Source organism: Leptodactylus fuscus, chromosome 6 (genome assembly GCF_031893055.1).
Source record: "Leptodactylus fuscus isolate aLepFus1 chromosome 6, aLepFus1.hap2, whole genome shotgun sequence".
NCBI classification, from domain to species: domain Eukaryota; kingdom Metazoa; phylum Chordata; class Amphibia; order Anura; family Leptodactylidae; genus Leptodactylus; species Leptodactylus fuscus.
In genome coordinates this window covers 59039726-59111814 of record NC_134270.1, presented here as the reverse complement: position 1 = coordinate 59111814, position 72089 = coordinate 59039726, and the positions used below count along the sequence as shown (strand labels likewise).

General features: G+C 42.1%; 2 protein-coding genes across 2 annotated transcripts in view; both read left to right on the top strand.

Annotated features, from left to right (window-relative positions):
• CHEK1 (checkpoint kinase 1) overlaps nucleotides 1-15373 on the top strand; it is a 20856-nt gene extending 5483 nt beyond the window's left edge. Inside the window, exons 3-13 of the mRNA XM_075278548.1 lie at nucleotides 1463-1686; nucleotides 4625-4689; nucleotides 4941-5010; nucleotides 8306-8494; nucleotides 11678-11782; nucleotides 11922-12017; nucleotides 12176-12272; nucleotides 12588-12768; nucleotides 12858-12989; nucleotides 13694-13795; nucleotides 15133-15373. Of these exons, the coding sequence (XP_075134649.1) occupies nucleotides 1463-1686; nucleotides 4625-4689; nucleotides 4941-5010; nucleotides 8306-8494; nucleotides 11678-11782; nucleotides 11922-12017; nucleotides 12176-12272; nucleotides 12588-12768; nucleotides 12858-12989; nucleotides 13694-13795; nucleotides 15133-15228 (1357 nt within the window). The 3' untranslated portion in view covers nucleotides 15229-15373. The remainder of the gene's footprint in view (nucleotides 1-1462; nucleotides 1687-4624; nucleotides 4690-4940; nucleotides 5011-8305; nucleotides 8495-11677; nucleotides 11783-11921; nucleotides 12018-12175; nucleotides 12273-12587; nucleotides 12769-12857; nucleotides 12990-13693; nucleotides 13796-15132) is intronic.
• Nucleotides 15374-22959: 7586 nt separating this feature from the next.
• Nucleotides 22960-40249, top strand: LOC142209115 (uncharacterized). Its single transcript, XM_075278055.1, has 8 exons — nucleotides 22960-23292; nucleotides 26262-26296; nucleotides 29381-29507; nucleotides 34979-35130; nucleotides 35718-35880; nucleotides 36364-36447; nucleotides 39264-39371; nucleotides 40105-40249. Exons 1-8 carry the CDS (start codon nucleotides 22960-22962, stop codon nucleotides 40198-40200), a joined length of 1098 nt encoding a protein of 365 aa, XP_075134156.1. The 3' UTR covers nucleotides 40201-40249.
• The last annotated feature ends 31840 nt before the right edge of the window (nucleotides 40250-72089 follow it).

The window sequence follows — 72089 nt, the reverse complement described above, 5'->3', positions numbered from 1 at the left end:
ATTTAACACCATTTTACAGTTTACAAATAGAAATAAACTACATAAAGAGTTGTCACTTAAAAATAAATTGAAATTGCATTTCTTATTTGAAACTAATCCTGAGTTACTGCATGCATTAAAATCAATAGGTGCATTAATAGTTCTTCAAACTTCAGAGTTGGCTTTTAAGGGATCCTATCATTACAATCCCTTTTTTAACTAAGAAAATGTCGGAATGGCCTTAAGAAAGGTTATTCTTCTCTTACCTTTCCTTTTCTGATCCACACTGCCGTTCCTGAGAAATTTATTTCTTCCATATGTAAATTAGTTTTTAGGTAGCACTAGGGGCGTTCCCCTTTGTTCTAACAGCACTGGGGGCGTCCCCTTTGTTGTCGGAAAACTCTCCAGTGACACCTCTGTCTTCTTCTGCCGGCCACATCACCGGCTGCATCTTCATCCAAAAGCGCCAACAGCGCATATCTGTAGTCCATTTTCCTGTGGCCTCTTACACGAGCGTCTGTTCGGCCACAGGAAAAAGGCCGGCAGACATGCACAGTCGGCGTTTTTTGATGAAGATGCAGCCGGTGACGTGGCAAAGAGGCGGCCGGAAGAAGAAGACAGAGGTGTCGCTGGAGAGTTTTCAGACAGCAAAGGAGACGCCCCCTGTGCTGTCTGAAAACTTATTTACATATGAAAGAAATAAATTTTTCAGGAACGGCGGTGCGGATCAGAAAAAGAAAGATAAGAGAAGAATAGCGTTTCTTAAGGCTAGTCTGACGTGTACTTAGTTTAAAAAAAAAAAAATGATTCTAATGATAGAATTTCTTTGAACTAAATGAGTGGTGTTCCCAGCTTGGCCCTGGTTCTCTGGCCTGAAAGCTGCAGGAGGCGGTATAGTCATGATGCTCTGCAGATATAGGCTGCTTACTAACAATGAGATGCACTTCTGGACTAGAACAGAATTCTATCGCCTGCACATAAACATGGTACACATAGGACCTGTCACCCATGACAAAAATGCTTAATAGTCTGCATGATGTGATTGTCTCTTTGCATCTCAACAATTTGGTATTTATTTTTCTGCTGTATTTCTGCAATGGCCAGAAATGTCACTGATAGAGGGTTCACTTTGTATGTCTATGACAATACTTATCCATAACTGATCTTGTATTACACTCTAAAGCTACTGTAATTCAGGTGGAGTCACTATATACATACTTATCTGTATTAAGCCTTAGCTGCAGCATGGCTTATACTTCAGAGCTGAACTCACTATTCTGCAGGTGGAGTCACTGTGTACATACATTATATCTCCTGATCCTGAGTTTTTCTTTAGAACTGCTCAGTATTCTGCTGTTTGCTATTGATAATTGGTATTCAGAGGTAAACACAAGCTGGTAGGTGTTTTCAGCTGTACTGTTGCATGAACTCAGGTAGTTGAGTGGTCATCTGGCTTTCTTGACTCTTAGTTTATTATTGTCAGAGTACAGCTGGCTGTGAACCGGAAGACAGAAGAGGCAGTAGCAGTGAAGATTGTAGATATGAAGCGTGCAGCTGACTGCCCAGAAAACATAAAGAAAGAAATCTGCATCAATAAGATGCTAAACCATCAAAATATTGTGAAATTCTACGGACACCGCAAGGAAGGAAACATTCATTATTTGTTCCTGGAATACTGCCGTGGAGGCGAGCTCTTTGACAGAATAGGTATGTAGCTGTAACTTATTCACTCTCATCAAAGTATACTAACAAGTATACACATTACACATTTAACCCCTTAAAAAAGACGTCTCGCCACCTCTGCCAATTCAAATTCTTAGTATCGGTTAATAGACGATGCTCCACTGATTCCAGTGCGGTTGGATTCTCTCTCTAGTTTGCACCATCCCAGAGGAACGAACAGTTACAAGTTTTGGTGGCTCATGTGGTATTTAAGCTCTGTAATGTCAGAAGGGCGGTGTCAGGCAGGGGGTGTGATTCAGAGATAGCCAATGTCAGAGCTCAGAATCACACCCCCTTGTCTGCTCCTGTCTGACACCGCCCTCCTGACAGTACATGTCAGGCACCAAAACTAATAGAAGTGATTGCTCAGGAATGGTGAGGGCTGGAGACAAAATTCCAACTGCCCCAGAGTCCGTGGAGCAGTGACTATTAAAGGTTTCATTTTCACAAGAGGCTAAAGGAGAAAGAGCACAACAAAGTTTGATACAAAATTTCTCCTGAACACGACAATACACCATATTTCCTTGACACTGCTGGCAAGACCCATAATGGAAAGAGCTCTATGTGACTTTTGGAGGGCAGATTTTGTTGGATTGGTTTTCAAGTGCTATGTTACATTTGCAGAGCACCTAAATTGCCAATGGAAACCACACCAAAGTGTCTTCATTTTGGAAATTACATCCCACACAGACTATATAAAGGGGCATAGTCCGCATTCTGACCTCGCTGTTTCACAGATTTCACTAACATTGGGATGTAAAAATGAAAAGTCACTTAAAAAAACCAAACAAAACTATATACAATGAACTGTCTATTTAACCCTTTAAAAAAAAAAAAATGTAATTTAATTTTCACAAGCACTTTATAGTTCATTGCAAAATTTCTCCTAAACACAGCAATACCACATATGTGGTACAGGTACAAAAAAAAAAAAAGTTGTATATGTGGATGTAAACTGCTGATTAGGCACCCAGCAGGGCTCAGAAAAGTAAGGGGCACTGTATTTTTTATCTACTGGAGTATAAAGGAACTGTTTTTTAGATGCCATGTTTTTGCAGAGCTCTGAAGGTGCCAGTAATTTGGAATTCCCTAAGAAATGAGAAGTGACTGCATTTTTTAGAGGCTATTTTAGGCTCTAGGCAAATGTGATATGGTGTCCAAAGCCCAGACAATCTAAAACTGCACTCATAGAGCTCTTTCACATCTGTACCTTGCTGTGTGGAGTTGCAATAAATTGAAATTTATGTTTTCATTAACCCCTTAGCGACCCTTGACGTAACTGTACGTCAAGGGTCGCATGGGGATGTATGGAGCGAGCTCACACGCTGAGCTCGCTCCATACACGGCAGATGCCGGCTGTATAATACAGCCAGGACCTGCCAATAACAGCAGCGGTCGGTGCCCGAGCCGATCGCTGCTGTTAACCCTTTACACACTGCGGTCAAACGTGACCGCAGTGTGTAAACGGCGCCGGCGGCATGGGCGCCGCCATGTTTCGCCGATCGCCGCCCTCCTGAACGTCACATGAGGGCGGTGATCGGTTGCTATGACAGCCGGAAGCCTATTGAAGGCTTCCAGGCTTGTCTCTGCACTAGATCTATTAGACGATGCCAGAGGCATCGTCTAATAGAAGTGCTGCGATTTTCCTATTCACTGCAATACTGTAGTATTGCAGTGAATAGTATGAGCGATCAGACCCCCTAGGTTTCAAGGTACCTAAGGGGTCTGATCATAAATGTAACAGAAGAAAAAAAAAAGTTTTTAAAAGTATTAAAAAAATAAAAAAAAATATAAAAGTTCAAATCACCCCCCTTTCCCTAGATTAGCTATAAAAGTAATTAAAGAACATTAAACATAAACATATTAGGTATCCCCGCGCTCCAAAATGCCCGAACTATTAGAATATTAAAACATTTATCCCGTACTGCGAACGGCGTAGCGGCAAGAAAAATAAAAACAGCCAAAAAGCGTTTTTTTCAACACTTTGCCTGCTATAAAAAATTGAATAAAAAGTGATCAAACCATCAGATCTTTCCCCAAATGGTATCAATAGAAACGTCATCTTGTCCCGCATAAAAAGACACTGCACCCATCTCCATACATGGAAATATGAAAAAGTTACAGGTGTTAGAACATGATGACACAAATTTTTTTTTCTATTTTGCAAAGTTTATCATTTTTTTAAAAGTATCAAAACATTTCAAATACTATATAAATTTGGTATCACCGCGTTCGTACTGACACGTAGAACACAGGTAACATGTCATTTGTACCAAACAGTGAACGCTGTAAAAATTAAACCCATAAGAAAATGGCGCAAATGCATTTTTTCTCCAATTGCACCTCATTCTGAATTTTTTTCCAGCTTCCCAGTACATTGCACAGCATATTGAATGATGCCATTACAAAGTACAATTTGTCCCGCAAACAATAAGCCATCATGTGACTCTGTGAACTGAAAAATGAAAAAGTTATGGCTCTTGAAATGTGAGGAGGGAAAAACGAAAATGCGAAACCAAAAAATGGCCTGGTCCTTAAGGGGTTAATGACACTGTTGTACCTAGGGTAACATAATTATGCAGGACATAGAAGCGAAGGAGCACTATTTGGTTTTTGGAAGAGAGATCTGCAAAACTGACTGTGCTAAATGCTGCCTGTTGTCAGCTTTACAGTGATGTATAACTCATGATGTTAGAGGACATGAAAGATGTGGGGGGAAGGTTAATAATGTTTTTCATGTTTTATAAAGCATGAGATATAAGCATTTGAAGTGACCACAGCCTTGAATTTCATTATTTCAAATATAACTTTTTTACAGGCTGCTTTTATTTTTTTTTTTTGTTCATCAAAATGGCTGTTGTAGCAAATGACGTATACAACTATATACTAGGATAGTTTATTATAATTTTGTTGTCTATTTTAGAGCCAGATGTGGGGATGCCTGAGCAGGATGCACAGAAGTTCTTCCAGCAGCTCATCGCAGGAGTGGTGAGTATATCCAAAGCTTCGCGTTTTATGACAGTAGTAGAATTGTTTTGTTTTTGTTTTTTATTCACTAATTTTTTTAGCCATTGACATTGCAGGCAATAAACTGTGTTAAAAAGACAAATTTTGCGCATGCATAATTTTAGGGTAATTTATTGATGTTAATGTACACCAACTCTGAAGTGTCATAATGCATGATCGTTAAAGCTATTATGACAATTTTTGTCTGTCTTTTTTGTATTTTATCATATTAGGAATATCTGCATGGTCTAGGTATTACTCACCGAGATATAAAACCAGAGAATCTGCTCCTTGATGACCGAGGTAAGAAACGTTTGTCTTGCAGTTGCCTAGCTGCAGTCCACTTTAAACATGAACATAAATGGCCACGATTTTAGTTTAGTTTGTGTCGAAAATTTGTGTTTTTTTCATAATGGGTTGTTATACACACCCATAATTTAAAGGGTAAGTTTTCATTAAAAGTTGAAATATCTGCAGGATCTTGGTAGACCGCATGTTATGACTGCAGCACATTTTACTTTTCTCCCAGAGTTAGGAGGTGTGTACAATACAGCAGTCTGCCTCTTCCCATCCATTACTACTACTGGTTTATTTCCGTATAATTCTGCCAAAGCAACTGTAAAATAGTAAACCAGTAACTGTGAAAAGCCCAAGTGGCCCTATTCTAGGACATCCAGAGACATTGTACTGCAAATACCAGGCATGATAGTTGGGAGACATGTAAAAGCTGTGAGGAAACAGCTCCTTCTCTCTGCATTCTGCTCACTATGCTCCCATCTTAAGCCTGATGGTATCTATGGAAAGACCTTCTCTAGTAACAGGGAGTGAACAGCAAATTAGAAGGTAGACTCTTAGTGGCAGCAACTTGAGAGACATTTTTCAGGCAAAAAACACAAATATTTTCAAATAAAGTGCTTTACATTTTGGGTTAGAATCACCATCTTTATTAAATGAGACTAAGTTGTCTGATTTAAGCCACATTTTAGGGCCCTTATTACACCTGCTTACACCTCAATTCTTCAACATTTCTTTTATGAGTATTGATGATAACTTGGTTCCATGGTAATGTACCTTTTAGTTCACCATTTCATTTGAAGAGTTAGCTTTGTCAGGGTCTGGGGTTGCTAGGTGGGGTGGCATAGACACACAAGTCCAGTTTCTTTAGTCCAAAACAAAGTTAGAGTTTATTTTCACTCAAAAAGGTAGTGCAGCAACAAAAGGAAACAATACAAAAATAAATACCTGCCCGGCTAGGCTCTAACTAAACATAGAATAGGTTACCTCACCTAGAATAACAGAAATCCAAAAGCCAGTAGAATCATTCAGGACACAGCTCCAAAAATATGACCTCTCTGTCAGCTCTCCAGCCAAGCTCTGCCAAAATGTTGCTGCTGGAGCTGACTACTTAAGCCTCCTTGATGAAGAGACTCTCTGCAACTGAGTCGCTGCCGGAACATCCCCAAAGTGTGGACTGGAGGGGGGTGGAATGACAGGTCCCACTACCAACCTACCTGCCATTCCTAAAAATCCAGCCCAGTACTGAGCATTTACCAAAATGCTCAGCAGACGAAAGTTCCTGGAGTTTTATCATCTCACCCACCTGAGTAGTCTGGGAGAGATGTAAACCCCCTCCATTACCTGACCAGCCATCGGCTTACAGCTGTTAGAGACTCTAAACTATTACTGCTTCAAGAAACCAGTCTGAAGTTGAGGCCAAATGCATAAAAGCTGTGGTTTATGTTGAAGATTTGCTGTTATTTTTTTTTTTGTGTGTTTTCATTTTAGCCATGCCTAGAGTGGAATTAACAGAAGCGAAAAAAATAAGTGCTACCTTTTTATTTCCCATTCCTCTTCAAGCCTCTTTTAGCTTTGGCTCAAAAACCATCAAAATCTGCAACAAAAAAACAGCTTTCTCATTTATATCATTGGGGCACACAGTGCGGTGGGTATAGGTCCGGCCACTAGGAGGCTGATGATAGGAATATAAGAAAGTGTTGGCTTTGCCCAAGTGGGCTATATCCTCATCACAGATAGAAAGTTATTCAGTTTTAGCTTAGTTAACAGGTGCTCTGCTTTTTTATCATGTTAGTTGTATTTCTTTATTTTCACTTTCATGTTATCATTGTGTGTCACCACCATTATTTGTATCCCTCTGTAGGTGCTAAGAGTCGGGCAGCTAGGGTATCTCTGCATAGGCCCGTGTCTCCCCTCACCGCCGGACACCTAGTCCTCCTATTTGGAGGCAGCTAGATTGCCAGTAATCCCAATTTCATTGTGCATTTACTGAAGAGCTGACTCTGCGAGCACCCTGTCTTACTGCTTCTTGCCACCTAACATCCCTCTTACTATGCCAGTATGTGTATTTACAGACTGCATGGCTGTGTGCCCCCTGTTATAGTGAACTGTGCAAATGTAACATTCTGAGAGACGTTATGGACCATACCAATTCCTGCCTTAGCTGGCATAGAGTGCTAGTGTGACGACGTACGAATGAACATCTAATTTATAACCTCCAGACACTGCTGGTCTGACTCTTGGAGCCATGTTTAAACAAGGTGAAACAGAGGAGAGAAACAACAAGAAAAAGCAAAATGCTGAAAACGCCCTTTTTTTTTTTGTATATAATTACTCTTCTTGCTCAGTAATGCTGTCTGTTAGAATCAGTTCTTGACACCTACTGGTTGTTTAGGCTACCCTGGGAAGCTTTCCAGTACTTTGTACTTTGTCATCAGGGGTTTTTCCTCTATACAGAGACTTTAGTGACCTGTTATGCCTGACCATTGCTCAAAGGTTAGACCTCTGGTGAACCAGGGATTGCAAGTTCAGATATTGCTGCAACTGGCTCCCTCACCTACCTACCATAGAGTGATGTCCATGTGCCTACTAGTCCATTCCCTACATCATGGGGTTGGCGGTAGCTGTCTCTACCACTTGTTTGGCCTCATCACTATCAGAGAAGTCCTCCTGCTCCTCCTTTTTTTTTTTTTTTTTTTTTTTTTTTTTTTTTTACAATTTTTCATGTCACAATACAATATCCTGCAACTTTCACAGTGTCCACTAAAGCCTAGTAGCAGCCTTCAGTGGTTTCCGTTGTAGCAGTGACCTAATTTACATCACAAACAAGACAGCAGACAGGATTACAATATGAAGTTCACATTTCTACAGATGACACCCCATAATGACACTTCATACCCATTATGACTAGAAAACTCTTCCGTAGACCATAATGAGTCGGCTGCAAACTGCTTCTGTCTATGACACTGACTATGCTGTAATGCATATCACTAAATGCTGTTAACAAAGCAGGGGAGAAGTTCTGGGGTTGTGTAGGACTTCAAAAACATGGCTACTTTCTTCTTTTCAGGAGGTGACGTCTGTTGGTCACATGGCAATGAATGGGACTGACCTGCAGTATAGCCATTTGACCAACGGACATGATGTCGCTTCCTGAGGAGAAGTAGAAAGCAGCCATGTTTTCAAAGTCCAGCACCACCCCTTTAGTCAAATACAGAAAATTGAATGAAAAATTCTACAATTAGAAAATAATTGATAAAGTTTGCAATGCATTCCTATTATCTTCCCTTTTTTAAAAATCTAGATCAGCTGAAGATCTCTGATTTTGGACTAGCTACTGTCTTTAGACATAATGGGCGAGAACGTTTGTTGAACAAGATGTGTGGGACACTGCCATATGTGGCTCCGGAGCTCATAAAGATGCGAGGGTTTCATGCTGAGCCTGTGGATGTCTGGTCGTGTGGAATTGTCCTTATTGCCATGTTGGCTGGAGGTAAATATTGTGACAACAGGTAAACCTTGAATATGCCCATAACCTTTTTTGCTTGTCTAATGTGTAACTTGCATCAGGTTTTCTAATGTAGTTTTGATGCCAAAATCAGGTGTAGGTAATAAAGGGAGATAAAGTATAAATGACAGGTGATGCTCCTTTTTTTTTTAATTTAATTCACTCCTGATTCAGAAAACCTGCATGGCAGACTTTAATATACACTGTATGGACAAAAAGATTGGGATTCATTTAGTCCCATTGGTACAGGTGTATAAAATCCATAACCTAGTCATTCAGTAAGCCTTTATGAAGTAATGGCTTGTACTAACTTCAGTCTGTGATTTTCACAGACCCATACACTTGAATGAATGGACAGCGACACAGAATTGGACATGTACAGGACCTTCTCCATATTTTGCAGTTCTTTTCTATGGCCGAGATACACATTATAGATATTATGGATGTGTGTATGGGCCATAGAAATGAATGGATCAGTATATGATTCACTATTACTGACCCGTAATTTTGTATAATATGCAAGATTTAGATTTATCCATCACTTTATTGAATTAATACATATACTTCCAGACTCTGCCTTTTTTTTATTGTCTATTGAATGGGTGTGATGCTATCAAAGCCTTTTTAGTCATACCTACATATTCAAATTTACGTTTTAGCCTTTCCTGGTGCCCCTTTGTGATTTACTACTTAGTGTTTGGAACTTTTCTTTCTGTGATTTATACATGGACAGTCTGACCAGATTTTGGGTCACTAGGACCTCCTTCACCAGTTCACCTGGCTTATCTATGAGGAAAAGTCCAGTCTTGTACCTTCTCAGCGCATGGTCTTTCTGTGCATGATCCTCTGTTCTGTCCAGGGCAGGTTGCCCTGGGACCATGCTCTGTCCAGTCTTGACCGCCTGACACTTTTCTGGGTTCGCCGGAGACTTCTCATTGGCTCCCCTCTGGCAGGTGATATTCACCATTCCCAGTCTAGCGGTTGGGTGCGGTCTTTGCTGTTTTACAGCTCAGGGCCTTTGGTCCAAATGTGAGGCCTCCCTTCAGATCAACTTGTTGGAACCGAGGCCCCTTTTTTCTCCTCCAGGGCCGTTCGGTCATTGTCCATACTAACAACTCCAATGCTGTTGCCTACTTGAACCCTCAAGAGGTCACCAGAAGCTAAGTGGCAAGGCAGGAAGCCTCCTGCTCCTTTCTTTGGACAGAGCGTCTCTTCCCAGCCATGTCAATTGGTTGGCAGACTATTTAAGCTGAGAAAAACTCATCCCTTGCTAGTGTCTGCTTCTCCAGCAGATATTTCTACAGGTATTCTCCCAGTGGGACTTTCCTGATGTCAATTTATTTGCCTGTACTGGAACCTCAATCTCACTCTCTTATGGCCAGGTCCCTGGACCCTCTGACCACCGCTGTCGACCTTGTGCTCCCCTGGTCTGTCTTCTGTCTTCCTTATCTTTACTCCTCTTCCCCTTGTCCCCCGGGTTCTGAAGGCCGAGGTGGTTCTGGCTATCCTGGCAGCTCCAGTTCGGCCCTGCAGGACCTGGTATGCTGTTTTTAGATTCCTGCTGGAGGACCCACCTTGGCCTCATCCTCTGCAGCGTTCCTCCAGTCTCAGGGTCCACTGTTCTGACACTCCTTTCCTCAGCTGTATTTAATGGCATGGATGTTGGAGTCAAGGTCCTTTAGGCTTTGTGGTTTTTCCGAGTCTATTATCGGGACCGTGCTCAAGGCCCAAAAACCCAAGTGTGCGAAGTTCTTTCATTGTATACAGAGGATGTTTGCAGTGGTGCAGTACTGGCCACCATCAGCTTTGGGTTTTTTCACCTCCCAGGATCCTGGCTTCTTCTCATCTAGTCTAGACCAGTGACTCCTTTTTTTTTCTTCTTCTTCTTTCTAAGGGCAGTTCCTTCTACCTTTTCCATTCTTTTTTGAAGACCTTGACTTTTTTCGTCTTTAGGTGAAGACTTTCCTGCAGGGCGTGGTGCTGTGTTCCTTCCAACCATTCTCTGGTCCTCGGGGAGCCCTCCAGCACCCATCCCCTTCATGCCTTTTCACAAGTTCTTTCTTCACCTTTTGTCTTGGCAGGTTGCCTTCCTGGTAGCGGTCTCTTCCTTCTGCAGGATCTTCACAGCAGGGCCGTCCTTCATTCACTGTCTTTTCTGTTTTAAGGTTCTTTTCCTCCTTTCCACATCAATGAGGACGTTGTTTTACATTCTTTTTGCCCAGACTCCAAGCATTGATGTGCACTCTCGCTTCTCTGCCTGGCTTTTGTCTGGGAAATTAGTGTCTGTCTGTACAGATGCCTTGTTTGTTCTCCCTGGCGGTCCTTGCAGGGCCTGGCTTCCATCTCCTGGTGGATGTGGTCTGCTCTCAGAAAGGCCTACGGACTCAAGGGTAAGCCACCACTGCCTCCCTGTGTGATGGATCGTTCTACCATAGCTGCCGGAACTTTCTAAGTTGTTTTGGCATCCGGCTTCCTCTGCCCAGGTCTGCAAGGCTGCCACCTGGGCCTCTGGTCACACTTTTACTAGGTTCTTCGAGATCCATTCTGTGGCCTCTGCTAACCCCACCTTGTGCACTAAGTTGTCGTGTGGCTACATATTTCCCTTCCTCAGGGACTGCTTTAGGACATCCTATGGTGCTGTGTCCCCTAATGAAATAAGCGGAAAAAAATGGACTTTTGTACTCTCCATAAAATCCTGTTTTCGTTGCATTTGCTGGGGGTCACAATTTCACCCTAATTTTTTATTCCCTCTCCCCCCCACTGTTTCTGTCCCTGGCTGTTTTGGTTCATTTTCGGGAGTTTTCTGGGTTGTTTTTTTTATTTGTGTGTCTCTCCTACTTTTTTGTTTAATTGAGTGTATATTCAATATATTATAGATTTACAGGTTGTATTGTAGCTCAGTTTTGTTTATTTCAAAAGAACTGACCTGCAATACCAGACATAACCCAAGTACAGTGATTAATGCTGAATAAGGAAGGCATGTTGTGTGTGTGGTGGTTTTTTTTCTGTTTGTTTGTTTTTTAAATCCCTCCAAAGACATACTGGGGAATATAGATTGTGAGCCCTATATGGGACAGTAACTGTCAATGTCTGGAAAGCGCTGCGGAATATGATGGCGCTATAAAAATAAGCATACTAATAAATCCCCCTTTTAACTTTTATTTGCAGAATTACCATGGGATCAGCCAAATGATGTGTGTCAAGAATATTGTGATTGGAAGGAATCTAAGCATTACCTGACTCCTTGGAAAAAGATTGATGCTTCTCCTCTAGGTAAGTGTTGTTTTCTCATTTTATAAAGTTGCCAGCTGCACTAATCTCCATGGTAATTGTCCATCTGAAGCCTAGTGCTAGCAAACCTGAGCACCACATAGGACTGCAGTAGTAATTCTGAGCTCTGTTCCTTTTCTAGCATTGCTGTGCAAGATACTAACTGAAAACCCCAGTTCAAGGCTCACAATTCCTGACATCAAAAAGGACCGGTGGTTTATCAAACCACCCAAGAAAGGTATGGTGTTTTTTTTTTTTTTTTGGCTTGTCATTTAGTATTTTTTGTTTGTCAGATGACAATGACTGCTTAGTTCCATAAGGACTAACATCTAAAGTGCAATATTATGAATTTTTAGGTATTTTCTGAAAGAGTATTATATGTGTTTCTGGTATTAGGTATAAAGAGGAGCCTTGGGTCTTCAGGGGCAACTGAAACACCTGGACTTTTCAGCAAACACATTCGGTCTGATATGGATTTGTCTTTTCTTCACAGGTATGTGCTACTTTCTCAAAAAAAAAAAAAAAAGGAAAGCTTTGGTATTTCAAAACACTCTGGCTCTTAATCTGTCAGATAAAATATAGATAGGCCTGTATGTATGTGTGTGTGTGTGTGTATGTGTATATATATATATATATATATATATATATATATATATATATATATATATATATATATATATATATAATCTATATCTCCTCCACAAGTATGGCTCATAGTAATCTAATGTATTGCAGAACTAGAGTGATTGCTTAGTTTAGAAGTAACCAGTTGACCAAAGGTTTGTAAATCTCTCTAATTTCCTTGCAGTGAAGAGAAGGTGACTTTTTCCAGTACACAGCCAGAACCCCGGACTGCGCTCCCCACTTGGGACAGCAGTTCTCATATTGATAAATTGGTTCAGGGTAAAGGAATCAGTTTCTCTCAGCCAGCCTGTCCTGAGAACATGCTTCTGAACAGCCAGTTAGTGGGAACCCCAGGCAATTCACAGGTAATGTAAAATGTTGTTAATACTGGCCTTCTGACTTCTGGTTTGTTCAATGTAATATATTCCACAATGATTACTGTGCACCTTTCCAGAACCCATGGCATCGATTGGTTAAAAGGATGACTCGCTTTTTTACAAAAGTTGATGCTGAAAGCTCATACCAGACTTTAAAAGAGACTTGTGAAAAGATGGGCTATGTCTGGAAGAAGTGCTGCGTCAACCAGGTAGGTGTGCTTACAGGGCCTGCTCTATGAGTAGACAGTATTTCTTTATTTTTACAGCACCATTAATTCCTTGTCTGGAAGGATTTGCAGTAAAAGTCTAAGGATCCATTCACACGGAGGAAAATGGTGAGGAATTTGGTGTGGAATTTCAGCGCTGAAAAAAAAGCCTCTCAAGGACTTCAATGGGTTCCTTTTTCTGCTAGCAGAAAAAGGAACCCATTGAAGTCAATAGGAGGCTTTTTTTTTCCAGCGCTGAAATACCACACCAAATTCCTCACCATTTTCCTCCATGTGAATGGATCCTTATAAGGATCAGAAAATGTGTGGCTAGGTATCAGAAAATTGTCAGAGATGTATAGAGGGAGCAGGCTGTGGATGGCCAATGGTAGCCACTGAAGGGATTAAAAAAGGGGTTAAGGTAGATGAGAAACCAAGGGGGGAAATGTGGATTTATCAGGCCGAAGAATTGAGTGTAGAAGGGAGTGAAAGCATTGTCTGGGAGGCCACAGAGAAGGATGTTGCAGGGATGAGAGGGTCGAGGAAAGAGCAGATTAGATACATGTCTTTGAGATGTTAAAGTGTTCATGGCTTGGATGCATGGGCAGAATCAACAGTGTCTGAAGCAGTGGGCTTCTGAGACTGGGGCAAGTATGGACTTTTAAATGGTCTCAATACCACTGACTTAATTTGGTTCCTTTTATCAGGTGACTCTTTCAACCACTGACCGAAGGAACAACAAGCTGATATTCAAAGTTAATTTGGTGGAAATGGATGAGCGAATTTTATTGGACTTCCGCCTTTCCAAGGTACAGTAACGTATTACAAAAATAGTTGTAAAATCACTAGAGCAATCCGAGTGACAACTGTATGTATGGTATAGTTGTCATGTAGTGTTAATATATTTAAGTGTGTACTCTCAATGGCCAATTTATGCTTACATATGCCTATTCATTGGCATAGCTTAGATAATTCCATCAGATGTATATGTTAAGGTCTGCTCCACATGTATACCTCAGACGTGGCCAACTAAGAAATGTGCATCAGATGTTGATTTGCAAGTTTACTTAAAGAGGACCTTACATGGTCTTGGAGATGGGTGGTATTGTATACAGCTAGAAAACTGACAGTGCACTGAATTTAGCACACTGTCAAGTTTGCTGATATGCAGCCGTGTGCTGATATTATGTTTTGGCACCGATATTCCTACACTGTCAGAAGGCTGGGCCTTACAGCCTAACATCATTGGTCACATTCCAGAGATGAAGCTAGGCTGTAAGGCTCTCCCTGAATCATCTGACTTCCAAATCCTGGATGCTATTCAGTGGAAAAGGGAGAAAACGTTTTGGCTTAATCGAATGTTTTAGGCCCCATTCCCACGGAGTAACGTGGCGCTCACTCTGACATGTAAACACATGTCAGAGTGAGCGCTTCAAAACAGAATCCCATTGACTTCAATGGGTTCCGTCTTACGCGCGCTACACATTGAAGTCAATGGGATTCTGTTTTGAAGCGCTCTTTTCTGACAGGTGTTTACGTGTCAGAGTGAGCGCCGCGTTACTCTGTGGGAACGGGGCCATAGATTGGAATGGTGAAGCAGTGTCTTAGGATGCCCCATGCACATTAGACTAAAGTAGAGGCAAATAGATGATATCAGCCGTAACACACATTTAACATTAAACAATTGTATAGCCAACCATTAACTCCCCATCATGCTGGCGGTGCTTTTACATTTTTGTCAGTTAGTTGCATGAAAGACATTTAATCTGTGAATGACGTCTCCTTCTGCCCATTATCTTATTAGTCTTTTTGAAGTGTAATGGCCAATATAGACTAATGGTTGTTTCAGCGAAGCAATTGTGTGCCAGATGACTCTTCCATGGAACAAGTCAGTGGTGCAGGTAGCACATGCACTGGATAGTAATCTGGCAAGCCCACTCCCCATTTCTTTTTGATTTGTGAGAAGTAATAGGTGTAGCCTAGGGCCTGCATCACCAGTTAAAAGCTTTACAGTAGTTACAGAGGTGGAGCCTATTGAAGAACCTTAACTTTTTTAGGACATGCCTACATAATTTTGATATTTTAATTAGAACTTCTAGATATTTTCTCCTTTATTACCCACTAACATTATTTAACCTACTTACAGGGTGATGGTCTGGAATTCAAGAGACATTTCCTTAAGATAAAGAAGAAACTGGATGACATTGTTGCTAACCACAAAGTTGTTATGTCTATCACATGATCTTGTGGGGAACGGGTTGAGACCTCTCTCCACTTGGACCACAGACTTGTTACTGTTTTGTACTAGTTCTTGATTTCCTTATATTAATCTGGCACTGTTAGGTGAGTAGTTGCTGATGTGTACAGTGGAAATGGAACGGCTCCGATGAGATTTGGAGCGAGTAGAGCTTCACCTATTTTCTAGCATATGACATGTTGGAATTGTTTCACAGGCTCTACTGTATGTTATATATGAGGGAGTGAAGCAAAGGACACCTTTCTTTTTTTTTTTGTTTTTTTGTTGTTGTTTTTTATGTTTATGATGCATTTGTTTTCTCAATGCTGTTTTTGAACACAGTCCTGCACCAGTGATATATCATTAGCTCAACTTTGTAAGGTCCTTATATGGTTCACTTCAGTGGATAGTGAGCCATTGAGTAGGCTAAAAACACCTGTTGAGGAAGAATGGCTGCTTCCCTTGTGGAATCCGATAAGAATCGGAGAAGATTACCTTGTCCAAAGCTACTGTTATGAGATGGCTAACCTAATAAATAACTGTTTGTTGTTTCTCTCAGATTACATTTTGCTGTAAGTTGCCTGAAATGGAGTGTACCACCTCCCCCAAGCATATCCAACTGCTACCACTGCATTACAGAGCACATTACAGTAATAAACCACATATCTTTATGTACGCCACTTATGTAGATTTGAAGAAAAACTACTTTGAAGTCTTATGCAAAGGAGATGATTGGTGCACTGGGGCCGGGCCTTCAGCCTTGACAACTGTTTTCCCTGCTTAAAGGGGCTCGATCAGCAAAATCATGCTGATAGAGCCCCACATATGCGTGAATAGCCTTTAAAAAGGCTATTCAGGCACCGTAAATGTTATATTAAACTACCCCCCAGTTTTAAAATAAAACCCTAAAAAAGAATGTTATCTACTTACGCATCGTGCACGGTGGGCGGGCATTCAGGGTGTGTCTTCTTCTTCATCCACGCCTCCTCTTCCTTCGATGTCCTCTGGTCCCGTCCTAATCCAGCGCTCGCGAACTGACACTGGTATAAAAAATGGCCTGGGCGCATGCGCAGTAGCATGCGGCTTCTACTACGGCTACTGCGCAGGCGCCCAGGCCATTTTTTTTTTTTTATCAGTGTCAGTCCGCGAGCGCCGGAGGAGGATGGGACCGGAGGAAGAAGAGGCGTGGATGAAGACGATGACGACGACACACCCTGAATGCCCACCCACAGTGCACAATCCGTAAGTAGATAACATTTCTTTTTTAGGGTTTTATTTTAAAACTGGGGGGGGGGGGGGGGGGGGGTAGTTTAATATAACATTTACGGTGCCTGAATAGCCTTTTTAAAGGCTATTCACGCATATGTGGGGACTGATTTTGCTGATAGAGCCACTTTAAATAGGATGGGTGGGAGGATCAGCTTTCACTGAATGGGGTGGCGGAAGCAGGAGATGGTAGGGGTCTGAATGGCAACAGCAGTGCTCCAGGGAGCTGAAGGCCTGGCCCCAATTGTACCAACTGCCTCATTAGCATAAAACTTCAAAGTTGTTTTTCTCCCAATCTACAAAAGTGACATATCTTTTATCACTGTAATGTGTTTTGTAACACAGTAGTGACAATTGGATATGCTTTGGGAAGGTTATACATTCCCTATAAGACAACTGTGCCCATCAACACCAGGCTATGATTTAAATGTAAATCATTAATAAAAAAAAAAAAAAAGTGAATGTATGGAGTTTATGAAATGTAAGTAATTGATAATAAACAAATGTTTTACTTTTTTGGGTAAAAATTTTATTTTTTTTTAGATGTGTGTTTTCAATTTTTCCTATAAACACACTCACATACTCTTATATACTCATAGGAACACATTGTTAGGGTATGGTCACAAAGCGGAATTTGCATTCAGTGTGTGTACACTTCCGCGCAGCTAGCCCTGACTGAATGCCATGGCTGAGTCGGCAAGATAGGGCAGCTCGCTTCTTTTTTCCACTACTACCTAGCGGAAAAAAGAAGCGAGCGGCTCCCATTGAAGTAAATGGGAGCTGGATTTTGAGGTGGATTCCACGTCAAAATCCTCTCCAAAAAAATGGGCTAAGGAAGCACAGCTCCAAAACCGGACAGGAATAGGTCCTGTCCTGAGTTCTGTAGGCTGAACTGTGTAATACCTGGTCATGTGCGTGGGCTGACAAATCAATGGGTCAGTGTGCTGTCTGGGAAAAACCCGAATAGGACACTGACCTAGCCCATGGTCATATGCAATGGGCCTTAGGCTATGTTCACACTACTACTATTACAATTTATTGCTCTAATCTTTCATAGAATGAGAGCAATGCATATTAATGTCAGTAGGGTAACAGACAGAGCTCCCTTCATCAGCATGGACACTTTCTTCCATCATGTTTGTTTACTCTTTCCAGAAAAGAACACAACAGTGGATTCCATTTTTTTTTCTTTCACAAAGGTGGTGAATGCATCTGGATGCCAGAAGGATGTGGCTCTGTCTGCATCTGTTTTTTAATGTCTGTAGTTCCCCTCCTGTGATGGGTGAGAGCAAAGGGCATTAAATAATTGTAGTGTGAACCCACCCCTATCTGTTACCAACTATACTGCTTTAGCCAAATGACAATGAGTCCATGTTGTACAGGTGTATATGTGCCTATAGCCTACATTGCTTTGCTCTTTTATTTTCAAACAGAATCTATAGAAAAATGTTTTCTTGGAATAAGTGCTTTGCATTCAGATCCTGGTGTGTGTGTATAAAAAAAATAAATAATCTATATTAGCCCATTATCAGATCCGACTGTCTACTGTATTGAACTATGCTGTATCTAAAGTGAGATGTGGAGCTGAACACTGTTTCTCCAAAAATAAGCCCTACCCTGAAAATAAGCCCTAGCTAGATTTTTTTTTTTTTGGATGAGCTTCAAATATAAACCCCACTCCAAACAAAGCGCTAGCTACTGTTGGGTTTAACCCCTTCCAGACATCTGCCTTGTTATTGCTGCAGAGTGGCTACCGTGCTGGGTCTCCACTGCCATGTAATCTGAGTCCACCCTGAAGTGTGCATTATATATTATACTAGAACAGATAACCTATCCTTTGAGGACTTTAATAAATTCTTACAGTTCAGAGAAATTTTGAGATCTTCTCAGCTCAGTAAATTTGGTACATAGAAGTTTGCCACTTCTTGATACTGTCCACTGCAATGGCACCATAGGGGCTCTGCAAATCCGTCATGGCACCTGAAAATGATTCTGTCCTCCGAAAGCCAAATAGTGCTCTGTCCATTGCCAGCCCTACATGTATCCCTACAGTATTATGGGGTATTACTGTGCTGGGGGAAAATCACATAACAAATTTTGAGATTCATTTTCTCTTATTGTAAGTCTATATATTTTAAGGCCTAATGAATGTATTATTATTATTAATACTATAAAGAAATTTATAAAGATCACCTTCAATTTGCAAAAATCCCTGTCAAATGCAGGGTAACCAAACTTCCCAGATGTTATTTTGAATTATTTGAGGGTTGCAGTTTTGAGAAGGTGGTGACTTATGGGCAGTTTCTAAGATATAGATCTTTAAAATTTTGCACCAAGATGAGCCACATTGTTCCTTGTTTTCCAGCACAGGCTTAGAAAGATGTCTACTTTATATGTGGCTCCTTTACTATGACATATTTCATGGATCCTGACTCCCAAGTAAAATCACATCAACTAAATATTGTAGAAAAAAAATACACAAACACTTTAATGAGGTGTTAAACTGAAAAAAACTTCATTGAAAATCACATTACAGTCATTTCAATCAGTGTCTCAAATTTATAAGGCCAATTGCTATGAAAAAGACACTGAAAATAGCGTACCGCAATACATAAAGAATCGGCCTCCAGCACTCTGGAGAGGAAAACCATAGGAATTGCCAAGTTTTGCACTGGTGTATTTTGTATGTTGTTTGTGTGTATGTCCATAAGTCTCATGTGATCATGTGTATCTCAGTTTGATTATCAGTGAAAAATCTTCGATCGGTTATTATGGATACATGGAGTAAAGCTATGTGACTGTGACCTTGTGTAACAGTGTCATCTACAGCGCCCTGCCCCTATAAAGCTGACATACAGCAGTGGGTTGGTATGGAAACCTGGAGTAAAGCTCTGATGTGTGATACTGTGTGCTGAGGTGCGTATCTGATCCTCCGTTGTGTGGTACTATGTACTGAGGCGCATATATCATTCTCCGGCGTGTGATACTGTGTGCTCAGCGGCGTATCTAATTCTCTGGCATGTGGTACTGTGTGCCAAGCCACGTATCTAATCCTCTGGAATTATCTTCACTAAATTTGGCACAGGTGTCCGGGAAGGTTTTAGACCGGGTCTCAATTCTCTCGGATGTACCGTTCCTGAGATACAGTATTCCCAAAACAATGACCTGCATAAGTCAATACAAACCTGCAAGTCTTTCATTCCTATTCCAACTGCCATACAAATGGTTACTCCACATGCACACAGCATCACTCCTGGTTTCCATAACTGAAATCAAACTGAGATACACGCATCAGAGGATTAGATACACAGCTTGGCACACACCATCACACATCAGAGGATTAGATACAAAACTCAGCATACGCCATTACACTTCGGTAGATTAGATACACATCTCAGCATTCACTATCACACCTCATGGGATTAGATGCACAGCTCAGCACACATCAGAAGATTAGATACACAGCTCTGCACACAGTATCACACATCAGGGGGTCAGATGCACAGCTCCGCACATAAAATCACACATCAGAGAATTAAATACACAGCTCAGCGCACAGTATCTTACATCTGAAGATTACATACTCAACTCAGCACACGGTATCACACTTCAGAGGATTAGATACACTGGTCAGCACACACCATCACACATCAGAGCTTTACTCCAGGTTTCCATAACATCCCAGACTCTATTGTTCTATTTTATTGGCGAAACTCCTATAGGGTATGTCCAACCATTGGAGGCCTGGCATTTACACGTTTATAGTCTGACCCCTGCTATACTGGGCCACACAGACACCTGTACTCTGGTACATATGTACTGTACTTACTCTAGTTATACACTCCAACCCAGGTTTATCTCCATGTGTTCTCTTCTCCAGCTTCTTCTAGATCCTCTCTAGTATGCCTGTCCAGTGCCTTATAACTATGCTTTTGGGTACTCGGCATGAATTTAACCTGTTGCAACTATACTGGTGTGTTATGGTTCTTTGCAAGTTATACCTTGCTGCTTATTTTCCTAGGCACATCTTTAAAGGGAGTCTGACACAAGAAGCCGGCATATAAATACAAGCATAGGTTAAAGTCACCTGATAAAAATGGTGTTTTCTCCTTGTTAATCGCTGCCTCAGTATTACGTTTGTCAATATGTCACTTGCCTCTTTGGAGCAGTGGTAATGTCCTTGTTGCTCCAAAGACCACCTTAGCATATAAAGACAATATCTTAGTAACTGAGGCCCAATTCCCAGAGTCAAAAAACAATGTTAGGTTAGGGTCACTTGAATCCATCTGTGGGCCTGCTACCATTTCACATTGGTACTATACTATATTGAGTATACCACATTCTTGCTCATGTTCTGTATAGCCAGTTCTGGTGATTTTTTTTTTTTTTTTTTTTTTGTAGGAACATTCAATCTGTGTTTAGGCAATTTCTCATACATAGCCTGTATATACATTTTTCTAAGTGTTTCACATATCTGATGTAGTCCATCATTTGCACAACCATGTAGAAAAGGGGGGTAGTGACAACATTTTATGCAGTAATACCCAGCTACACACTTGTGATGGGGATGTCTGCAGTTTCCATGCGTAAAAAAAAATCCAAGTAATTAATGGTATTTAATTACTCATTCATCCACTCGGTGCAGAACACACCTGTAACATTCTTTGCATAGATGGCATGCGCTACACCCTACTGTAGAGTAAAATCCTGTACATATTTTTGCAACTTTCGTTAAAACTCTGACCACTTTACACTTTTGGAATTTTAATGCAATGAATTCAATCAGACAACTGCCATTTACAATGAAATATATCCACCTATTTTTTTCCCAGCCATTTCTCTGAGTGGGGTTCATTAGGGGGTATTTTTACCGATTTGGTAATGAGTGTCTTCTTGTGCGTGTACTATCCATTTGAAAAAAATTACACACACACACATCTATATGTGTGGTGAAAAGGTGTCAGTCAGAGAGTTGGAGTCCCAGTATATCACCCCCAGGTTTCTGGCATATGTGTGGTCCAGGGTCTGTCTTGAATAGGCCTCAGCCCAGTTGTACGTCATAGGCTCGTTACTGGGCCATAAAAGGCTGCAGAGCCTGCACTTCAGGGCAGATCCTGGGAGTGAGAGGAGGAGCCTGGGTCTGTCCTGAAACACTGAGAGTCTGGTGAGACTGTACTGTGCTACTTAGTTTAGGTTGTGTGGCTGATAGTAAGCCACATGTATAGTTAGTTTTTTACTGTTTAGGTAGAGCTCGGACAAGCATGGTTTTGTTTGCCGTTTTGCCTATGCATACATATGTATGTAATAAATATAAATAAATATATATATACACACACACACACACACACACACATATATATATATATATATATATATATATATATAATATTTTTTTTAAATAAATAAATTCTCGGTAATGTTTACATACCGGGAGCCATAGACTTCAGTGCTGCATTGCTTACACTGTCTGCTACAGTTTGTACGGAAAGTGAGTATCACAGCTCGAGGTATGTAAACATTACTGAGAGGTGTGCAAATGATCTGCAGGGTCCTAAGAATAGGCCATCAATATTAGAAACTGGGTAACTCCTGTAATGAGGTTTTCACATCAGACATATTGACAGCGTATTCTATAAATCTCTAACAATATTTCTAGAGTTTACATTTATCCAGAGATTAGGAATCTCCTGCTTTCTGATTTGTCATTCTAGAAAAAAAACAATTGCGGTGACTTTTTCTATTGTGGTATGACCGTCATGGACACGGCAAAGCTTTTTACATCCTCCATATACTACATTGGAGAAAGTCACATTAAACACAACCATGTTTTCCTCTCTGGTGATCAGAGAATAGTCCTAAATATAGGGATGGCAGAGAATATTATTATGCGTCGCAGTACCCAGGACTAGTGTGTTTCTTAAAATCTGCTGAACAGAAGACCTGTGTCTAAGATTGATATGTACTTCCTCTTTTGGCTGAGTAAGTTGATTTTCAGGAGGACCCTCCCTGTTTACTAGTTTCATGCCGTCTGAGCATCTTGTGACCTTTAACCTAAAATCTTGATTTTCTGGATCAACTACATTCATGAAATAGATGAGATTTGCTGGGAAAGTAACTAGCAATGACAACATTTTTTGTCACTGAAGGATTGTAATCTACACAAAGTTCCCATGTAAGTGCAGTTGAAGAAAGTACATGCAACTATACAGACATGGTGTACCCCATATCTGGAGAAGACCTGCATACACCTCTACAGAAGATACAATACATCTGTTCTTCCTAAGTGTGCTGAAGGGTCAGTATACTGACTAGAAATCGCATCCCATTGACATCTACAATACAGATCCATGGATCTTCTCCACCATTGCATTCAAGATCTACTGTACAATGGCCATCACATTAATATCTATGGGATTTAAGATGCTCTATAGGATGTATATATAACCAAGCAATATAGACCTGCTTGAGGACATGAGCGAACTCACAGCATTTGCCTTGTCAGAAGTGAACCTAAAGCTGCATGGCTGGATGGCCATTATTTTTAAGAGGGGGCAGAAGAATTCCAGATTTAGTTTTGGGGTTGGCATTCTAGGTGCTCTGCTGTTCGTTTGCTGGACCCATGTCAATGGACTGGTTGGTTATAGAGAATGTGTTTCCTGTCTTGCCTCCACATTTGGATATTTGGTGACTTTCTGCATGTTCATTAACAGTTTCTTCTCCAGTTATTTCTTTCTTCTACTGCTGTGGGGATTTAGTATTTTCTACGTCCACAGATCTGAGGAAACCAAAAAGAAAAATGTGAAAGTAAGTAGAAATGTAAATGGACATAAATACAAATTAACTTTATGTAATGGGCAACAACACAATCTATGATTGATGATCTTTGTAACGATGCATTTGGTATTGTTAGTCCTAGAAGTACATGTTGCTAACTTTACGCTATCCAGTCAGGATTACTGATATGTGAATAACCAAAACCAAAAGTCACTTGCATGGAATGGCATATAAATAGGCGGCGTGGCATAATCGTAATTCATCGTTAATCATAATCGAGGTAAATTGTTCAGTTAATTGTGAATTAATTAAGATTTAGGTAACAGATTACGGTTATGGATGTAGCCTAGAGAATCCAATCTTAGATCCCATATAAAAAGTCACTGCACTCACTAGCCTGCTGGGGGAGCCACTGTACACGTTTATCACTTAACCTGTGTTTATGGAAAGATTCTTCTTCTAGTGATTGTTTTTAGAAAGTGTTATCTTGTGGACCGGTTTCCCTCCCCAGAATCTTAACCGAGCTCCCATGATATAGGAGTACAACCAGTTTGTACAGTGAATGCAAATGTAAAGAGCAAACTTTGTGCAGACTGTAAGGGAGCTGTGAGAAATGTCACCTCTGAAATTTATAGAAATCCACGTGCTTGACACCAAGACCACTCCACTACAATATATGTAGCTGATTATTAGGCACATACAACAAATCTGCCATGTGTGAATACATTCTAATACTGTTTCTCCAAAGTTAGACACAGAGGTTGAATGTACAGGTTACTCTTCTTTGGAGGTCGGACTAGAACTATGTGGCGGCCATTGCTATCATATACAAATTAATCGCTCTTCTGTATGTTTAATGTGTGGATAAACCTTTCTGGGTGTTTATTCATTGCTACTGAAATGTACTGATTTTTATGCCTGAGGAAGGGATCTGAGATATCCCGAAAGCTTGTAATCTGTCATCATAATTAGTTAGCCATTAAAAAAGGTATCAACTACTGAAGACTCTCAAGTTTTTTGTTTTTATATCTCATACCCACAGGCTAACATGGTACAATAACATACTTTTTCCTTATATGTCTGGAAAGTCATGAATGCAGATCTATTACCAGTCATTGCAGCTTCTCACACAGCCTCGGTGTGTTCTGTTAAATCTCTACTGTATTTGTCAATATGGAATCTGAATAGTTATGCAGTCTTTTATTGCCGTCCATATACAGTCCTATGAAAAAGTTTGGGCACCCCTATTAATCTTAATCATTTTTAGTTCTAAATATTTTGGTATTTGCAACAGCCATTTCAGTTTGATATATCTAATAACTGATGGACACAGTAATATTTCAGGATTGAAATGAGGTTTATTGTACTAACAGAAAATGCGCAATATGCATTAAACCAAAATTTGACCGGTGCAAAAGTATGGGCACCTCAACAGAAAAGTGACATTAATATTTAGTACATCCTCCTTTTGCAAAGATAACAGCCTCTAGTCGCTTCCTGTAGCTTTTAATCAGTTCCTGGATCCTGGATAAAGGTATTTTGGACAAACAATTCAAGTTCAGTTAAGTTAGATGGTCGCCGAGCATGGACAGCCCGCTTCAAATCATCCCACAGATGTTCAATGATATTCAGGTCTGGGGACTGGGATGGCCATTCCAGAACATTGTAATTGTTCCTCTGCATGAATGCCTGAGTCGATTTGGAGCGGTGTTTTGGATCATTGTCTTGCTGAAATATCCATCCCTGGCGTAACTTCAACTTCGTCACTGATTCTTGAACATTATTCTCAAGAATCTGCTGATACTGAGTGGAATCCATGCGACCCACAACTTTAACAAGATTCCTGGTGCCGGCGTTGGCCACACAGCCCCAAAGCATGATGGAACCTCCACCAAATTTTACAGTGGGTAGCATGTGTTTTTCTTGGAAAGCTGTTTCTTTTTGGACGCCATGCATAACGCCTTTTTTTTATAACCAAACAACTCAATTTTTGTTTCCAAAATGAAGCTGCCTTGTCCAAATGTGCTTTTTCATACCTCAGGCAACTCTATTTGTGGCGTACATGCAGAAACGGCTTCTTTCTCATCACTCTCCCATACAGCTTCTATTTGTGCAAAGTGCGCTGTATAGTTGACCGATGCACAGTGACACCATCTGCAGCAAGATGATGCTGCAGCTCTTTGGAGGTGGTCTGTGGATTGTCCTTGACTGTTCTCACCATTCTTCTTCTCTGCCTTTCTGATATTTTTCTTGGCCTGCCACTTCTGGGCTTAACAAGAACTGTCCCTGTGGTCTTCCATTTCCTTACTATGTTCCTCACAGTGGAAACTGACAGGTTAAATCTCTGAGACAACGTTTTGTATCCTTCCCCTGAACAACTATGTTGAACAATCTTTGTTTTCAGATCATTTGAGAGTTGTTTTGAGTAGCCCATGATGCCACTCTTCAGAGGAGATTCAAATAGGAGATCAACTTGCAATTGGCCACCTTAAATACCTTTTCTCATGATTGGATACACCTGGCTATGAAGTTCAAAGCTCACTGAGGTTACAAAACCAATTTTGTGCTTCAGTAAGTCAGTAAAAAGTAGTTAGGGGAATTCAAATCAATAAAATGATAAGGGTGCCCATACTTTTGCACCGGTCAAATTTTGGTTTAATGCATATTGCACATTTTCTGTTAGTACAATAAACCTCATTTCAATCCTGAAATATTACTGTGTCCATCAGTTATTAGATATATCAAACTGAAATGGCTGTTGCAAACACCAAAATATTTAGAACAAAAAATGATTAAGATTAATAGGGGTGCCCAAACTTTTTCATAGGACTGTATCTTGCTTGAAAAACAATAACAAATGTCATATGATGTGATTAAAGCTATATATAGGCATGAATGACTTAAAAGAAGGCTTTACAGATATAATGCAGCCAGGATGCTATCATAGAAATGTAGACCTTGTACTTCTTATAATTCTGCATTGTCTGCCTTCATTCCAGGTGGAAGAAAACTCAAGATGCAAAGTGACAAGACAGTAGGTATCTTTTGTGGGTGCTACGTTTGCAGCATTTCATTGCTAGTGCACTAAACATGTTCTTGGTGTATTTTATTCCACTTGCTGCATTGAGTCCTTGTATAGCAAATGTTCACTCCTGTTACACTTGCTTCAATATTTACCTGCCTTTATTACTTGTTAATGCCCTTTACAGCATTGATCTGAGCCCTCAGTGTTGTGGCGTTCTACCTATTGCTCTTCAGCTGTTGCAAAGTTACAACACCCAGCATGCTCTGACAGGTGAAAGAGCATGCTGGGATTTGTAGTTTTGTTGTTTTTCAATGATTTTGGTGAATCTATGTCGACACTACGCTATTCCTATCATCAGAATTTCTATTAATTTAGCACCAAATCACTGGACCACTACCACATATGACTCAGATTAAAAACAGGAATAGATTTTGTGTTATTTTGTATTTCCAAAAGTTTCCCTTGCAATTCAGTTTTTTTACGACTGGATGTCAATTCAGAATATTTGATGACTCGAGTCAGATTTGTATACCTTGTGTGCCACTATCTCAGTATGGGGCACATCTGAAAAACACATAATTAGAAATATTTCCTCAGATTCTGGTAGGTCCACTATTATATTTCTGAGATTTCTAAAGTTAAGGCTGTAAGTTTACTGAAGATTAACTAGAACATTTATATGTAATTTTATGGGATTACTTCCCAGCCAAAACTTCCTGCATCCTCATTCTTCATGTTAAATGAGCATTTCCTATTGAATATGTTTTAGGATTATCTTTCTAATCTCGTATAACATTTAGTATTTATATACAAGATTAATCAAGATCAATTAGGATCATGAAAGGAAATTGGATAGTAATTATCTCAATGTATTCATTAAACATCAGGGGAGATCTGGCTCGGGGTGACTATGGTGTGTCATACACTCTTGAAGGAAGTTTATTCCTGTGCATGGGGTACAGCTTGGTTTTGAGGCCTCATCTTATAAACAGGGGCTGGAAAGAGGGATGGGATGGACAATTTATAATACAACATTTCTATTTCGAGACTATTGAGGCCACACATGGCCCAGTTGAATATATACACCATCAACATATAATGATCTATAAGAAAAACATTTCAGTTTTTACAACCTGGTAAGTGGGGTAACGGACAGCAAGCAGAAAAAAAAGGGGGGGGGGAGGGGAGGTGATTGTGAGGAAGGGGAAAATGAATGAACATAGCACTATATAAGAAGGCAAATTCACAACATGGCTAAATGTTGAAACATGAAGATGCTCTCCCCCACCCATCTGTCCCACTAACCCCCTCCCCCCCCCCCCTTTTTCCTTTTTCTTTTTTCTATGTTGTTTTCTTTGTCTTTAATTTTTTTTTTATTTTTTATTCTTCTATGATTGTATTTTGTGTTGCACTGTGTGCTTTTTCTGTTCGCAGGGCGGGTGTTCGCCCTGTAACTTGTAATTGTTTTTTCTTTTCTTATTGTATAAAAAAAAAAAAAAAAAAAAAAATTTCAATAAAGTTTGAGTTATAAAAAAGAAACATGAAGATGCAATACGCAACTTAGGGCTCGTTCACATCTGCGCCCGGCACTCCATTATGCAGGTTTCCATTTCCTGCATAAAACAGAGCAGGAGACGGAAACCTGCAGGAGTCTTTCAAATGAATGGGTGAGAAAGCTGTCCGGCCGTGAGCGGCGGTGAGCGTTTTATGCTCTCCGCCACGAAACCGGGTTTTATAATCCGGACACAGAGTCGGACATGTAGTACTGTGTGTCCGGATTAAAAAAAAACGGTTTCGTGACGGAGAGCATAAAACACTCACCGCTGCTCACGGCCGGACCCGGTCTGTGCTTTCCGTCTTCTTCCATGTAGAAGACGGAAAGCACAGAACGGAGACCAGAACGCAGGTGTGAACCTAGCGTTAGTATTCAGATAAAGTAGAGAAATAAAAACAAACCTTGGTGGGTAATACACGGAACCCAAAAATCTTGCCTATGCTATATCACCAAATCAGCGACCACATGGGTGCCACCTAACGTTATAGAAAAGGAATTATGGCAGGACCAATTCACCGTGACAAAGGACACTTTTATCAGAGTCGTGAACCTATTGTTTAGCTCCAACTCGGATATGATATATCGGTGATATATCGGTGTGATATATTTCATGCAGTCTATGGGACTTGCAATCAAACAATTGCAGGTTCCAGCCCCCTATGGGGACTAATAAAATAGTAAAAAAAAAACAATAAAAAACAAAAGTTCAAATCACCCCGCCTTCCTTTCCCTATAATACACATAAAACAAACAAAAAAAAATACTGTGGAACACGCGCAGTAGATATTCCTGTGTCTGAAAATGCCGGTCTATAATGTTATAAAAATATTTTTCCCGAACGGTGATTGCCTCTGATAAAAATTTCAATAAAATGTGATCAAAGCAATAGACATTCCCAAATATGGTATAACTAAAAAGAATACCTGGCCCAGCAAAAAGGGACACCTTTTGCATCCCGGTACACAGAAATATAAAAAAGTTATGGGTGTCAGAATATGGTGACTTAAAGAAACAGGTTTTTCGGGGTTTTTTTGCAAAGTTTTGGATTTTTGTTAAGGGGTTAAAATGTAAATAAAACCATATAAAGTTGGTATCCCTGGAATTGGATCGAAATATAAAAACAGGTGATTTGTATTATATGCAGAGCGATTGCTGTAAAAACGAAGCCCGTAAGAAAGTCGCACAAATGCACTTTTTCTCCAATTCCACCCCATTCAGAATTTTTGATCTCAGTAACATCATGAAGAATAATTTGTGCCGCAAGCATTAAACACTCATATGGCTCTGTAAATAGAAAAATAAGAAAGTTATGGTGTTTGGAAGGCGGGAGAGAATGCCACCAGCAGGAAGGGGTTAATACATCCCAGCAGTGCAGGAGTGGGTATTCCATACCCTGGTTGTGCCAAAATGATGACCTAAATGAAATATAAGGGTTGAGGCAGGAGAGAAGGCCAAAAGGGAGTCTACTCCCAAAAAGGGGCATTGTGGGGAAGTGTTCAGAGACAGAATGAGACTTGTACTTAATGTGTCATTTTTAGGTCCTCTGCTGCGACTAGTCTTGTGAATGCGGAGAAGTTTGTTAAGTTATTTCACTCCTTGCTGTATGAAGAGGAAACATTGGGAACAGAATTGGAATCAATAGAAAAAAAGGTTTCCAAGCTCACGGTAACTCTTTGGGATTTGTTATATACTATGAATGTTACAGTTAACCCTATAGAGACACAGCTCAAAAGTGACTTGAGGACCAGGCCTCTTTTTTCAAAACTGACATGTGTCACTTTAAATGGCAATAACTTTGAGACGCTTTAACTTACACAAGTGATTCTGAGATTGTTTTTTCGTAACACATTGTACTTCATGTCAGTAGTAAATTTTTGTCAATATGTTTTGTCTTTCATTATGAAAAAATAGGAAATTTGGTGAAAATTTTGAAAAAAATGCAGTTTTCAAACTTTGAAATTGCAAGCCTTTCAAATAGAAATCCATACTACCCAAATTTTTTCATAAATATAATTAACCATATCTCTGATTTATGTAGCAATCAAATTTTAATCACCCTTTCATTTTTTTCAGATATTATAAGGCTTACAAGTCAAGCAGTAATTTTCCAAATTTTCAAGAAAATTTCCAAAACACATTTTTCAAGGGACCAGTTCAGTTCTGAAGGGTACTTGAAAGGCCTCTCTAATAAAACCCCCCGAAAATCACTCCATTCTAAAAACTGCACTCTTGAAAGAATCCAAAACAGCAGTTAGAAAGTTTCTTAACCCTTTCAGCATTTCACAACAATTACAACAAAATGGAGGTCAAATTTACATTTTTCAATTTCTGTCACTAATATATTCATTTAGCCCTAGAATTTACACATTTACTAAGGGTTAAAGGAGAAACTGCACCCCACATTTTGTTACACAATTTCTCCCGAACACGATAATACCCCATATGTGCTGGTACCCTAATGTACGGGCACACGATCGCTCTCAGAACGGATGGAGCGCTAATTGGATTTTGTAGGCCAGATTTTGCTACAATACTTTTCAGGCGCCATGTCCCGTTTGCAAAGCCCCCAAGGTGCCAAAACAGTGGAAACCCCCAAAATGTCACCCCATTTTGGAAACTAGACCCCCTCAAGGAATTTATCAAGGGGTATAGTGAGCCCTTGGACCCTACAGGTGTTTAACAGATTTTTTTACCATTGAGATGTGAAAATGAAAAATTACTTTTTTTTATAATAAAATGTCACTGTAGCCCCAAATTTTTCATCTTCACAAGGGGTTAAAGGAAAAATTGCACCCCACATTTTGTTACAAAATTTCTCCCGAACACGACAATACCCAATATGTGCTGGTACCCTAATGTACGGGCACACGGTCGCTCTCAGAGCGGATGGAGCGCTAATTGGATTTCGTAGGCCAGATTTTGGAACATTACTTTTCAGGCACCATGTCCCGTTTGCAGAGCTCCCAAGGTGCCAAAACAGTGGAAACCCCCAAATGTGACCCCATTTTGGAAACTATACCCCTCAAAGAATTTACTAAGGGGTATAGTGAGCACTTTGACCCTACAGGAGTGTAACAGAATTGGCCCAACAAAAGGAAAAGTGACATTTTTTGCTATAAAATGTTGCTTTAACCCCAAATTTTGCATTTCCACAAGGGGTTAAAAGAGAAAATGCACCCCAAAAATTGTCAAGCATTTTCTCCCAACTACAGAAATGCCCCTTATGTGGATGTAAAGTGATGTATGGGCACACTGTAAGGTCCAGAGCTGAAGGATCGCTATTGGGATTTTAGAGGGCAAATTTAGCTGAAATCTGTTTCAGGCACCATGTTGCATTTGGAGAGCCCCTGAAGTGCTAGAACAGTGGAACCCCCCTCCCCAAATGACCCCATTTTGAAAACTAGACCCCTCAAGGAATTTATCAAGGGGTTTAGTGAGCACTTGGACCCTACAGGTGTTTCACAGATTTTTTTTTACCATTGAGATGTGAAAATGAAAAATTACTTTTTTCCAATAAATCGTCCATTTAGCGCCATATTTTTAATTTTTACAAGTAGTTAGAGAATTAAAAGCCCCCCAGTTTGTCACACAATGTCTCCTGAACACGGCAATACCCCATATGTGGCCATAATCTGCTGTATGGGAACATGGCGGGGCTCAGAATGGAAAGAGGGTTATTTGGCTTTTGAGGGCAGTTTTCTGGTGCCATGTCGCATTTGCAGAGCCCCTAAAGTACCAATACAATGGAAACCCCTCAAAAGTGACCCCATTTTAGAAACTACACCTGTCAAGGAATGAATAAAGGGGTATTATCATTTTGAGCCTAAAAATGCTTCCCAAAAATTAATGTACAAAATGAAAATTTTAATTTTTAAAGAAATCTGCCATTTCGGTGCCCAATACGTTGCACCCACTTCGTGTTGTCAGAGACCTGCACTCCTAAAACTATTAAGTGGGCCATCCTGAGGGGCAAAAAATTATATATGTAGGTATAAACTGCTGCTTGGGCACATAGCAGGGCTCAGAAGGGAAGGAGCACTGCGCTTTTTAGCTTTTGGGGTACAGATTTAGAGGGACTTTCTGGGTGCCATGATGTTTTTGCAGAGCCCTGGAGGTGCCAGTGAACTGGAATTCCCCAAGAAGTGACCCCATTCTGTAAGGGCAATTTTAGGGTCTCTGCAAAAGTGTCATGGCATCCAAAAAAAAAACAAACAAACCGTCTAAGTCTGTGCTACAAAAACCCAATAACCCTTCTTCCCTTCTGTGTCTGGCTGTGCCCTAATATCAATTTATACCCACATATGACATTACGTGCATTATCCGGGGTACACCAGTATCATACATGTGTCATATATGTGGCATAAAATGCAGTTTGGGCACACAGCAGGGCGCAGAAGGGAAGGAGCGCGATGCGGCTTTTGGAGCGCAGATTCAGATGTTTGGTATCTGGACGCCATGTCATGTGTGTAGAGCCTGTAGGGTACCAGAAAAGTGGATTCCCCAAAGGTGTGACCCCAGTTTGAAAACTGCACCCCTCAAAGAATTTATCAGGGGGTGTAGTGAGTATTAGTATCCCAGACGTGACTGCACAGCGGATGGCGAAGAGTGAATATATAAGCTGTGCGGAGGACATTGCAAACACCGAATTTCCTACTAGGTCCCAGTAGCTCCTATAATTGGGGGAGTCACTCTGGGGGTCACTTTGGGGTCACTTCTGGTATATTTTCCCTCGTAAGCTCTAAATCTGGGGTGTCCCCTGATATTCGCTCGCACAGCTTATATATTCCCTTCCTGACGCCGCCAGTTGTATTCTAATGATTTGGCGATTTTTGCGGGTTTTTATTCTTGCATTACTAGATGCTATATTTTCTTTACTTTTCTGGTGACGCAGCCATATAAGGGCTTGTTGTTTGCGGGATGAGATGTATTTTGTAATGACACCATTTTTGGGTGCCTACAACTTACTGAATACATTTTATTAACTCTTTTTTTGCTGGATTTAAATAAAAAAAATCAATTCCGGTATTGCGTTTTACCTTGTAAATTTTTCGCCATGCAGCGTACAGTATAAGTAACATATTATCTTTATTCTGTGGGTCGGTACGGTTACGGCGATACCTCATTTATATTATTTTTTTATGCGTAACTAATTCTGCAGAACAAAAACACATTTGGAGACATAAATCAATGTTTTTTGCATCGCCATCTTCTGAGAGGCGTAACATTTTTATTTTTTGGTTGACAGTGTTGGTTGGGGGCTTATTTTTTGCGGGACAATGTGTGCTTTTTATTGGTACTGTTGTGAGGTGCATTTGACTTTTTGATCACTTTTTATAGCACATTCTGTAAGGTGAGATGGCGAAAAATCACTACTTCCGGCGGGTTTTTTCCGTTTGTTTTTTTCCGTCATTCACCGTGTACATTAAATATTGTTTCAGTTTTATTGTACAGATTGTTACGGACACGGCGATACCAAATATGTATTGTTTTTATTAATTTTTAGTTGTTTTTTTTTATAATTCATTTTCTATAGAAAAAAAGGGTTTTTGGGGCTTGATAACTTTATTAATTGTTTCAAAACACTTTTTTTTTTTTCCACTTTTTTTTTTTTAACTTTTTCATGTGTCCCTATGGGACACTTGCATGAGTGAAGCTTGCATCACTGATCCTGTTTACAGAGTGAGTCACAGGCTTCAGTAAGAGCCTGCACGTTATCACTCTGTAAACAGGAAGTGAAGCTCGGCTCGTGCAGACGGACGGGACAGTACAGCTCCAGAAGACACCGGCCAGGATACAAAGGTAAGTGGGACTCAGGACTGCCAGGGGTGACTAATCAGACCCCTGGCTACATGGTAGGGATACCAGCACCCCCCGATCTCGCAGCGGGGGGTGCCGGGGATCCCTACAAGATCGGGCAACCCGTTGTTTGCCGTGATCATGTTTGATCACGGCAATCAACGGGTTAAAACCCAAAATCAGCACTCATGTCTGATGGAGGGGGATGGAGCAGGATGTTAGGTGTCAGATACAACTAACACCTGCTCCAAGAACACCCGCACTGCGCTGCGGGGATTGTTTACATCCATGTGGTACTATTACCACATCGGTCGTGAAGCACTAGACATCCATGTGGTAATAGTACCACATGGGTCGGGAAGGGGAATCGACTTGTACATTGACGTGTGTGTAGACAATCCTGTGTGAACTGCACATGGAAGCATCACAAATATCTATCATGAGCTTCTGACTAAGAGCTCTTATTTACAATAATGAGCAATGAATTTTAGTAGTATTTTGGGTGCAGCTCCTGCCATTATGTAAAAGGAATAATTCCCATCTCCAGGATCATATTTTAACTTGTAACTTAGGGGGCGTTCACACTACCGTTGGTGTCCGACTGTAGTGTCCGTAGCTACTGTCTGTTCAAGATTTTAGCAATGGGCACTAGCTGTGTCCATTACAATTTCCATTCATTTCAATGGGATTTTATCTGGTGTCCTTTAGGGTCCGTTTATGTTCTTACGGTAAGTGTCCGTTTACAACCATGTCCGTTTTTTCAAGCGGACAAAAAAATCCTACATGCAGGACTTTTCTGTCCGTTTGAAAAAACGGACAGCAAGTGTTCGTTTTCTTTAACATTGAGGTCTATGGGCAACGGACAGTAACTGATAGCCATCAGTTACCGTCCGTTTGTGTCCGTTATGATAAGTGTCTGGGTTGTTTTTTTTTTTAAATGGACACCTTCTGTGCGGACACCAATGGTAGTGTGAACCCTACCTTAAGCTAAACGAAGTGTTTTACCCAATCCATTGCTCTATCTTGCTCTGTTTGTCAGATACAGCTCATTATGTTGCCAGGATCGGTAAGTAAATAGGGCCCGTTACCGACTGGAGTAACTCCAGTCTGAAATGGCCTATTAAGAAAAAAAAACAAAAAACACAGCGGTAACAGCTGTCGTCGGGCCCTAATGTGGCAGTCGCTACCCCGGTAGTTACACACTTGAACTTGTCATTGAAACCAGAAAGTGGAGGGGAGAGGAGACAGGAGAGCAGGTCAACCCTTGAGATGTTAAAACCCTTTAAGGATAGCCTTTACCTTCCTAACTGTAGTTATTAATATTCTTTATTTTTTAACAGATTGCCACAAAGGAGCTGAGGAGGATTCAGATCATCATAGACTCTTTAAAAACCCAGGTTTTCCACAACTTCCATTCTCCAATGAATGATTCCAAGCGAGTTCTAGATGTAATTGACAAGTTTGAACACACAAAGGTTTATGTGGATCTACGGTCAGTTGCAGTGTGTCCTGCAGATGTGTTCATCAGTATTTATTATCTGAATTTAAAGAGGCCGAGGTCTCCTTCACATGGTGGCTCATTGGTTAGCACCTTATAGCGCTGGAGTCCTAGTCCGAATCTGACCAAGGACAACATCTGTATCTGCATAGAGTATGTTCTCTCTGTGTATGCATAGAGTTTGTATGTTCTCTCTGTGTATGCATAGAGTTTGTATGTTCTCTCTGTGTATGCATGGGTCTACGCACCCCGGTTTTCTGCCACACTCAAAAGGCATTGTGATTGGATATTTAGCTTGTGAGTCCTATATAGGAGAGTGACCGACATGTAAAATTCTGAACTTGGCACAATACAAGTAAGAGAATTAAATAAGTACATTGCAATTACATTACATAATAGAGATTCTGTCCATTGCAAATGGATTCATACAGCCCCCATTTCCAATTACAACAGTAAACTGTATTTCTTACACTTAGAAGTTAGTGCTTATATGGTAGCAGGGGGGCAGGGATAGCATTGACATTGATTATTTAAGATTTTATGCTACTGTTTTTAGTGACGTATCCTGCCTGTTTCTCCAGGAGGCACCTTCTGGACAAGGCACACTGCCAGTTATCAAAGTTTACTGTGAATGGGATGGCATTGAAGATTTGGCTGTCTGAAGCACTGGAATTTCAGGAGAAACTCCACCATACAACCTGTAGCAGCAATAGTGATTTCCAACAACATTTTTCATTGTTACTGGTAATGTAGTACAAGGCTGTGGAGTGGGTAAGGCCAAACCACCAACTCCAACTCCTCTATTTTTTTTTCCACAGACTGAGTCAGACCAACTCTTGCTCTGACATCAATTATTTAACAAATGGTCATGTCAGAAGCTATGCATGTGCGGACCCATTTCTTTGTGTGCACCCAATTATAGTCTATGGGGCCCGTGTGGTTTCTTTGCTAACCGTTTTTTAATGCGTTTACTATTCTGTATTCTGAGGGTACCCAAGCAAACTCCCCCGAACTGAATACCGAACGCAGATGTGAACCAGGCCTAAGAAATTCTGACAGGCCAGGCAGCTATAAAGGCAACCTAGGAGTTGATGTTTTTTATGATAATGTCCTTGATGTTTTGCCTGTAAAGCACTATAGGAAATAATCAGAATAGACAATTGACAACAAGCTAAAATATATGCATTTGTTATCATACTGTATATAACTGTCCTTATTTGTGTACAGGGTATCAGGAAAGACAGTGAAGTGGTCAGGAAGAAGCTGCTAGAATATGAGCACTCGGCACAGAGCTTGACAGCAACATTACAGGTAAAATTTCTATTCTGAATCCGTCTTCATGCCAAAGCTAGGCCAATAATTCCATTGTGAGATCCCAGCCAGGAGAACTTTTAGTCACACCCCAATGGCAGTGAATACGAAAATCACCCATTTGCTTCTATTGTAGTATAACTGTGTAGTGTAATAGTTACGACAAAATGTACATTTTGCAGATGCCTTGAATTGGGATTTGATTGAGGATTCCCTCTGCACAGTGATACAGTCCTATGAAAAAGTTTGGGCACCCCTATTAATCTTAATCATTTTTAGTTCTAAATATTTTGGTATTTGCAACAGCCATTTCAGTTTGATATATCTAATAACTAATGGACACAGTAATATTTCAGGATTGAAATGAGGTTTATTGTACTAACAGAAAATGTGCAATATGCATTAAACCAAAATTTGACCGGTGCAAAAGTATGGGCACCTCAACAGAAAAGTGACATTAATATTTAGTAGATCCTCCTTTTGCAAAGATAACGGCCTCTAGTCGCTTTCTGTAGCTTTTATTCAGTTCCTGGATCCTGAATGAAGGTATTTTGGACCATTCCTTTTTACAAAACAATTCAAGTTCAGTTAAGTTTGATGGTCGCCGAGCATGGACAGCCCGCTTCAAATCATCCCACAGATGTTCAATGATATTCAAGTCTGGGGACTGGGATGGCCATTCCAGAACATTGTAATTGTTCCTCTGCATGAATGCCTGAGTCGATTTGGAGTGGTGTTTTGGATCATTGTCTTGCTGAAATATCCATCCCTGGCGTAACTTCAACTTCGTCACTGATTCTTGAACATTATTCTCAAGAATCTGCTAATACTGAGTGGAATCCATGCGACCCTCAGCTTTAACAAGATTCCCGGTGCCGGCATTGGCCACACAGCCCCAAAGCATGATGGAACCTCCACCAAATTTTACAGTGGGTAGCAAGTGTTTTTTTTGGAATGCTGTTTTTTTTTGGACGCCATGCATAACGCCTTTTTGTATGACCAAACAACTCAATCTTTGTTTCAACAGTCCACAGGCTTGTCCAAATGTGCTTTTACATACCTCAGGTGACTCTGTTTGTGGCGTGGTTGCAGAAACGGCTACTTTCTCATCACTCTCCCATACAGCTTCTCCTTGTGCAAAGTGCGCTGTATTGTTGACCGATGCACAGTGACACCATCTGCAGCAAGATGATGCTGCAGCTCTTTGGAGTTGGTCTGTGGATTGTCCTTGACTCTTCTCACCATTCTTCTTCTCTGCCTTTCTGATATTTTTCTTGACCTGCCACTTCTGGGCTTAACAAGAACTGTCCCTGTGGTCTTCCATTTCCTTACTATGTTCCTCACAGTGGAAACTGACAGGTTAAATCTCTGAGACAACTTTTTGTATCCTTCCCATGAACAACTATGTTTTGAGAGCAGTCTGCCCATGCTCGTCGACCATCAAATTTAACTGAACTTGAATTATTTTGTAAAGAGGAATGGTCCAAAATACCTTCATCCAGGATCCAGGAACTGATTGAAAGCTACAGGAAGCGACTAGAGGCCATTATCTTTGCAAAAGGAGGATCTACTAAATATTAATGCATATTGCACATTTTCTGTTAGTACAATAAACCTCATTTCAATCATGAAATATTACTGTGTCCATCAGTTATTAGATATATCAAACTGAAATGGCTGCTGCAAACACCAAAATATTTAGAACTAAAAATGATTAAAATTAATAGGGGTGCCCAAACTTTTTCATAGGATTGTAAATGTGTGATTTTGCTGTAATGTCTGTAAAACTGTTTTTTGTGATGCGGGCCTAATTTAAAATTTGTTTAACCCTTTAAGGACGGGAACTTTTTTCATATATTCCTTCTCCACCTTACAAAATTCAAACTTCTTTATTTTTCTGTCGACCAAGCTAAGTGAGGGCTTATTCTTTGCGTGACGAGTTGTATTTTCATCTGGAATCATCATTACGGGGTACATATAATGTTTTTTTTAACGTTTAATCATTAATCATTATTTTTTGCATTTTTTTTTTGTTTTAAATAAATGATTTTCCTGGGGTCATTATATTCTGATGCCTATAACCTTTTTACTCTTTTGTTGATGGAGACATCAGGGCTCTTTACTAGTGGGACAAGTTGTAGTTTTTATTAATACCAATTTTCAGTATGTATGACTTTTTATCATCATTTATTATGTATGGCTTTACTATCTCTAATATTTGCGGAGAAGAGAGGTGACCAAAATACACAAATTTGCGCATTGTGGTATAATTTTTTTTTTATGGCAATCACTGTATGGGATAAATAACACTATTTTGGAATAGAGGGCACATTGGGATACCTAAGGTGAGGTTCACATTTGTAACCAGAGTCTCCATTGGAGATTCCACCACAGAAATCAGCTGGAAGGAAAATTCCTGCATGGAGAACTTTTTCTCTCCACCAGTTTCAGTATAAAAGCGGAGGACACCAGCAAACCCCATTATAACCGCTGTTTTGGTAGTTGGCCTCTCTGTTGTACGAGTCTTCTGGTGAACCTGAACAACAGAGAGCCCAGCGCAGATGTGAATCCAGCATAACATGATTTTTTACATTATGTGTGTTTCAAATTAAAAGGTAGATATCATGTCCAGTCACTAGAGGTAGACCAAGGTTGGTAATTTGTAATAACTGGATATTGGTAATGCCCATTTATGAGTGAGGAAAAAATAGAAACAAAACAACTCTTGAAATTCATCATTTACCCTAAAATTACTTATTGAAAATATGATTACTCTACTTACACCAGCATTATTTATCTAATGCTCTAATTTTTAGGAGATGAGTGCATGTTCTGGTATTTTTCACAAAGCTTTTGAAGAAAGAAGCAGTCAGAATGAAAAAAGAAAATGGCATGACATACTGACTGTTTCCATAAAGGAGGAGGTGAGTATGGTACATATGAAACATCCAGGATCTTCTGTTGCTGGTGTATACTGACTCCACCTTCAGTCAGTTGTGTAACTATCGGGGTAGCAGGGGTAGCAGCTGCCACGGGCCCGGCGACAGCCGCTACTGCTGCGTTTTTTTTTCTTAATAGGCCGTTACCGCCTGGAGTTACTCCAGCCGGTAACGGGCCTGTTTGCTTACCGATCCTGGCAGGGGCCGGGATTGGTAAGTGACGCCATGGGCCCCACAAACACTATTATTATACTCGTATAATGAACGGAGGTCCGGGGGAGGTAAGGGAACATAAAAAACAGTTACTTACCTCTCCGTGCTCCATGCAGGCATTGTGCCTAGTTGCGTGACGTCCCTGATAATGATGTTGATCGGATATGTCTCTGTGCACTGTCTGCTCAATGTTTATGTATAGCAGAGGCTGCTGTGCTGATGGCTCATCTCTGCTGTACATACACATAGCGCAGACTGTGATTACAGACACTTCGGGTGCATGGTGGAAGCTCATTAACATATGAGTAAAAACGGACTTATTCCAAATCTACTGAGGCAATTTACATACAAAAGGTAGGTGTGAAATAGCCATTCTAAAGGCTATGCAAGGATGTGCTCATCTAAAAATGACTTTTCCCAATGATAGAGCATTAGAAAATCCTCTTCTTCCTCTTCTTAAGAAATGATAGAAATGTTTGGTTTTTTTTTTTTTTTTTTACTGCAGGAGACACAAGTGGCCCAACGTTTCTCTACAGTTACAAAGTTAAATGAATGTTATCAGGCGCATCTCAATGGGCTCTACCAGAAGACACTCCAGTAGTCCCATGGTGTAGCCATACAAGAAGAATCAGCTGTGTGGCCTGGTCTCTTAGGGCAGTGATATCATAGTGGACTGTATCCTAAATTCTGTGTCTTTTCTACAATTTTATTCTAAGTTTTGGGATCTTCTGAAACTTTTTTATTTGAGGCTTGTAAAATTTTCTTTACACTATTGTGGATGGTAAAGAGTATATTCACTTAAAATGTTGTTCTGTCTTGAATTATTTATGGATCCTGAATTCTATATCCTACTAGAAAACCTGTAAAAATGGCCTCCCTATTCGATTCAATGCCTGATAGTTGCGTGATAGTGTTCTATGTAATGTTAATTAACATTTTATTGGGTAACTCTTTTGAAGTATGGGTTAAGTGTTCGTTCACATCTGCTTTTGTATTCCGTCTGGAGAGAATTTGCATGGAGACCCCCCAAACGGAATACAAACGCAATTGCAAGCGCTGTGCTGTAAAAGCACATGGACCCCATAGACTATAATGGGTTCCGTGTGTTTGCCGTGCACTGCCCGCAAAATTCATGTGGACAGGAAAGTAGATGGTGAATTACTTTCCTGTCCACACGATCCCTGTGGAGATCTGACATGACATTGGCATCTGAGGATGAATGGCCTTCCACTAATACCTACCCACCATTCCGTCCACATGCTGTGACAACCCACCCCCTCCCCCTTAATAATGGCCACTAGTCAACCACCTACCCCCACCTCAACCATTGCCCCAACCAAAGAACGACAGAGACCAGAAGGGTTGGATTAAATTGGCCACAGCAGCCATTTTATTACAAAATAACAAACAGTTTACCATATCAAATCAGCAACATTCTTTATCAATAAATAACCATTTAAACCAATAGAAAATACTGTTTACCAAAACATATCCCCCCATAAATAATTAACCTGTCTAGCTAACTAATCAGAGCGACAACCAAAAGAGGGGAGGTCCTTGGAGCTCCAAAAACATATCTGGCCGCCAATCTGTTCTCCACGCTATTATTACCCCCAGCCATCAGTATTGGCTCAGAGGCACCATATACACAGATTGGCAGTTAAATCTAAGCTACTCCTCGGGATACCGACCCAGCAGGAGTCCAAACACCAACCAGACTACAAACCTGAAACTAACACAGGGAAAAAACATTACTAATAAGTTTTCCCCAGCACTAGAAATTTACATCAACTCCAAGGACCCCCACCCCGCCACAGTGAGCATCACTTGAACACCTCAAGTATGCTCACCCGCCACCAGCAAAAGAGCACGCTCGATCCCTCCCTGCAAACCCAAGGCCCACATATCAATCCCCACAGCATTCAAGTGCACCCCATCAGCCAGCCAAAAACCACCCTCCAAGTCTTCAAGCTCTGAATGCCGAACACATACCCCCCCATGACGAACCACAAAAGCACCAATCACCCGGTTCACTTGGACCGGGCCTTATTAACTTTGGGAACAGATCAAGCACCGCGCCAGGTATGGCGCGGGACAATGTCCGACCAAACCACAATTAAAGATGGATAATCCATCCACAACCGAAGCAGGTCATGCTTGACGTCCCTAACCAGCAAACGAAAAGGACGAGCCAGATAATTACCCCCCAGATGCAAAACCAAAATGTCCGGGGAACGATCCAACCTGACAAAACGGGTAAACTCACGCATCATACGTCCCCAAACCAGACCTCGAAATCCCAGCCACCGCACCTGCACAGACGACCTGGGAAAACCAAGCTGACGGCCCTCCGGACACAAATCCGCCCTGATCGCACCTCAGTGGACATATGAATGCCCCAATATCCAGACCAGCCGAGGAGACGAACCTGAAAAAGAGAACAAGGAAAGAAAAATCTAACAAGAAAAACAACTACAACAAATGCGGACGCACATAAGACAAATAACGACGAGACTCCCATCTCCCAATGTGACGAACCACCTCCGGGCCCAGACCCCAAGCAACCGCTTCGGTAGCTGCCCCGATTCTAAAGGAATGAGGGGCAAAGCCCTGGGAGTCCAATCCCAAATGATCCAAACAAAGCCGAAAAACAGCCATAAACTGATACCGGGACAAATAGTCCCCGTTCAGGTGGCGCAGAACCGGGCCTGAGGAAAAAAAGCACACCTCCCGATATTGACGACAGCAAACCACTGGGCACATCAACGAACCTACAACGGGGCGTAAATGCACCACCTTACCTTTTCCCAACTGGTCGGTCTTTGACCGGCGAACAACAAATTCCACCCCCACAAACCCAAACGACACCTCCTGCCACAACCCCCCCCCCCTGCTCGACCCCTAGCAGGAGACACAAGCTCACCAACCCGAAGGGCTCCAAAGAACGCCCAAGAGAAAGCCAGCCTAAACAAAGCACACTCAAACGGGGAAACACAAATCTCGCCCAGAACCACACCCAACCTATCCAACAACGCAAAAGAAACGGGCTGTCGGCCATCAGGCCGCGACCTGCCCCTGCTAAAACCCCGAACTACCTGGCGAACCAGGAAATCCTTGGTAACATCACACACCCCCCTCAGCCGAAAACCAAAAGCCAAGCCAGCCAGCAATCGAGAAAGCCGAGACACAAACCACCCACTCAAAGAACCCCGACCAACTAAAACCAAAACCGCCGTACGACAATCGTCCACCGACATCATGCCCCCCAACTCACCCAACACGTGCTCAAACTCCCTCCAGGCAGACTCATAAGCTGAACGAGTACCGGCCGCCAAAGAAGAATGGATCAAGTCACCCGCCTCTTCGAGACCACGTCCCACAGATGCATCGGGCACGAATGACCCACGGCGTCCGCATCTGGAGCCACCAAACGAAATCTCTCCCACTGAAACCGAGACAAAGAATCAACGATAACATTCGACACCCCAGGAACATGAACAGCCACCACCCAAGCATTCAGCGAGAAACATTTCAAAACCAAACGACGAAGCAAGAAAACAACCGGGGAAGAGGAGGCAGTGAGGGAATTAATAGCTGACACCACAGACTGATTGTCGCAGTGAAAGCGAACCTTCTTGTCCCGAAAACGATCTCCCCAAACCTCTACCGCCACCACTATAGGGAAAAGCTCCAACAGACAAAGGCTTCGCACCCACCCCAACTCGACCCAGTCTGCCGGCCAGCGCCCACACACCACGCCCCCCCAAAATACGCCCCAAAGCCCACCGAGCCAGACGCATCAGTGAACAACTCCCAGTCAACCATATCGACCGCTGGCGACATTAACAAGGAGGGGCCGTTATAGAGCTCCAAGAAGCTGGCCCACACCTCCAAATCGTCGCGATGGTCACGCGTTAAGCAAATGAAATGGCGCGGGGAAGACACCCCAGCCGTCGCACCTGCCAGACGCCTACAGAAAACCCGCCCCATGGGGATAATCCTGCAGGGGAAGTTAAGCTTCCCTAACAATGACTGCAAGTCCCGGAGTACAATGTTATGCAAGCGACACGTACGACCCACTTCAAGACGAAGCGCCACGAGCTTATCCACCGGCAAACGACACTCCATGGTTTCGGTATCAATAGTGATACCCAAAAAACTAAGGCAGGGGGCGGGGCCCTCCGTCTTACCTGGCGCTAAGGGAACCCCGAAACGGACAGACACCCATTCCAAGGTCCGAAGCAAACTAAGGCAAAGAGGGGAGTCAGCAGGGCCAACACACAAAAAGTCATCCAAGTAGTGGATGACAGACGCTACACCCGTCAGATCCCTGACCACCCACTCCAAGAATGAACTGAAGGCTTCAAAATAAGCACACGAGATCGAACACCCCATGGGAAGGCAGCGATCTACATAGTACGCACCATTCCAGGTGCAACCTAAAAGCCTTTGGCTCTCCGGATGTACCGAGAGGAGGCGGAAAGCCGACTCCACGTCTGACTTAGCCATAAGGGCGCCCCAACCATACCGCCGAACCCAACCCAGCGCCGCATCAAAGGACGTATAAACAACCGAACTCAGGTCAGAAGGAATACCATTATTGACCGAACCCCCTTTCGGGTACGATAAATGATGAATCAATCTGAACTTGTTGGGCTCCTTCTTAGGAACAACTCCCAACGGCGAAACAACTAAATCCGCAACAGGCGGCGAACAAAAAGGACCAGCCATACGCCCCAAGGACACTTCCTTCTGCAACCTCTCCGACACAACTGCAGGATACTGCCGAGTGGAAACCAGATTACGAACAAGCGAGGCAGAACTCACCCGGGACGAAGGGATCCTAAAACCAACCGAAAAACCCTCCTCCAAAAGACGAGCATCAGCGCGGTTGGGGTATCTATTTAGATACAGCACCATCTCGCGCAGAATCACCGGCGTCCGACCCATGACCAGCGGACCCACTGGACTGCTTCCCCTTTCTCCTCCTAAAGCAATGGGAGGAACCGTGGGTAGTGCCCCCACAGACCGAGCAGGAGTGTTTGAACTTACAGGAGGCGCCAAATTTACAATGGCCCTCATTGTACTTCCAACACACCCCTTTCTGATCTCCAGCGCCTTGGCCGGAGGATCCCAAACCCGTGGAGCCGGACGAACTGGCAGCACCGGGAAAGGACTGAGCAGAGCGTGAAGGGACCATAACTCTAACCCACAGGGCAATATCCTTCTGATCCCACCGGATAGAAGGACGAACGGCCCGGCGCTGCCGAAACTGCTCATCATAGCACAGGCAACATTGTCCACCATAAACCCTATACGCCTCCCCAGTGGAATCTTGATAGCAGAATAACCCCCTAGCAGGATAGCAGGATACTTCTCCCCTATGACACTGGCCAAAATGGAAAATGCTTGCAAGCAGTTCGTGAACGTCTGAGGAATAAGGCGCCAACGCCTCTTCTCCTCCTACTCCTTCTTGGTATCGTCCCGCTTACCCTTGTCCAGGTTAAATTTAGCAAGAGGAAGAAGGGAAAAAATCTCAACGTACTCGTCCTTCCAGATTTTTTCCCTCACTTCCTTCTTCAAATGCGCACCCAGGGGCCCTCATAGAAAAGATATACCTCCCCCCGAGCCCTGTCATCAAGCCTGATACCATCACCCTTGTCCTCAGTCTGCGCGGACACCGCCACCCCCACATCCCGATGCAACAAACCATCAGACGGCAACAAAATAATCGGGGGAGGGGGAGAGGAGCCCACCCAAGCTGAAGCAGGGGACCCCCCAGACCCAGGGCCACCCCCCGAACGTGCAAGTACTTCCCTTAAACTGCCCAAAATGTCACGCAATTCCGCCCCGACACCAGACGCGACGTCACCCCCAATCCCACCAGACCCAACAGACGCGAACGCCACCCCCGACCCCTGAGTACGAAAAATAGCAGGTATAGAAGAGGACAAAGACAGATACTCACCTGGCTGCGCAGAAGCTGTGTTTCCACCAGCCGCAGGTCCGGAATCCAAACGCTGAGGGGCAACCTGGCCATCACCATCAGACAAGTCGAGATCCGCCACAGGCGAAACAGGACAAAGGCCAGAAGAACAGGATGGGCAGCCATGTCCGGAGGAGGGGAACAGATCAGCAGAGGACCGGCCGGACGACCGTCCGCTGGAGGCAGCCCGGGATGCCATAGGCGCCGACACACGCCCGACCACACTGGGCAGTCGGCGCGCAGGACCAGGAACACCTGAAGTCAGTCACATGAAGGCAAGGGGCCCCACCGACAGGAGCATCGCCAGGCGGGGACCCCGGAACCACGTTTGAAGAAGCAGGAGGCGTATCAGGCACAAAGGAGGCGGGCCTGGAGGGGCGACGGTTCCGCCCCCTCACTGCCGAGGATCCGGCCTGCGGGTTTGGATGCCTCCCAGAACGAGAGCGACTACCCCCAGAGGTGAGGAGTGCCCTACGTCCCGGAGGGCCCCCAGAGGGACTCCTTAAGCGTGGTCTGGACCGGGGAGCAGCATCGGGACTCAGGTGCTCCAGGAGCCCCGTCCGCCGCTGCACGCGGGACGAGGCCACGCCCACTGGAACACACGGAGCGGCCGGAGATGAAGCAGTCGGCGGGGGAGAGGGAGAGCGCCGAGATACAGCTGCAGAAGCCCCAGGAGCAGCAGCCACCAGGACCCTCACCTGATCGGCGAGCCAGGTCGGGTCAGTGACGCCAGCGGCAGCCCGGAGCTGCCCTAGGAGGGAATCCAAGTCGGCCATGGCAAGCAGGTACAGCACGGCAACCCACAACTTCTCCTTTCCCCGCGGCGGTCTGGCTGCGAGAAGGGAGAACGGAAGTTATATAACCTCCCCCTAGCAACCCGCGCCACTCAAGCCCCTCCCCTCGCTATGGCCTAGCTCACCTCAGGCCCTGTCATGGCGACCTGCAGCTACTGCTGTGCACCGCTTCCGGCCTTACTTTATAGTCTATGGGGTCCGTGTGCTTTTACTGCACCATCGATTGCACTTGCGTTTAATATTTCGTTCGGGGGGGGGGGGGGACTACCCCAGACAGAATCCAAACACTGATGTGAACGAGGGCTAAGGCCAAGATTTATATTTTGTCAAACTATAGAAGAAAGTGCCAATTTTTATGCAAACAGTTGCAGAGCTGTCACTCTTTTTGGACAATTTTGCAGTTTTTCCATTGATCTTTATAGGAATAAAAAGAAAATAGAGTAATTGTGCAAGTCTTTCATTCTGACTTTTGTCATACCCTGTGTTGTCCACAGCACATTGCAGTAATATGTTATGTCTGACTTTTGTAGATATGGAAAAAATCATAATTTTAAAGTCATTTTGACATGAGTCAGTTAGTGCACAAGGTGCGTACCTCAGCTCACAGAGCATTGTTTTTGCAACTAGTACCCCTACCATCTCTTGCCTGTGCTGTCCTATGTAGTGGGAATTGATCCTCCCACTGCTATGACATCACACATTCTACTTGAGTGGCAAGATCTGTGTCTCCCAATGACTGCACCAACTTTAAAGTTGTTTTTCTCCAAATCTACAAAGGTGACAAATGTAACAGATATATGTTGTTCATTCCTGTACTGTGCTCTATAAATGTGGTGATGGTAGTTGGATATGCTTTAGGGGAGGTGTTAGACTAAGTTTGTTTCCAGCCTAATCACCTGGACGCCCTATATGCTGCATGTTCACTATGGACACTAGGTGGCAGCAGAGTCCTCCAAAATGTCTCTTTCCATAACATATTGCACTTGAATTAACCAAAAATTTGGCATCCAATAAAAACACTGAACACATTGAAGTATTAATGAATCCGGTGCAGACTCTCATCTAACTTATAAAAAGGTTTAAATGTATTGCATTACAGCATGCTGGACACAGAGCGCAGTCTGAAGACTCCTCTCTGTAATTACCTGGAACTAATGATGGATAATTACACTCTATCCTCTCTTTCACCATTAAAATGACCTCTTTCTTCTCTATACAGTGTTTTATTTTGTATGAGGCTTTCAGCAGGCTATATTTAGTGAGTGAAATGTTGGCCTGAGATTCAGCGAGCTTGGCTGGACTGGGATAATGCACCTCCACCTCTCTTCGGGATGATTGCTCGGTGATTTTAATTGAGAAATTGTTTGGTGTTTGGCTCAGCAGACTTGTGTCTTAGTCCAGGAGAGGTACTGTGCATTGTGTGCTACTGGGACTATATACTACAGATATAGCAGATGGCTCTGTTATCATTAGGTAACAATTATGTGATAATCTATCATCTGTATTATAACCAATAAGACCTTGAATGTCAGAGTACAATTGAGTGGTTGGGATTTGGGCATTGCCTAAGAGTCCAGCTGTTGACAGGACCCTCAGGCTTCTGTTCTGCATGTAACATGCTGGATCTTTACCTGAAGCTGTCAATGAAGCACATTATAAGATGATGGAAATGTTATCACCCTAACTTCCATGGTTTGAAGCTACAATCTGATGATATATCTTAGGTTGTTTGCAGTTTCCACCCATGTTTTGTTGAATCTCAAATGATAATCTAATAGTTCTGCTGTATTGCACCCCCTGCCCCATTATAACTACATAATAAGGTTTTGTTTAGGAATCTGGGAAATACTGAATGACCTATCTGTACTGCTATACTGTACTGTGTACTATACTATGAAGTAAGAATGTTCTCAAACATACAAGTATTAATAGATGATTTCTATCAATTTACAAAATGAAGTGAATGAACAAAAACAAATCTAAATCACATTGATATTTTGTGTGACCACTTGTTGCCTTCAAAACAACATCAATTCTTCTACGTTACATGTGCACACAGTTTTTTAAGGAACTATCTGCAGATCTCATGTGGATGGAGGCTTGATAATAATCCATCTGTCTCCATGTAATTCCAGACAAGCTCGATGATGTTGAAATCAAGTCTCTGCAGGGGCGATAGCATCACTTCCAGGACTCTTTATTCTTCTTTACATTGAAGATGTAATGACACTGGCTCGGTGCTCAGGTTTGTTGTCCTGCTGCAGAATAAATTTGGAGCCAATCAGAATCCCCCTGATGATATGTTAGTGCATGATGGATTAGTATCTGTCTGTATTTCTGGGACTCCAATGCAGTCCCAAACTTGCAGGAACCTCCACCATGCTTCTCTGTTGCCTGCAGACATTCATTACTGTACTGCTCTCCAGTCCTTTGGCAAACCATCTGTCTTCTGTTACAGCCAAATATTTCACATTTAGACTCAACACTCCAGAGCACCTGCTGACTCTACACCCCATTTCCTTTATTTTTGTAATAATTGAGTCACTTGGCCTTGTTTCCACATTAAAGTTATGGCTTTTTGGGCACAATTGTTCCATGAAGGCTACTTTTGGCCCAGCTTCTCCAAACAGTAGAGGGAAGTGCCCTAGGTCCTGCTATTTTCTGCTAGTTTTGTGCTGATGGCATGCTGAACATATTCTGATTTTGAAGGAAAAAAAAAACCATGATGCGCCTTTCATCTGTGTCACTAAGTTTCCTTGCCTGACCATTGCGTCTACGGTCCTGAATATTGCCTGTTTCTTGACGTTTCTTCAAGTTTGGGTGTAAGAGCAGAATATGTATCATCAGGGAGACAGTAGGCTAATGACCCCAACCATACAGCCAATGTTATTAATGGGAGTCTATCATTGGTTTTTTTTTTTCAATTTTTAACTAATTCCACCACTATACAGCCTTTAGAAAGGCTATTCTCGGCATACCTGTGGTGAATAAATCGATTCCACCATTTCACCCAAAAAACTTTTTCATTATATGTACTTCAATATTCTCAGAGCACAGAGAGTGTTACACCTGTGCTCTGAGCACACCCACGTCATCACCAACGTCCTTTCCTCACCATCCCTTCTTCCACTGTGGACATCTCCTCCTCTTCACTGCTGTCTTAAGTAGTCTTCCTCATCAGCGCGCATTAAATTGCAGAATACAGCGCATGCGCAAGATTTCATTCACACCAATGAGAAAGGCTACTGATGACAGCAGTGGAGTGAAGGAGGAAGAGGTGTCCACTATGGAAGAAGGGGCGGTGAGGAATGGACATTGGTGATGACATGGGTGTGCTCAGAGCAGATATACAAAAAAAAAAAAAAAAAAAGTTTCTTTGGCAAAACAATGGTAACGAATTCTTTAGGACAGGTATGCTGACAATAGCCGTTCTAAAGGCTGTATAGTTGTGGGATTAGTTAAAAAAACAAAAACATAACAGTGATAGACTCCTTTTAAGAACTATCTTTATCATAAAGAACAAGAAAAAGTCCTGGAAGTGATGATATGGTACCCGTAGAGCCATGATATTAACATCATTGAGTATACATGAAGACAGAAGGATTTGAGCAAGCGTACATCTATGGAAGATCTGTGGTTGGTTCTCTAGGTTGTCTGGAACAATCTCCCAGCTGAGTTCACTGTGTATAAGTGTACCCAGAAGAAGTCATGTTGTTTTGAAGGCAAAGGGTGGTCACACCAAATACTGATGTGATATAGATTTCTCTTTTGTTCATTCACCTAATCATTATCAATTGACAAACAAACAATTAAAACTACAATTTTTGAAAACTTTGATATTTTTGCAGCATTTATCCACCTCTGCCTAAGACTTTTGCAAAGTACTATACATGCAGTACTGGTTGTCACCCACATTTCCCCAATACGCATAGAACTAAGAACGGGTTGATGTGAATATATAACAACTCGACAGAAGAGTTTGGGGGACTTTTAGGGGGATAGTTGATATTTTATTGTATCATAAATTAGTGATGCCTTGTAGACCTGATGGATTCATTGTGGGATTAGTAATTAATTGGACCAAAGATTTCCATTACAATCCCACAAGAGTACTTTTTTTTTTGCCGTGTTTCCTGGTATGTGCCTGCGACCATTAATAAGCGGCCGCTTGGGTGCACATTGTATCTGGCCTCATTTCTGAGCTGTGTTTATGATTAAGCAAACAAGCAGAAACAACTTAATAATGAGAACTGCCCCGCAAGCACTTTCCCTTTAATTCTGCATGGAACAATTACATGTCTGAGCTTCGGCTCCATTCTCTGGAACGTCTGCATAGTCCTCCTGTCATTAGGGACTTGGCCCTTAGCAATTGTTGGCGAGCGAATACCAGGCCAGATCAGATTGGTACAAACTGTGCATGAGCAGAAAAACAACAACATCAAGCGTAATAACTGAACTACATAACAGTTTATTTGTCTTTCAAGTCTTTCCACTTAAAGGGCCAGCAAAGTCTTGGACACATAAAGCTTACTGAATGCACTGAGAACTTCTGCAACTTTTTAATGGACTTTTTTTCATCACCGTTTTTTAAGAACATGCTGATGTACAAGCACAGACTAAAAACCCATCCTGGTGGGCAGATGTAGGATCTCTCTTGTAATGTCTGTCCTGACAGTATAGATAACTATATTCTGTTAATCTGGCATGTGAGAAACATATTCCTATGGCCTCTTCACCTCTATTGGCCTGTAATAAATTTATGAACCGGATAGCGGTCCATACCTACATTATAATATATATACATTAGCATCATCACACATGTGCAACATGTAATAGTTGAAAAATTCCAGTAATCCGTCATACTGACAATCCCGGATTCTTACTTATCGGAATTTCATTACATCTCTGCTTGAGATGAAAGGATTCATCCCCAGATAACAAAGGAAAGGCTAGTCCTGCGGTGGGAAGGGGGGGGGGGGGAGTAAGAGTTGCTGATAATTCATACGATTTCTGCACTCAGTCCAAAAAAGAAAAGTGTTCCCATCCTCATCCATGTATTAGCTGCGCATTGCTTACATTATCTCTGAGACAAAGGGAACATGTCACATGGCAATGATTACATCTGGCACAGATCACTTCCAATCTTGAAATAATTTTCTTCACGTTGAATCCTGGGGGAGCGTGGAGCTTCCCAGGCTCAGAGCTCTCAGATAAAATCTGCTGTGTTAGGATAAACAGCAAATACAGAAAGATCCTGCTAATCTGCCATCCAATACTTCAGAAATCCTACAATGTCTTTAATTAAACATGCTGGCGTGGTGGGTACAGGATTGTAAATAGCAGTTATGTCTCTATAGGCAGTTATGTCTCTCAGGTCATCACAATTCTTGTATCTTGTTCAGGATATTCAGTAAGTCAGCCTTATAGTGGTCCGCACCCTTTGACTATTGAATGTTTCCACTTTTTCCATAACTGTTGACATTCAATATTTAGTATATTATTTATGAGCTCAACTACTGGCTCCCTGCGCCTCTGCATGACTACAGTCCTATACCTCTCCCTGCGCCTCTCCACCCTGTCCTGACTGCTTGCTGCTTTTAGGTTGAAGCCACGTGTAGTGAAAAAGCAACTTTTTATTTGTAGATTTTGTTTGTTTTAAAACTGTTTTTATTAAGAAGTACAGAGCACCAGATAGCATGTCCACACAGCAAACAAAAAATATAAGGTGCAATGCACAACTTTTGTTATTTTTTCAATGCAAGTAAACATATCATATCATAACAACAAAAGCGAATGGGGTGGGGCGGGAAGGGGAAGGGTAGGGGGGGGGGGGAGGGAAAGAGACAAAACCAGGGGGGGGGAGGGATAAACTAATACAAAGGTATGGACAGGGCAAACATCTAGGCGGGATAAATGAAAAGCAGTAAGCATATCAAGGTTGTAAGAGAAGAAAGGAAGATGTATCTCTCGATGGCTGTATGAAAGGCGGTGTCGAAGGTTGTTTCTAAGGTTGTTTCTAAAGTCGTTTCAAGGTTGTTTCAATGTGAAGTGCCGGGGCTTGAGTGTTGATTAGAGAGCAAATAGCGTACCAAGATCGTGTCTCTCGCTGCAAACCAGGGTGACCAGGTCTTAAGGTACCCTGGTCTTGACATAGTGTTCCAGTGCGCTAACTCCTCCAGTCTGCATATTTCTGAGGCTTTTAGGACCCAGTGAGTGAATGATGGGGGAGAAGTGTCTTTCCAGTACAGGGGTATGAGGAGCTTCGCAGCAGCTAATAGGTGCGTTGCCAGAACCCCCTTTTAGGAAGGAAGGTGTCGTGGGGCAACCAGAGAAGGACACACTCAGGGGTTCGGGGGAGGGTGGTTGAACAGATCTTATCTATTGCATCTAGCACCGCGGTCCAATATGGTTGTATAAGGGGGCAGTGCCACCATATGTGCGCAAGATCCCCGATACCGGATGAGCATCTCCAACATGTGTCAGGGACAGTGGGGTCAATGGAGTGGAGCCAAGAAGGCTCCACCAGCACGGTGGAGGCTTGTACCAGCACGTGACCAGTTTGTACGAGTTTTCCTGTATCCGGACACATCTGGAGAAACCATGGGCGTTGGTTAGTAATTTGTTTTTGTCCTCCTGCGTCAACTGGATTTGTAAGTCAGTTTCCCAATGAGTCAAGAATCCTGGGCTAGAGTCAGCAGTGAGGGAGAGTAGGAATCGGTAAAGGCGAGAACTATTTGTAGATTTTGCTGCCATTTTTTTTTTTTTTTTTTTGCCAAAGTCAAGAGTGGCTTAAAAAGGAAATCTATAGGAAGTACTTATACTTTTCCCGTCTTCTAAATCCACTTCTGGCTTTGACTCAAAAAGCCATAGCAAATTCTGCAAGAAAAAAAGCAGGTTTTTCTGCAACATGGGTCCTCGGCCTTCTTTACTATGCAAATAAAGTCTATTTCCCCCCAAAATTTCCAATCATAACATATAAAATTGAGTTGTCATAATTGTATCCCAGTGTTTTAATATTATATCTCTACTAGCTGGTACCCATGAATTAGTCTGCGGTGATTGTAGAAGTGGGTAAATACAGGCGCGGGTAAGGTTTTCGTACTGTGTATAAGGTATGGGATATGAAATGTAACTGTGTATCTTGTTTTTGCTGTAATTCTGAGAATACGTGATACTTTTGTGTTGAATGTAATTTGTATTTCAGCTGCTATACAGTGTTCTGAGAAACTGTACATAGTGTCTTTGGGACAGAGGTATTTCAAGTTAATATACTTCGATATACGACATTGTATGATTTGCTTACAGCTCAATTTGTCCCGGACACACAACAGCAAAAACAGGATCTATGTGTATGGGCCCATTGAAATGTACAGGACCATAGTTTTATCCACATTTGTAGATAAAAGTCTGGCCCTGTGCATGACAGTTTAGTAACTCCATGTGCCTCTTATTAATAGCAATTAACCCCATCATGTCCCCCACATTAACCCCTGTGTAAGAGTTACTGATATGTGAGAGGCTTGGAGGTAATAATTAAGTATCTTCATTATTGAGGTCTTTTATTAGTCCCTCCATATGTCTCACATATTAGTAACCTTTATATGAGGCACACAGGGGTTAATATGAGGGACATGATGGGGTTTATTCCTATGAATGTGAGGCACATGGAGTTACTAACACTAAACTAATAACCCCAAATGCCTGACATTAATGAGAATAGGAACTAAAGGAAGGGACCTGTGTGCTTTTTACTTTCACTTTGCTAGCAGCTTCCTCTCCTCCTCGGGGAACCTTTGCAGGATGCAGACGGCAGGAGCTATCACTATAGCAGGCAGAGACCTGAGCGATTAAGCTCCACCCCCTGGGTTTCCTGCACCCCTATCATTGGAGGGCAGTGAGAGAAGGGGAGTGTCCTTATGCCTCAGCTCTAGCAGAGCACTGAAGGGACGCTCCGACTTCATTTAACTCTTGCAGGTCCTGTGCTGCTGGCGTGCCAGTGAAATATGGCAGGAGTGCCACTCTTGGCACGTGTGCCAGGGGTTGCCGACCTCTGCTGTAGGGGGTAATATGAATTTTGTGGCTTGCTATGGTCCAAAGTGTGAGATTGCAGAGATAGTGATGTGAGTTTGGGTTTTGTGGGGGTCCTGGGAAAAACATATGTGCGCTATTGTGACGAAAAGTAGCCTATTGCGCAATCCAGTGTAGTAACTATGTTTGTGGAAAATTTCAGCCAAATCGGTGGAGCGGGTTTTGCGTGATTGAGGAACAAACATCCAAACACACAAACTCACAAACATCCAAACTCACAAACTTTCACCTTTATAATATTAATAGGATATTGGAAAGCCGAGTTACTGTAGGGTGTCTCTCAAATTTGGAAAGTAGATGCAGTATTAGGGGTATGTTCACTAGGAGGACTTTGGAGTTGATTTTGAAGTAGATTCCACCTCAAAATCAGCTCCTTATTCCTGCCAGATCAAAGGGAGACAGTGATGGACAATTCTTTTTTATACAAACTGAAGGAAGAAGCCTCCTGCTGGATCTTGCCCCAGATTCCACAGCTGGTTTTGCTGTAAAACCTCCAGCAAGAGGCTCACTCTGGTTCCAATTGTACCTGAGGCTAAAAGTCAAAGCTTTGCCTTAGGCCCCGTTCCCATGGAGTAACGCGCCGCTCATTCTGACATGTAAACACATGTCAGAGTGAGGCGCTTCAAAACAGATCCATTGACTTCAGTGGGTTCCGTCTTACGCGCGCTACACATTGAAATCAATGGGAGGCTTTTTAACCCATTGATTTCAATGTGTAGCATGCGTAAGACGGCACCCATTGAAATCAATGGATCTGTTTTGAAGCACCTCTGACATGTGTTTACGTGTCAGAATGAGCGGCGCGTTACTCCGTGGGAATGGGGCCTTAGCTTTCCACTGTGGGTTCTGTCTCAAATGCCTCTCCAAATTTGTCTGTGTGAACAGCCCCTTATACTCCTCACCCACTGATTGCTCCCTGAGCGGGTTTCTTTGTCATTCAGAAGCCTGGGGATCTGTGACGACTCCTGCATTGGTGAACATATTGGTTTTCACTCAGCTTTCCCATGTGTTGCAGCTGTGCTCAAGACATCACATATCTTTGGCTTTGCATGCATTCAGGTCCTGTTCCTGTCTTTTATCATCACCCAGAGACATTTCAGTCCTCATGTACAAAATTTTTTGAAAACCAACAAAGTGAAACAATTTAAGCCATTAATCCATCATCAGCAGGGACAGAATTACAGCTATCCGCTGTTCTTCCTCTCATCCAAATGACATGGGAAAGTAGAATGTCCGCGCTGCCAGCTTCACTTCCTGGGGATAATTTCCATAGATCTGGTCTGTGAGGAGCTGTATATATGAACCTTAAGTTATATCAGTTCTACTGTAAAATGAAAAAGTAAACCTTTTTGGTCTATCTATGTCTATACTGTTTTAGAAAATCGTGCAGCACTATGTTGCAGAAGCACCTACACACACAGAGGTAGCAGAGCTGGGTTTGTCATTTGGTGCACCTTGTAGTGCTATCACCCAAGCAGAGGGCTTGAAATTATACACATAGGTTTACTCTGTATTACATTATTGTAAATTAATATCTGGGCCTGATAATTTTATCAATTATAGTATAAACCTTTATGTTACAGAGGGGCCACCATGTGTTTATATGTGGTGTTACAAGGGACTGAAAGTTGATTTTGGCTTGTACATCTTCAACACCGCTGTCCAGATGATACCAAAGGAGTTTAGGTGAATTGCAATCGGGTTTTGAGACAAACATGTTTTTCAGGACCTGTCGTCGTCCTTTTGCAAACACACGAGGTATGTTTTGGATTGTTATCTGTAGTGTAAAACCACAACCAACAAGATGGGTAAATGAAGGGATGAGCTGATACAAAAGCAAGTGTTAGTAGCACTTGGAGTCTATGATTCCATTGATATTTGGTAAGGCACCAACCACATTACCTCCAAAACATTCCCAGACCATGATGGGATCTACTCTATAGTTGACTGCGGGCTAAATAAGCGTATGCTGACCTGTTATATAACAAAGGATCTTACACCTCTTGGAAGTAACAGATTTTGAGATGCAACACATCCCAGTGGGTTACACTGTATATAAAATGGAGTTTGGTGGATTTCGATTGTTCCTTCCATGTTTCTATTAAAGCTGCACAGTTCTGTTGAGCTGTTCTGATTCCATCTAGTTTGGCGCACACGCTTGTTTTGGCCTATGTATTGGAGGTACACTCCATGCCACCAATGAAGCTTCCCCAAGTATGCCATTTCTGGCAAACTGCCCCGTATTTCTCAGTCACTATGATTATAGATTGATAACTCCTTCCTGGGGACCATTTACAAGACCACTTTACACATTTTCACAAGTTTATACATTATTACAATACAAGGTGAATACCAAAGGTCTTTACCTGTGTACAGTGGTAATCTAGAAACCTGTGTATAAGAGAAAAGTCCATAGCGACCAATCATAGCACAGCTTCATTTCATCTTCTTCTCTTGAAAAAAATGAAAGCTTTGCTGTGATTGGTTCCTGGGGCAACAAAGTCAGGTTCCTGTCTGTACTGGTTTCACAGTGACTTCCTTCAAAAACTACAGATACTAAAGATTTACAACTGCAGCCACATTATTGAACACCCACAAAGGCCCCAGTCCATAGGTATTTAGCATTTGCTGAGCATAAGATGTGTCACCCACTGCTGAACTTGTCTCATCCATGGAATAGCATCTTCAGGGGCATTGTATAACTGCAGTGCCCAAAGCGGTCACGCGATACACCTGCTTGCTACACTACGTCCACCCTTGGATGATCATGCAGTGCTCTGTTGGAAGGAACATGAGGCACAAATTGGAGTATCACTCTTGCACATGTCCTTCCAAAAAGTGGGCCGAATATAGTGCCATAAGCAGGTGTATATTGTGACCACCCTTGATGGTGTAGTCACTTGATGCCTCTGAAGATGCCTTTCCATAGATGAGTTCTTTCCCTGTTCACATGCTCCAGTCTCTGCTGTCAGTGACCCGTAACTGACGTCACAATGACATCATCATGTTCCGACCACAGAGACCACGGCTGAATGGTAGAGCCGAGAGCTGACTGCTTGGTGCTCCCTGCTTCACCATTGTTTCCACCTTCTCATAAATCAGGCATAACCTCTGCCAGTGCAGGATAAATGATGACCATCGTTGAATGCGCCAATCTTCATGGATCTCCCCCATAGTCGGCAGCTTTTCATCTATTCCATTTTCTGTGCCTTTGTGTTACATGGGACTGCAGATAGCACTGACTGTTTTCTCTGCACTTGAAGAATTCTCACAGTGCACAAGGAAAACTAATATTTTTAGCTGCTGCCTCTGTATAAACACAGATAGTACATTTTCCTGATCATCAGTTTTGTCTACGGCAGATTTTTCCCAGTCGGGATTCCTTAGGCCACTGTAAATTGGGCAATGATTGCAGAGTAAATGTTTATATAAAGTCACAGGCAGCAGAGCCAGCCATGTTGACTTCTTTATCCATCAATTCTACAACATTAACCAGAGGCAAAACTTCAGTGTGAGATAGGAAAAACCCTCATCAAAATCATCTGGGTTCTCCTGTTTTCTGTTCCTTGGATATCCCTGTTTGCTGAACTGGTTTGGGCTAGATCCCATACTGATAACAATCAGTCAATGATGCCACGCTCGCTACAGTGTTTTAGCTTTTGTTACAAGCCATGTTCCTATGTCAAGGAAACATGATCAGGGCAAGTTTTAGTATTACTCAGTGAATGGAGATACTACAGTATGTCAGCCAACTGCATAACTAGGACAAAATGTTGCTCTAGTCCTGATAGTCTGCTACAACGCATTAATGTACCCGTCAGCATTGAGTACTGATTCATTGTGCAGTTGTTTATGTAGACTCAATACATTGTAGCACACCCTTAGCCCAAGGCTTGATGCACTGGACCGAGTATACTATCCAAATGTCTTCTGTTTTATTTTTTTAACAGTGGGCACTTGGTCTTCATCCTAATTGCCATCCATTCGTTTTTCAAGGGCGGCTCCGATTTGTGTAAATACATTTGAATAGTAAAATATCGACAAAGAACTGAGAATTGGAAGGCAAATCAGATAGCACACGACATTAAGCCGTCACATGTTTCCTACATTTAAAAATAAATGTTCTCATTCGATAACACCAGAGACATCTTGAAAATAAGAATAAAAATGTATAAGAAAGAAGATGCAGAATCTTTAGTTATAAAATGATCCTTTGCAGATCAATAGGTTCTAACATCCAGCACCACCAAAATCATCTGGTTTTGGTAGCCCTGGCTACCAAAACTGCACAGTGTACAGAGTCAGAAGTAGACAGAGCTGTGGACTGTCCAGTGGCAATGCTTGTCTATTGCAGCTCAGCTCTCATTTAATTGAATGGGAGCTAAACCGAAATATACAGGAATGGCCACTACACAGTGTACGACACTATTGGCTCTTGACTCTGTACACTGTGCAGTTCTATGGGTCATGGGAGCTAACATAAGCTGATCAATGTGGGTGTCAGAAAAACAAAAAATGTCACTATCACACCCATGTCACAGGTTCTAGACCCCACCCTTGACAACACATTATTATCAGTTAATAATAGCGTCATGGTGTCACCTACATAAAAATGACTGTAAGGAAGAGGGAAAGCTATTAAAAAAATTACAAGCACTAACACAAAAAAAGAAAATGAAAAACTGAAACATTTCCCCTAATTTATCTTTTCTTGCATACTGAAATAAAGAATATATGAGCAATTATAAAAGCAACATAAAAATAACGTGTTACTGTTCACGTGTGTTACTGAAAAAGGAGGAGAAAATAATTTGAATAACCCAAGAGAAAAAAATATACCGTATATACTCGAGTATAAGCCGACCCGAATATAAGCCGAGGCCCCTAATTTTACCACAAAAAATTGGGAAAACTTATTAACTCGAGTATAAGCCTAGGGGGGGAAATGCAGCAGCTACTGGAAAATTTCAAAAATTAAAATGGTCGGAGATTTTGGGTGCAGTAGATACTGGGGAAGGGGAGGGGGTGTTTTGGTTGTCTGTTTGCCCCTTCCCTGAGCTTGAGGACTGTTTTTTTTCCACCACTTGGAATTCAGTCTGGCTGAATATAGGGTATCTGGCAGTGCTCCTATTAACCCCTTCCTGACTGAGCAGGAGCACTGCAGATACCCTATATTCAGTAGACCGGGCACTTTCAGACACAGGGATACCTAATGTGAATGTGTTTCACAATCATTTTCTACTTTTGTATGTATTCTAAGAATAGGAGGGATTTAGAACTTTTATTTTCTTATTTTTTTTAAAGCTTCTTTTTTCCCCCACTATTTTATGGGAGATTCTATACATTGATATTGCAGCTGGTCATAGGCCCCCTCCCCCTCCTAAAAAAAAAATAAAAAATTTTTTTTTGCTGACTTGAGTATAAGCCGAGCGGGGCATTTTCAGCACAAAAACTGAGCTGAAAAATTCGGCTTATACTCGAGTATATACGGTAATAGCCTTCATGTATGAAAAAATCCTGCAAATGTATCCATCCTTAACCAGGGTAAATAACTTGGTCCTGAGGTGGTTAAAGATCTATCTAATACATTTATTAGTATCCATATAGACATAAAATGATGTGAGGTGGAGCAGCAGTTCTGCAAAAAAAAAAAAAAAAAGAGCACAAATGTGCTATGGGAGAAATGTATTATATTGGTGAAACGCGGCCTTTTTTGTTGCAGATTTTGTTGCGTTTTTTTTAGTCAAAGTCAGGAGTAGATTGAGCAGAAGGGAGAAGTATAAGAACTTCCATTCCTTTTGTAGACATCCTTGGCTTTGAATCAAAAAACCGCAACAAAATCTGCAACAAAAAAGCTGCATTTCCGCAATGCGGGGCCTTGGCCTTTTAGCTGCATGCAGATTCTATTTTAGGTGTATTTCCATGCTCTTAATTTACTAGGAAGGCACACAATGTATAAGAAATCAAGGAATTTGTGATTGCTATCAGATAGTTATTTATTTATTTTGCACTGCTCCTTTTTACGCCTTTTTGTCCAAAAAAAAGAGAGCATGTCATTGATACATTATAAATTGATAAATCACACCCACTTTCCCCAACATGAAAAGGAAGTTACAAGCTTTATGAAATAGCCTTCAAATAGGTGCAAACACATTATAAATCTGCACAAAATTTCAGAATTAGAAGAAATTAGGTGCAAGAGACTCCTCAATATCTGACTATACACAAACATAGAAAATCATGTCAATAAGGGGGAGTAGAAATAAATAAATAAATTATATATGTGTATATATTTGCATTTCAAAATGTTAACATTTAAAAGGTGATCTATCTATTTTTGTGATTTTATTTTATAAAGGGGTTATTTGAGCACATATTCGCTGTTTAGTTAATTCTGGTGAATATCTCTCTGCTCCAAATTAACATGAGATGTTTTTATCTGGCAGGGTTCCCCGGCTGTAGCCATGAATAACATTACATCCCGATCTGTCATGCATACATTAGAACGTGCTCATTACGCAGCTGTCTAATATGCTAATCATTGGTGTTTTTGTAATTTGGGGTCCGGGGTCTGTGAGTCTCTTCTGTCACTAGCAGGGTAACGCATCCGGTCATTGCCAGGGTGGTGACATCATACAGGTGATGGATATTTGGTAAATCCGCACTTGGCTAGACTTCCTGTCTACTTCATGTTATAAACTACCCTTCACTTGATGCTCCTCCCAGACCGTCCATTGCTCGGCACTGAGGTGTCTGGATAAAGTTAATTCTTAAGCATCTGTTCAAAATTTACATTGATGTTCCCAATAGAAACATTTGATTCTGTTGAAGATACTGGATAGATAATATTTTATGATGTTTTGACATATCCTTATGATGTAATAGAGAACAGCACAGTCTGAACACAGGAAAATTGTTGAGGCTCGCTTTCAATCATCATACGCCAGAAAATGTGTCATAATAATGCATCACTCCATTATTACCTATAGATTGCACTAGGCCTTTAAGGAGATGTGACTTAAGTCATAATATTACCCTAGTTATGTTATACCAATCATGGGGGAATTTATTAAGACTGGCACTTTGTATTCCAGTCCTAGCCCATCCACTTGCTGGTATGAGATGCGCGTGAATGATTAAGGCTCCGGCCTCTTAATAATTCAGTTGCAGTGTAGGAGATCCAGTGCGCCAGAAATTCAATCTACACCAGTCTCTGTTTCCCTGTTTTTTGCATCCTCACCCTGACCTGCATTGCTCACCTGCCACTGCCCACTTTTTATAAAAAGTGGTGAATGGGGCACAGAACCAATAAAGTTGGCATCTCTGGCACAAAAAAGGTCTGCATGTTAAAGAGGACCTTTCATCAGATTGGGCACAGGCAGTTCCATATACTACTGGAAAGCTGAATTCAGCGCACTGTCGGCTTTCCCGATCTGTGCCTCAGGTAAAACGCTATCGGTCCCGATACCGTAGCGCTTTACAGTCAGAAGGGCGTTTCTGACAGTCTGTCAGGTACGTCCTTCTCCCCAGCAGCGCCTATCACGCTGTAGAGTGTGAGCGGGGAGGAACGCCCCCTCCCTCTGCTCACAGTGCTCAGCCATAGACGAGTATTAATACTGATACTTGGAAATGAATGAAAAACATATAGATCAGAAAGTATGAACTGGAATGACACAGTGCAGTACAATGATATATTCTTATGTGTTATTTCTCTGCACATACCTCCAGCTTGTGCTGTTGACGTGGTCTCCACTCTCGCTCTTGCCAGCCTTTCCAGCATTTCTTTGCGGCGTCAGATGTTAATCAAAACCAAATGTACTCAGCGTCTGCCTGAAAAAAAAATTCAGTGTCGACTGTTCTATAGTAATTGAATTATATAGGAGAAAATACCTTTACGGAGAATGAATATCACATGTAACCTGTGGCACCATTATATTCTATAGCTCTCCTGTTCGACAATCCTTCATACATAATCCCTCTGTTAATTCATCTGTGAAATACCTTTTTTGTAACGGATAAAGAAGAAACTTTTATACTAAGCATATATATTTAATTTTGATTTTGATTATTTTTTTTGTAAATGTTTTTTTGATATTTTCAAAATGAAACATCACAAAACAACATAACATCCCATGTGTTGTAGAATAAGAAAGTGACAAACATATTGCAATGTAGCAAATTGCATAATCCATTATAAAGTGAACCCTGCATTCACAAACCAATAAGATTGTTTAGAGGAAGGAAAGTCGTAAGAAAAAATAAATTATGCAACTGGCCATGTTGGCCTACAGCTGTCAAAAACAGTGTAAGTAGCAAGCCCCAATCGCTCTACAATATAGGGTGTAGGTGGGTAACGGTAACTTTGGAAACCCACAAAGGTAACTTACATTTCCATGCTCAGGAACACTTGGTGACTCTAACAAACATCAGGAACTAAAATGGACTGTTGGATCGTTCACCAGTTGGCATTCCTGATACTAGGAAGTCAAAGTGTCCTCACCTGGGTCTCCTCCCTACCTGTGGCCTCCACCCCATCCAAGAGGTCAAGAGGAGCCATAGAGCTCAGGTGATTAGTGACAAATGTATGGACCCTTGTCCAAAACTCTTGGATCTTTGTACACAACTATCTGTTTTTAGGTTAGATACCCATTTGGCATCTACTTCACCCTGTAGTGTATCTGGACGACCAGTTCTGTATTACAACTAGAAGGGAGGTATCATTTGCTGCAGTCAAGATCTCAGATAGCCACTGTAAACTGAGGGATATCAGTTGCCAACTTGGGCATTGCTGTTTAAAGCCTGTTTCACATCTGCTTTCGGTATTACGTTCGGGGAGTCCGCTTGGGGACCCCAAATGGAATACTAAATGCATTAAAAAGCGGTGAGCAATGAAAGCACACGGACCCCATAGACTATACTGAACGCAGATGTGAACCAGGCCTAAATGCAAGTATAGTCTTGGGAGAAGTGTAGATATGAATAGTAGCAAGAGATCTCACCTCTCATTGTAACCAATAGATGCAAGTTAGAGCCAGGGCCAGGTACCATTCTAGAGAAGATATAGATGCCTAAAACCTGTTAAAGGGTATTTGTTTTGTATCTTGTCTAGATTTCTGGTAAATATCTTATGGTTTGTTTTATCAATCAGACGTTCAAATATTGTGATTAAGGCTAGGTTCACACCTGCTCCTGGTCTCCGCTCAGGGATTCTGTTCCCCATTCCACTTTAAAAATGCATTTTTGGGGCAGAAACCCAGCGGACCCTATTATAGTCTATGGGATTTGCAGGTTTCTGAGGGTAACCTCTTTTTAATTAGATTAGGTTTCCATTCGTGGGGTCCCTAGTTATACCCCAAGAACAAAAACCTTTTACGCAGGTGTGCACCTAGTGTAACCCTGGTACCAGGTGGTGAATTCTCAATGAGAACAGACCTGCTGAAAATCGCGGTTTGTCAAGAGATTTTACTGGTGGAATATATAAGATTTATGAATAGATACGTGTTGAAGATGTAAAAAATTGGGAAAAATGATAGGGTGCAATGTAAATAATGAAGGGGTCATGGCACTCACACAAGTGGTATAGACTCTTCAAACAGCTGATCAGCAGGGGTCCAGGGTGTTGGACCCCCACTGTTCTCTTATTAATGACCTATCCTGAGTTAAATGGGTTAACCACCTTTTAGATCGGCGGAGGTCTAACTGTCAGAACCCTGCAGACCAGCTGTTTCCCAGGTCATGTAGGCAGCACATAGTATTTATATGCTGGGGGCTGCGCTGTTTACTCACCGTACTATTGATAATGGCTTTCATGGACACTTCTAATGGTACACCATTACACACTGATATCAAGAATATACTGTAAGAATGGGGTAGGAGGTTCCAGTCAAAGTTTGCATCGGGGCTCACAAGACTTCAGTTATGCCAAATGCCATTTGAAAAGTTCACCGAATGTTGTGGCCATTGACCGTGATAAGTCATCCGACAAGGTAGTTAAAAGTGGGGTCACAGCCCCTATAATGTAGTGTTACTTGGAGAAAAGGCCAGGAGACCTTGTTGAAAGCCTTCTCTGCATCCATGCTCAGAACCACTGTCACTCTCATATTACAAACTGCCTGACATTTAGCTGTTGAAATTAGTGGATTAAGGCCGGAAGTCTATTGGCTAATATTAAAGTAAGGAACTTGTAAGCACTATAAAGCAACAATATACACTATCTACCTTTTTCTTAAAAAATATTAAATCCTGCAATTTTTACTCTGGCCACCAAGCCTAAAATAGATTGACACTTACCAATTCTGTAATCTGCAGGAAAAAAAAAAAAAAAAAAAGGTATTTTTTCTGTTTCAGTTTGTCGCCATTTTAAAGATCTCTATTTGCTGTCAGTGAATACAAATATTCACAAGTAGTTGTAGTTACTGTATAAGAATATAAGAAGGTTGGGATATAAACTCTGTGACTGACAGCTGTGATGGTTCTCACACAAGAAAAAGCTATTGAGTTATTTGTGTAAACACCTCGGGCTGCAGATCCAAGTATTCCTAATAGAAGTCACAGCTGGACAATATTGTCTTTTCGTGCTGTCTTTTTTTTATATCGGAAAATAATACTCAAAAATTAAAGTTAACCAGTTACTGACTGCCCACTGACTATATCCATCTGGATCCTATACACAAGGATGTACCTGTACGTCCTCCAGAGTTAAGCAGCTTCACATGATCATGCAGGAGCAGATTGTCACGTTCGTGTCAAGGTTCAGACAAAGATCCCGGGCTGCAGATTGCACCGCTAAGGAAACAGGGGAAGGAGACTATCCCTGGCACTACGGTGGCTAGCTAGGCCCTGCCTACGGGTGGTGGTCAGCTGTCCCCAAGCTAGCCTTGGCCCCGACAACTCCTGGCTCTCTAGCACGAAGACCTAACAGACAGATAGGGCAAGAGCTATAGGAGAGCTAGGGACTGGGGTTTCTAAAGTGGTGACCCCTACAGAAATAAAGGTGCAGCTGCAGACAAACAAACCGGACGGGATGTGCTGGACAACAGACACGCAGCACAACACAATACAAAACCAGAGAAAATGAGGAGAGGTGAGGAAAGGGTAAACACGAGACTGGGGTAAAATAAACTGGAACCCACCTCAAACAACCAGATGGTGCCAAACAAACAGATGTGAAGGGCAGGGCAGAGTAGAAGTGTGGAGGGAAAAACCAAACTCACACACAAACAACACTCAAACTCCTTACAAGTCAGTTACAGCACAAGCAAAACACTCCTCCTCCCAGGGCCACGAATTTTAGGTTGGGACCACAAAAACCGGCAACTATTGCAGCTGCCCTATTCCTGATAAAGGCCCCAGAATCCTCCCATAGGTTGATGGCAATCCTTAACACCTGAGGTTCGATTCCTGGAACCTCAAGTGTGCTCAGAGGACTGACACCAAATACCAAAACCGATGGTCCAGTGGCAAAGAAACCCCCAGGAGCCCAAATCAAATCCCCAGCTGACACATACACCAACATATACAAAAATAAGGTCATGACACATATCCCACAGATAAGCATGGGAGGGTTTGTTGGGATCTATGGGATCTGCCATGATGCTGCTTCTCTCTGACGTGGTGATCATTTGATCCACCAGATGCCAGGAACCATAGGAGCTGTCCCCCAAAGGTCTGGTACCACAACCCACATCATAAGTTCTAGTGTCAATGACATGAAAATTACCATAACAGAGAATGAAAACTCTGTGAATTTTTTTTACTACCGTGTTTTCCCGAAAATAAGACAGTGTCTTATATTAAATTGTCGTCCTAAATATAGGGCCTGTCTTATTTTCGGGGGATGTCTTATTACAACCGGCAGTCATGCGGAGCGTCAGCATGACTGCTGGTTCTAAGTAGTGTAGGGGAGGGGGGGGGGGGGGGAAGGTATCCTACTTATCTTTCCCATCTTCCTAGCAGCGCTGGTGCTGCTGTTCGTCCCAGTAGTGGTGGGCGGGGCTTAGCGAGCCTTTGGGGTGGGGCTTTTCAGGCCTTTCCTGGGCGGGGCTTAGCGATCCTCAATTCACTGACAGCAGCCGGCTGGATGCCATACTCTGTGCTCGGTGTGCACAGCAAAGCCAGCTGCTGCCTCTGGGATGAGCTGGGAGAGCTCATCCTACAGCAGCAGGGACAGTGGACACAACAGCAGAGGCAGCAGCTGGCTTTCCTGTGCACACCGAGCACATCGCACAGTGTTCAGTCAGCTGCAAAGATTTTTTGGCATGCCTTATTTTTGGGAGGTGCCTTATATTAGGCAATTCAACAGAACCCCCCCCCCCCCCCCCCCGCATGCCTTACTTTCAGGGGTGTCCTATTTTCGGGGGAAACACGGTACTACTTTGTGCTATAAAAAAGTTACAAGTGTGAAAAACAAACATGTTTCCTCTCCTTTATTATCCAGACATAAAAATAAATAAATAAATAAAAATTACTTACAAATAAACTCATATGTATTACCAAAAAAAGACTCAGAAAATGCTTCAATAACCCAACCCAAAAAAACTGTTACAGCACTGGAAACCCCATTTACCATATTGCAGATTTTGTCCCAGTTTTTTGAGTCAAACCTAGGAGTGGCTACAAAAGGAATGGGATATATAAAGGGAGCCCTTATACGTCTCCCTTCTGCTCAATCTACAGCAAAAACTGCAACAAAAAAGCAGCTTTTCTGCAATGTGGGGCCTTAGTTTAGAGGATTGGAGTTTTCTTCTATCAAAATCATCTGTTCTGATTGAGCCTTTTTAAATGTTATCCTAAAATACAAACGTTAAATGCAATGAGTAGTACAAAAATATAACTATTATAATGCTGCCTATATGTTCAAAAAGAAACCGTTAAAATACCAACCCCTATGAACAAGATTACAAGTACTGTAATCAGTGCGAAATTGGGGGGAACTCTGGAATAATGTCCCAGCTCCTCCACCCAGAAGACCTTGACCGACTGACCTCCCCTCTGCATTCTTGCACACACTATTATGCCCCATAGTGGCCCCTGCACAAAGCATCATGCCCCATAGTGGACTCTGCACACAGTACTATGCCCCATAGTGGCCCCTGCACAAAGTATTATGCCCCATAGTGACCCTTACACACAGTATTGTGCCCCATAGTGGCCCCTACACACAGTATTATGCTCCATAATGACCTCTACACACAGTATTATGCCCCATAGTGACCTCTGCACAAAGTATTATGCCCCATAATAGCCCTTGAACACAATATTAAGCCCCACTTGCTATACCTGCGACTTTGTCCGCGGCCCCCTGACTCTCTGCATGCCCCACCTGCAGTGCTGCCCCAGACCCCCCGCATTTGCTGTGTGGACGCAACGGGCCCGTACAACACCAGTGTGCCGATGGACCTCTAGCTTGCGCCCCGCCGGCCCACTACCGCTCCTCTCGCCCCTGGACTCTCCACTTTTTTCCCTACCCGCTCCCCCATTCTCTCGCTCCCACCTTCCTACTGAACCTGTGACTCCGGGCCCCTTCCCACACCACCTCTGCCACCCTGTTCCTACGTGTACACACCCTCCCCACCCTTCTGTCTACCCTTGCCGACCCCCGGCGGACTCACCAGTCCACGCCGCGTGCCGGACTCCAGCGATGCCGGCATGTGCAGCTCTCAGGTGCCAGCATGCACGAAGCCATGTTGTTCATGTCAGTGTGCAGCCGGCTTGTGGCTGTATAGCTCCGCCCCTGCAGTGGCCTGGTCCAATCGGAGCCCCGCGCCTGATGTGGTGACGTCATGTGAGGTCCTTCAGCCTACACGGACCGTGAATTTGGTGTCTGTGGTCGGCAAACCCGGCTATATACGTGGATTCTGAGGTGCCTATGTTCTTTTCCGGGTGGCAGTCTAGGTATGTGCGAAATTTCATTGAAATCTGTTTGGCCGTTGCAGCGTGATCATCCAAACACACAAACATCTAAACACACAAATTTTTACATTTATAATATTAGTAAGGATTGTGGACACCCATGAACAATTATTATACTCTGGAGTCTTTTCAGACCCCAGAATATAATAATCGGAGACCAAGAAAAATATACAAATATAAAAAACACTCTCCCTGGCTTCGGTGCACTCCCCGCAGATGTTGTCCATCTTCAATGATGTACGGGATGTTATGTGAGCAAGGGCACAAGCCCCAGCCCATGTGATGTCTTGGATGTCACCAAGTAGGCCTGAAGCCTTCCGGAGCCAGGAGAGTAACAGTGTTTTTTATGTTCCGCATTCTGCCTCAGACACATTTCTTTATACTGGAACCAATTTAGGCAGTGACTCTATATACAAGAATAAATATATATACAAGAATAAAATTATTGCGTACTGTCGTCTGTGTAAAAGATTAACTACTATAATTCTGCCTCCTATGAAGAGCCGCTTTAACCATAGGGAAAATGGTGCATCTGCATTGGGTTCTATAATAGTGGGGTCCCCTTTAGCTGACCCAGATAGAGCTGGATAGCCCAACATATCAGGTGCTGTACTATAGTTCCAGGCTGTGATACCTAATATCAACTCTATCTGCATCCTTAGGATACAGATAAAGTTGAATAAAATGATGGAGCACGGGGCTATCACCATTTATGCTTTGGCTAATGATGTCTGTGGTAGGGAGGTGTGATGATCGTCAAAGGATTGGTGGCTAGGTGAGCATAATTTTTATTTTATTATACAATATTTATTAAACAGGCTTTAAGGGGACACTACATTATGTGGCGCACAGTTTATTATTATGTGGGGGACCCACTTGTGAAAACTTTGCACTTGGACCACTAATGTATTACAACGGTGCTGCCTCTATATGCAAGAATATGTCTACTAGAATCTAACTACTGTCATATTACCACTTACAGACGCAAATCTGAAGATCTTGTAATGATGTTGTGATGAGACTGATAATATGACAGGAATAATAATGTCAGTCCTCTTTACTACTATTGACTGGTAAATGTGATTGGGGGACACAGTTCCATATTCCATGTGATTAAAGGGGGAGTCCTGACTTAATCTGACACATGTTAGGAAGTGAGATAAACCTCCTCCTCCTCCTCCTCCTCAGCTCTTTTATGTGACACATGAAATACAGTGTCTGGGGTGAAGGACTGGAGCACAGGAGGGTTCTGTAACTTGCTCCTTTGAATTTTCCTGACTCCTGTAGCGTGAATGAGCCTGGAAGGGAACATGAAATGTAAAACACATTCTCTGGCACAGACTTGACTTTACCTCATATTCCTGTGGAGAACAAACCGTCAAGAAACGTGACGCTGAGGCTGTGCTGTATTTTCCCAGGTTTATTTCACAATACCTTCATCTTAAACCTAAAATTCCTTTTGTAAAGCTTCTCAACCCCTCTCCCCCCACGAGCCCACTACCCACTGCTGCCCACAAACACAGAACTCTCTTATACCAAAATATCTATTATTATCGATGTCCCATCAGTGGAGTCGCTCAATAAATATATCTAATTTCTATTGGTTTCTCTAAGGCACATCTAGTGCTACAGTGGCCAATGCAACACATTTATCATTGCGCTGCAATATTACACTTTCTTTCTTCTTCTCATCTTTTGTACGTCAAACGAATCCAAGGAAGAGAGTCTTTTCTCTGTGATGAAACTTTATTCCTTGACATGATTTCAATAGATGTTTGAGAACCTGTTTTAGGATAATGCCCCATGGGACATCCCACAGCAAAAAAAAAACGCTGCAGGAAAAACCGCGGTGGCAACGCCTCGTGATTCTTCCCACAGCTCTTTAGACAGAAAGTTTGCAGAGGTTTCCTCTGCAGACTTTCTATTTCAATTATACCTATGGGGAAACTGCTGGTGTTTCCGTAGGTATAATTGACATGCTGCGATTTCCAAAACTGCACCACTCCTGACTTTGGCTCAAAGAAACGCTGACAAATCTGCAAAAAAATGCTGCGTTTCCGCAACCTGGGGCTTAGCCTAAAAAAATATATATATATATATATATATATATATATATATATATATATATATATATACTTCAGAGCTGCATTCACAGTTAAGCTGGTTGTCATTAGCATATTTGTCAGACACATCCACTAGCAGAACTATGCATAAAATACTTTGGAAAGCACTGGAAGCTGCTTCAATTAGGGAGACTCTCACGGCTTATGGACATGACATGTGACGGCCATTGGTGGTCTAATGGTGGTCACATGGCCATTTTCAGAACACATTGATTTCAATGTGTCTATTCACATGTCTGTTTTGATTGTTTTTCACAGCTGTCAAAAAATAACATTCTCTATCTTTGTCTATTTTCAGAGTCACATGAACCCAATAGAAATTAATGAATCCATTTTTAACAATGTAAAAATTAAAAAAAAAATGTATCAGTGGGTTAGGTCAGAAAAAAAGACCTATAAAGTTCATCTGTTTTTTCAGTGGCAGTTAAAAACTGACATAAAACAGATGACAATGGCCATCAAAAAAGGAAAAATGTAACAGAGCAGATGCAAAACGGCCGTTAGAAACGGACATGTTTATCTGTTTTCTATGGCCATTAGATACGTAAAAAATGTCACTGTCATCCGACTAACGTCATAGTGATTCATAGTTAATTTTCTATCAGGCTCCGAATGAGTCCAAACCAATAATTGACAATTTAAGGTCTTTAATAGCAGGGCTGTGGAGTTGCAGTCATGACCTATTTTGGGTAAGTTACTGACTCATAATTAACTTTTATGTAATCATATTGTGTAATTATTATTGTACAATTAGTTGGAGAGTTTGTTGCATATTTCCTTTCATTGGAATTCAATAACTGGCTTTTTAATGAGGATTTTTATGAGTTGTGACTTACCATGGCTGCCATTTATGAAGGCGTCAGAGACAGAGTCAGTCTGTGGGAAAATAGAGCAGTCGGACTGGATAGTTTGGCGCTGTTTAATAGTAGCAGAACCTATGATAAAATACAGATAATTCATCCTCATATGGATATGCAAATCATCCTGCAAGTTCACTTTGGGCGGACCTGACTATACACAGTTCCAAATGCTCTGACTCTTTAGTGGAATAAGTCCCTGAAGGTTTCCTTTTAACTGCAAGGCATTTTCAGTCTCTGTCCGCATCATGTTTATCTATAGGCAAATTTGGTACAACAGACCTTTTCAAAATAGAGGGTAGTTTAGTTCTACCCTCTGGTAACAGACCCTATTAACTTACCTATCCCTGCTTTTACTCATGTATTCTTCCTCTTCAGCCTCCAGTAGGCTCCATTCTGCTGTACATCATCACAACATAATGTGTGGTAAACAGGGCCCATTGAAGGCTGAAGAGGAAAGAGGAGGCCGGAGTGGAGATCAGTAAGTTATGTAGCCAGTTCTCCCTGGTTCTGCCGATTCCGTTGTTAAAAATACAGCCAGATTGCAGAACTAGGGAAAAGTTCTCCTACTGGCCATAGACTTACTGCTCTACCACTCCTCGATTTGTAGGTTACAGACCACATTAAGCCTGTAGCTTACAAGCTGAGTATTGGTATTTACCTGTCTGCTCTCCAGCATCTTCCACTCCTTCCTGCTCTGGGAGCACATGATATCACAACAAAGTGCCCAG

Bases quoted from the DNA above. Each gene is read 5' to 3' on its own strand.
- LOC142209115 (XM_075278055.1), top strand. From the start codon at position 22,960: ATGAGCGAACTCACAGCATTTGCCTTGTCAGAAGTGAACCTAAAGCTG. The intron at 26,297-29,380 runs GTAGGTATCTTT...TGTCATTTTTAG, and splicing joins AGATGCAAAGTGACAAGACA to GTCCTCTGCTGCGACTAGTC. The intron at 35,881-36,363 runs GTAATGTAGTAC...ATTTGTGTACAG, and splicing joins AACATTTTTCATTGTTACTG to GGTATCAGGAAAGACAGTGA.